This window comes from Larus michahellis, chromosome 25 (assembly GCF_964199755.1).
Source record: "Larus michahellis chromosome 25, bLarMic1.1, whole genome shotgun sequence".
Classification (NCBI taxonomy): domain Eukaryota; kingdom Metazoa; phylum Chordata; class Aves; order Charadriiformes; family Laridae; genus Larus; species Larus michahellis.
In genome coordinates, this window is record NC_133920.1 from 150,422 (window position 1) to 219,198 (window position 68,777).

The window sequence follows — 68,777 nt, forward strand, 5'->3', positions numbered from 1 at the left end:
AAAGCCGTGCCTCATTGGAAAGGTCTTTGGCAGCCGCTCGCGTGGCCCCACAGCCCGTGGGGCTGCGGGCTTTCCGGCGGCCGTCAGCCTCGGCGCCACCGGCGCCCACGTGGCGCCGCCGCGCCAGCCTGCGAAGCATTTTCCGGTAGGGCCGCGGCTCTGGCCACAGCTCCCACGCCCGAAGAGCCAGGAGGGAAAGCCATGCCTCGTTGGAAAGCTCTTTGGCAGCCGCTCGCGTGGCCCCACACCCCGTGGGCCTGCGGGCTTTCCAGCAGCCGTCAGCCTCGGCGCCACCGGCGCCCACGTGGCGCCGCCGCGCCAGCCCCCGAAGCATTTTCCGGTAGGGCCGCATCTCTGGCCACAGCTCCCACGCCCGAAGAGCCAGGAGGGAAAGCCGTGCCTCGTTGGAAAGCTCTTTGGCAGCCGCTCGCGTGGCCCCACAGCCCGTGGGGCTGCGGGCTTTGCGGCGGCCGTCAGCCTCGGCGCCACCGGCGCCCACCCGGCGCCGCCGTGCCAGCCTGCGAAGCATTTTCCGGTAGGGCCGCGGCTCTGGCCACAGCTCCCACGCCCGAAGAGCCAGGAGGGAAAGCCGTGCCTCGTTGGAAAGCTCTTTGGCAGCCGCTCACGTGGCCCCACAGCCCGTGGGGCTGCGGGCTTTCCGGCGGCCGTCAGCCTCGGCATCACCCACACCCACCTGGCGCCGCCGCGCCAGCCTTCGAAGCATTTTGTGGTAGGGCCGCGGCTCTGGCCACAGCTCCCACGCCCGAAGAGCCAGGAGGGAAAGCCGTGCCTCCTTGGAAAGCTCTTTGGCAGCCGCTCGCGTGGCCCCACAGCCCGTGGGGCTGCGGGCTTTGCAGCGGCCGTCAGCCTCGGCGCCACCGGCGCCCACGTGGCGCCGCCGCGCCAGCCTGCGAAGCATTTTCTGGTAGGGCCGCGGCTCTGGCCACAGCTCCCACGCCCGAAGAGCCAGGAGGGAAAGCCGTGCCTCGTTGGAAAGCTCTTTGGCAGCCGCTCGCGTGGCCCCACAGCCCGTGGGGCTGCGGGCTTTCCGGCGGCCGTCAGCCTCGGCGCTACCGCCGCACAAGTGGCGCCGCCGCGCCGGCGCCCGAAGCATTTTCCGGTAGGGCCGCGGCTCTGGCCACAGCTCCCACGCCCGAAGAGCCAGGAGGGAAAGCCGTGCCTCGTTGGAAAGCTCTTTGGCAGCCGCTCGCGTGGCCCCACAGCCCGTGGGGCTGCGGGCTTTGCGGCGGCCGTCAGCCTCGGCGCCACCGGCGCCCACCCGGCGCCGCCGTGCCAGCCTGGGAAGCATTTTCCAGTAGGGCCGCGTCTCTGGCCACAGCTCCCACGCCCGAAGAGCCAGGAGGGAAAGCCGTGCCTCATTGGAAAGCTCTTTGGCAGCCGCTCACGTGGCCCCACAGCCCGTGGGGCTGCGGGCTTTCCGGCGGCCGTCAGCCTCGGCGCCACCGGCGCCCACCTGGCGCCGCCGCGCCAGCCTGTGAATCATTTTCCAGTAGGGCTGCGTCTCTGGCCACAGCTCCCACGCCCGAAGAGCCAGGAGGGAAAGCCGTGCCTCATTGGAAAGCTCTTTGGCAGCCGCTCGCGTGGCCCCACAGCCCGTGGGGCTGCGGGCTTTGCGGCGGCCGTCAGCCTCGGCGCCACCGGCGCCCACCTGGCGCCGCCGCGCCAGCCTGCGAAGCATTTTCCGGTAGGGCCGCGGCTCTGGCCACAGCTCCCACGCCCGAAGAGCCAGGAGGGAAAGCCGTGCCTCGTTGGAAAGCTCTTTGGCAGCCGCTCGCGTGGCCCCACAGCCCGTGGGGCTGCGGGCTTTGCGGCAGCCGTCAGCCTCGGCGCCACCTGCGCCCACGTGGCGCCGCCGCGCCAGCCTGCGAAGCATTTTCCGGTAGGGCCGCGGCTCTGGCCACAGCTCCCACGCCCGAAGAGCCAGGAGGGAAAGCCGTGCCTCGTTGGAAAGCTCTTTGGCAGCCGCTCGCGTGGCCCCACAGCCTGTGGGGCTGCGGGCTTTGCGGCGGCCGTCAGCCTCGGCGCCACCGGCGCCCACCTGGCGCCGCCGCGCCAGCCCCCGCAGCATTTTCCGGTAGGGCCGCGGCTCTGGCCACAGCTCCCACGCCCGAAGAGCCAGCAGGGAAAGCCGTGCCTCGTTGGAAAGCTCTTTGGCAGCCGCTCGCGTGGCCCCACAGCCCGTGGGGCTGCGGGCTTTCCGGCGGTCGTCAGCCTCGGCGCCACCGGCGCCCACCTGGCGCCGCTGCGCCAGCCTGTGAATCATTTTCCGGTAGGGCCCAGGCTCTGGCCACAGCTCCCACGCCCGAAGAGCCAAGAAGGAAAGCCGTGCCTCATTGGAAAGGTCTTTGGCAGCCGCTCGCGTGGCCCCACAGCCCGTGGGGCTGCGGGCTTTCCGGCGGCCGTCAGCCTCGGCGCCACCGGCGCCCACGTGGCGCCGCCGCGCCAGCCTGCGAAGCATTTTCCGGTAGGGCCACAGCTCTGGCCACAGCTCCCACGCCCGAAGAGCCAGGAGGGAAAGCCGTGCCTCGTTGGAAAGCTCTTTGGCAGCCGCTCGCGTGGCCCCACACCCCGTGGGCCTGCGGGCTTTCCAGCAGCCGTCAGCCTCGGCGTCACCGGCGCCTATGTGGCGCCGCCGCGCCAGCCTGCGAAGCATTTTCCGGTAGGGCCTTGGCTCTGGCCACAGCTCCCACGCCCGAAGAGCCAGGAGGAAAAGCCGTGCCTCGTTGGAAAGCTCTTTGGCAGCCACTCGCATGGCCCCACAGCCCGTGGTGCTGCGGGCTTTCCGGTGGCCGTCAGCCTCGGCACCACCGGCGCCCACCTGGCGCCGCCGCGCCAGCCCCCGAAGCATTTTCCGGTAGGGCCGCGGCTCTGGCCACAGCTCCCACGCCCGAAGAGCCAGGAGGGAAAGCCGTGCCTCGTTGGAAAGCTCTTTGGCAGCCGCTCGCGTGGCCCCACAGCCCGTGGGGCTGCGGGCTTTCCGGCGGCCGTCAGCCTCGGCGCCACCGGCGCCCACGTGGCGCCGCCGCGCCAGCCCCCGAAGCATTTTCCGGTAGGGCCGCGGCTCTGGCCACAGCTCCCACGCCCGAAGAGCCAGGAGGGAAAGCCGTGCCTCATTGGAAAGCTCTTTGGCAGCCGCTCACGTGGCCCCACAGCCCGTGGGGCTGCGGGCTTTCCGGCGGCCGTCAGCCTCGGCGCCACCGGCGCCCACGTAGCGCCGCCGCGCCAGCCCCCGAAGCATTTTCTGGTAGGGCTGCGGCTCTGGCCACAGCTCCCACACCCGAAGAGCCAGGAGGGAAAGCCGTGCCTCGTTGGAAAGCTCTTTGGCAGCCGCTCGCGTGGCCCCACAGCCCGTGGGGCTGCGGGCTTTGCGGCGGCCGTCAGCCTCGGCGCCACCGGCGCCCACCTGGCGCCGCCGCGCCAGCCCCCGAAGCATTTTCCGGTAGGGCCGCGGCTCTGGCCACAGCTCCCACGCCCGAAGAGCCAGGAGGGAAAGCCGTGCCTCGTTGGAAAGCTCTTTGGCAGCCGCTCGCATGGCCCCACACACCGTGGGGCTGCGGGATTTGCGGCGGCCGTCAGCCTCGGCGCCACCGGCGCCTATGTGGCGCCTCTGCGCCAGCCTGCGAAGCATTTTCCGGTAGGGCCGCGGCTCTGGCCACAGCTCCCACGCCCGAAGAGCCAGGAGGGAAAGCCATGCCTCGTTGGAAAGCTCTTTGGCAGCCGCTCGCGTGGCCCCACAGCCCGTGGGGCTGAGGGATTTGCGGCGGCCGTCAGCCTCGGCGCCACCGGCGCCCACCTGGCGCCGCCGCGCCAGCCTGCGAAGCATTTTCCGGTAGGGCCGCGGCTCTGGCCACAGCTCCCACGCCCGAAGAGCCAGGAGGGAAAGCCGTGCCTCGTTGGAAAGCTCTTTGGCAGCCGCTCGCGTGGCCCCACAGCCCGTGGGGCTGCGGGCTTTGCGGCGGCCGTCAGCCTCGGCGCCACCGGCGCCCACGTGGCGCCGCCGCGCCAGCCCCCGAAGCATTTTCCGGTAGGGCCGCGGCTCTGGCCACAGCTCCCACGCCCAAAGAGCCAGGAGGGAAAGCCGTGCCTCATTGGAAAGCTCTTTGGCAGCCGCTCGCGTGGCCCCACAGCCCGTGGGGCTGCGGGATTTGCGGCGGCCGTCAGCCTCGGCGCCACCGGCGCCCACGTGGCGCCGCCGCGCCAGCCCCCGCAGCATTTTCCGGTAGGGCCGCGGCTCTGGCCACAGCTCCCACGCCCGAAGAGCCAGGAGGGAAAGCCGTGCCTCGTTGGAAAGCTCTTTGGCAGCCGCTCGCGTGGCCCCACAGCCCGTGGGGCTGCGGGCTTTCCGGCGGTCGTCAGCCTCGGCGCCACCGGCGCCCACCTGGCGCCGCTGCGCCAGCCTGTGAATCATTTTCCAGTAGGGCTGCGTCTCTGGCCACAGCTCCCACGCCCGAAGAGCCAGGAGGGAAAGCCGTGCCTCATTGGAAAGCTCTTTGGCAGCCGCTCGCGTGGCCCCACAGCCCGTGGGGCTGCGGGCTTTGCGGCGGCCGTCAGCCTCGGCGCCACCGGCGCCCACCTGGCGCCGCCGCGCCAGCCTGCGAAGCATTTTCCGGTAGGGCCGCGGCTCTGGCCACAGCTCCCACGCCCGAAGAGCCAGGAGGGAAAGCCGTGCCTCGTTGGAAAGCTCTTTGGCAGCCGCTCGCGTGGCCCCACAGCCCGTGGGGCTGCGGGCTTTGCGGCAGCCGTCAGCCTCGGCGCCACCGGCGCCCACCTGGCGCCGCCGCGCCAGCCTGCGAAGCATTTTCCGGTAGGGCCGCGGCTCTGGCCACAGCTCCCACGCCCGAAGAGCCAGGAGGGAAAGCCGTGCCTCGTTGGAAAGCTCTTTGGCAGCCGCTCGCGTGGCCCCACAGCCCGTGGGGCTGCGGGCTTTGCGGTGGCCGTCAGCCTCGGCGCCACCGGCGCCTATATGGCGCCGCCGCGCCAGCCTGCGAAGCATTTTCCGGTAGGGCCTTGGCTCTGGCCACAGCTCCCACGCCCGAAGAGCCAGGAGGAAAAGCCGTGCCTCGTTGGAAAGCTCTTTGGCAGCCACTCGCATGGCCCCACAGCCCGTGGTGCTGCGGGCTTTCCGGTGGCCGTCAGCCTCGGCACCACCGGCGCCCACCTGGCGCCGCCGCGCCAGCCCCCGAAGCATTTTCCGGTAGGGCCGCGGCTCTGGCCACAGCTCCCACGCCCGAAGAGCCAGGAGGGAAAGCCGTGCCTTGTTGGAAAGCTCTTTGGCAGCCGCTCGCGTGGCCCCACAGCCCGTGGGGCTGCGGGCTTTCCGGCGGCCGTCAGCCTCGGCGCCACCGGCGCCCACGTGGCGCCGCCGCGCCAGCCCCCGAAGCATTTTCCGGTAGGGCCGCGGCTCTGGCCACAGCTCCCACGCCCGAAGAGCCAGGAGGGAAAGCCGTGCCTCGTTGGAAAGCTCTTTGGCAGCCGCTCACGTGGCCCCACAGCCCGTGGGGCTGCGGGCTTTGCGGCGGCCGTCAGCCTCGGCGCCACCGGCGCCCACGTAGCGCCGCCGCGCCAGCCCCCGAAGCATTTTCTGGTAGGGCTGCGGCTCTGGCCACAGCTCCCACACCCGAAGAGCCAGGAGGGAAAGCCGTGCCTCGTTGGAAAGCTCTTTGGCAGCCGCTCGCGTGGCCCCACAGCCCGTGGGGCTGCGGGCTTTGCGGCGGCCGTCAGCCTTGGCGCCACCGACGCCTACGTAGCGCCGCCGCGCCAGCCCCCGAAGCATTTTCCGGTAGGGCCGCGGCTCTGGCCACAGCTCCCACGCCTGAAGAGCCAGGAGGGAAAGCCGTGCCTCGTTGGAAAGCTCTTTGGCAGCCGCTCACGTGGCCCCACAGCCCGTGGGGCTGCGGGCTTTGCGGCGGCCGTCAGCCTCGGCGCCACCGGCGCCCACCTGGCGCCGCCGCGCCAGCCCCCGAAGCATTTTCCGGTAGGGCCGCGGCTCTGGCCACAGCTCCCACGCCCGAAGAGCCAGCAGGGAAAGCCGTGCCTCGTTGGAAAGCTCTTTGGCAGCCGCTCGCATGGCCCCACACACCGTGGGGCTGCGGGATTTGCGGCGGCCGTCAGCCTCGGCGCCACCGGCGCCTATGTGGCGCCTCTGCGCCAGCCTGCGAAGCATTTTCCGGTAGGGCCGCGGCTCTGGCCACAGCTCCCACGCCCGAAGAGCCAGGAGGGAAAGCCGTGCCTCGTTGGAAAGCTCTTTGGCAGCCGCTCGCGTGGCCCCACAGCCCGTGGGGCTGCGGGCTTTGCGGTGGCCGTCAGCCTCGGCGCCACCGGCGCCCACCTGGCGCCGCCGCGCCAGCCTGCGAAGCATTTTCCGGTAGGGCCGCGGCTCTGGCCACAGCTCCCACGCCCGAAGAGCCAGGAGGGAAAGCCGTGCCTCGTTGGAAAGCTCTTTGGCAGCCGCTCGCGTGGCCCCACAGCCCGTGGGGCTGCGGGCTTTGCGGCGGCCATCAGCCTCGGCGCCACCGGCGCCTATGTGGCGCCGCCGCGCCAGCCTGCGAAGCATTTTCCGGTAGGGCCTTGGCTCTGGCCACAGCTCCCACGCCCGAAGAGCCAGGAGGAAAAGCCGTGCCTCGTTGGAAAGCTCTTTGGCAGCCACTCGCATGGCCCCACAGCCCGTGGTGCTGCGGGCTTTCCGGTGGCCGTCAGCCTCGGCACCACCGGCGCCCACCTGGCGCCGCCGCGCCAGCCCCCGAAGCATTTTCCGGTAGGGCCGCGGCTCTGGCCACAGCTCCCACGCCCGAAGAGCCAGGAGGGAAAGCCGTGCCTCGTTGGAAAGCTCTTTGGCAGCCGCTCGCGTGGCCCCACAGCCTGTGGGGCTGCGGGCTTTCCGGCGGCCGTCAGCCTCGGCGCCACCGGCGCCCACGTGGCGCCGCCGCGCCAGCCCCCGAAGCATTTTCCGGTAGGGCCGCGGCTCTGGCCACAGCTCCCACGCCCGAAGAGCCAGGAGGGAAAGCCGTGCCTCGTTGGAAAGCTCTTTGGCAGCTGCTCACGTGGCCCCACAGCCCGTGGGGCTGTGGGCTTTCCGGCGGCCGTCAGCCTCGGCGCCACCGGCGCCCACGTAGCGCCACCGCGCCAGCCCCCGAAGCATTTTCTGGTAGGGCTGCGGCTCTGGCCACAGCTCCCACACCCGAAGAGCCAGGAGGGAAAGCCGTGCCTCGTTGGAAAGCTCTTTGCCAGCCGCTCGCGTGGCCCCACAGCCCGTGGGGCTGCGGGCTTTGCGGCGGCCGTCAGCCTTGGCGCCACCGACGCCTACGTAGCGCCGCCGCGCCAGCCCCCGAAGCATTTTCCGGTAGGGCCGCGGCTCTGGCCACAGCTCCCACGCCCGAAGAGCCAGGAGGGAAAGCCGTGCCTCGTTGGAAAGCTCTTTGGCAGCCGCTCGCGTGGCCCCACAGCCCGTGGGGCTGCGGGCTTTGCGGCGGCCGTCAGCCTCGGCGCCACCGGCGCCCACCTGGCGCCGCCGCGCCAGCCCCCGAAGCATTTTCCGGTAGGGCCGCGGCTCTGGCCACAGCTCCCACGCCCGAAGAGCCAGGAGGGAAAGCCGTGCCTCGTTGGAAAGCTCTTTGGCAGCCGCTCACGTGGCCCCACAGCCCGTGGGGCTGCGGGCTTTCCGGCGGCCGTCAGCCTCGGCGCCACCGGCGCCCACGTAGCGCCGCCGCGCCAGCCCCCGAAGCATTTTCTGGTAGGGCTGCGGCTCTGGCCACAGCTCCCACACCCGAAGAGCCAGGAGGGAAAGCCGTGCCTCGTTGGAAAGCTCTTTGGCAGCCGCTCACGTGGCCCCACAGCCCGTGGGGCTGCGGGCTTTGTGGCGGCCGTCAGCCTCGGCGCCACCGGCGCCCACCTGGCGCCGCCGCGCCAGCCCCCGAAGCATTTTCCGGTAGGGCCGCGGCTCTGGCCACAGCTCCCACGCCCGAAGAGCCAGGAGGGAAAGCCGTGCCTCGTTGGAAAGCTCTTTGGCAGCCGCTCGCATGGCCCCACACACCGTGGGGCTGCGGGATTTGCGGCGGCCGTCAGCCTCGGCGCCACCGGCGCCTATGTGGCGCCTCTGCGCCAGCCTGCGAAGCATTTTCCGGTAGGGCCGCGGCTCTGGCCACAGCTCCCACGCCCGAAGAGCCAGGAGGGAAAGCCGTGCCTCGTTGGAAAGCTCTTTGGCAGCCGCTCGCGTGGCCCCACAGCCCGTGGGGCTGCGGGCTTTGCGGCAGCCGTCAGCATCGGCGCCACCTGCGCCCACGTGGCGCCGCCGCGCCAGCCTGCGAAGCATTTTCCGGTAGGGCCGCGGCTCTGGCCACAGCTCCCACGCCCGAAGAGCCAGGAGGGAAAGCCGTGCCTCGTTGGAAAGCTCTTTGGCAGCCGCTCGCGTGGCCCCACACCCCGTGGGGCTGCGGGCTTTGCGGTGGCCGTCAGCCTCAGCGCCACCGGCGCCTATGTGGCGCCGCCGCGCCAGCCTGCGAAGCATTTTCCGGTAGGGCCGCGGCTCTGGCCACAGCTCCCACGCCCGAAGAGCCAGGAGGAAAAGCCGTGCCTCGTTGGAAAGCTCTTTGGCAGCCACTCGCATGGCCCCACAGCCCGTGGTGCTGCGGGCTTTCCGGTGGCCGTCAGCCTCGGCACCACCGGCGCCCACCTGGCGCCGCCGCGCCAGCCCCCGAAGCATTTTCCGGTAGGGCCGCGGCTCTGGCCACAGCTCCCACGCCCGAAGAGCCAGGAGGGAAAGCCATGCCTCGTTGGAAAGCTCTTTGGCAGCCGCTCGCGTGGCCCCACAGCCTGTGGTGCTGCGGGCTTTCCGGCGGCCGTCAGCCTCGGCGCCACCGGCGCCCACGTGGCGCCGCCGCGCCAGCCCCCGAAGCATTTTCCGGTAGGGCCGCGGCTCTGGCCACAGCTCCCACGCCCGAAGAGCCAGGAGGGAAAGCCGTGCCTCGTTGGAAAGCTCTTTGGCAGCTGCTCACGTGGCCCCACAGCCCGTGGGGCTGCGGGCTTTCCGGCGGCCGTCAGCCTCGGCGCCACCGGCGCCCACGTAGCGCCGCCGCGCCAGCCCCCGAAGCATTTTCTGGTAGGGCTGCGGCTCTGGCCACAGCTCCCACACCCGAAGAGCCAGGAGGGAAAGCCGTGCCTCGTTGGAAAGCTCTTTGGCAGCCGCTCGTGTGGCCCCACACACCGTGGGGCTGCGGGCTTTGCGGCGGCCGTCAGCCTTGGCGCCACCGACGCCTACGTAGCGCCGCCGCACCAGCCCCCGAAGCATTTTCCGGTAGGGCCGCGTCTCTGGCCACAGCTCCCACGCCTGAAGAGCCAGGAGGGAAAGCCGTGCCTCGTTGGAAAGCTCTTTGGCAGCCGCTCACGTGGCCCCACAGCCCGTGGGGCTGCGGGCTTTGCGGCGGCCGTCAGCCTCGGCGCCACCGGCGCCCACCTGGCGCCGCCGCGCCAGCCCCCGAAGCATTTTCCGGTAGGGCCGCGGCTCTGGCCACAGCTCCCACGCCCGAAGAGCCAGCAGGGAAAGCCGTGCCTCGTTGCAAAGCTCTTTGGCAGCCGCTCGCGTGGCCCCACAGCCCGTGGGGCTGTGGGCTGTCTGTCAGCCGTCAGCCTCGGCGCCACCGGCGCCTACGTACCGCCGCCGCGCCAGCCTGCGAAGCATTTTCCGGTAGGGCCGCATCTCTGGCCACAGCTCCCACGCCCGAAGAGGCAGGAGGGAAAGCCGTGCCTCGTTGCAAAGCTCTTTGGCAGCCGCTCGCGTGGCCCCACAGCCCGTGGGGCAGCGGGCTTTGCGGCGGCCGTCAGCCTCGGCGCCACCGGCGCCCACCCGGCGCCGCCGTGCCAGCCTGCGAAGCATTTTCCGGTAGGGCCGCGGCTCTGGCCACAGCTCCCACGCCCGAAGAGCCAGCAGGGAAAGCCGTGCCTCGTTGGAAAGCTCTTTGGCAGCTGCTCACGTGGCCCCACAGCCCGTGGGGCTGCGGGCTTTCCGGCGGCCGTCAGCCTCGGCGCCACCGGTGCCCACCTGGCGCCGCCGCGCCAGCCCCCGAAGCATTTTCCGGTAGGGCCGCCGCTCTGGCCACAGCTCCCACGCCCGAAGAGCCAGGAGGGAAAGCCGTGCCTCGTTGGAAAGCTCTTTGGCAGCCGCTCGCGTGGCCCGACAGCCCGTGGGGCTGCGGGATTTGCGGCGGCCGTCAGCCTCGGCGCCACCGGCGCCCACCTGGCGCCGCCGCGCCAGCCCCCGCAGCATTTTCCGGTAGGGCCGCGGCTCTGGCCACAGCTCCCACGCCCGAAGAGCCAGGAGGGAAAGCCGTGCCTCGTTGGAAAGCTCTTTGGCAGCCGCTCACGTGGCCCCACAGCCCGTGGGGCTGCGGGCTTTCCGGCGGCCGTCAGCCTCGGCGCCACCGGCGCCCACGTGGCGCCGCCGCGCCAGCCTGCGAAGCATTTTCCGGTAGGGCCACGGCTCTGGCCACAGCTCCCACGCCCGAAGAGCCAGGAGGGAAAGCCATGCCTCGTTGGAAAGCTCTTTGGCAGCCGCTCGCGTGGCCCCACAGCCCGTGGGGCTGCGGGCTTTCCGGCAGCCGTCAGCCTCGGCGCCACCGGCGCCCACGTGGCGCCGCCGCGCCAGCCTGCGAAGCATTTTCCGGTAGGGCCGCATCTCTGGCCACAGCTCCCACGCCCGAAGAGCCAGGAGGGAAAGCCGTGCCTCGTTGGAAAGCTCTTTGGCAGCCGCTCGCGTGGCCCCACACACCATGGGGCTGCGGGCTTTGCGGCGGCCGTCAGCCTCGGCGCCACCGACGCCTATGTGGCGCCTCTGCGCCAGCCCCCGAAGCATTTTCCGGTAGGGCCGCAGCTCTGGCCACAGCTCCCACGCCCGAAGAGCCAGGAGGGAAAGCCGTGCCTCGTTGCAAAGCTCTTTGGCAGCCGCTCGCGTGGCCCCACAGCCCGTGGGGCTGTGGGCTGTCTGTCAGCCGTCAGCCTCGACGCCACCGGCGCCTACGTAGCGCCGCCGCGCCAGCCTGCGAAGCATTTTCCGGTAGGGCCGCATCTCTGGCCACAGCTCCCACGCCCGAAGAGGCAGGAGGGAAAGCCGTGCCTCTTTGCAAAGCTCTTTGGCAGCCGCTCGCGTGGCCCCACAGCCCGTGGGGCTGCGGGCTTTGCGGCGGCCGTCAGCCTCGGCGCCACCGGCGCCCACCTGGCGCCGCCGCGCCAGCCCCCGAAGCATTTTCCGGTAGGGCCGCGGCTCTGGCAACAGCTCCCACGCCCGAAGAGCCAGGAGGGAAAGCCGTGCCTCGTTGGAAAGCTCTTTGGCAGCCGCTCACGTGGCCCCACAGCCCGTGGGGCTGCGGGCTTTCCGGCGGCCGTCAGCCTCGGCGCTACCGGCGCACAAGTGGCGCCGCCGCGCCGGCGCCCGAAGCATTTTCCGGTAGGGCCGCGGCTCTGGCCACAGCTCCCACGCCCGAAGAGCCAGGAGGGAAAGCCGTGCCTCGTTGGAAAGCTCTTTGGCAGCCGCTCGCGTGGCCCCACAGCCCGTGGGGCTGCGGGCTTTGCGGCAGCCGTCAGCCTCGGCGCCACCGGCGCCCACCTGGCGCCGCCGTGCCAGCCTGCGAAGCATTTTCCGGTAGGGCCGCGGCTCTGGCCACAGCTCCCACGCCCGAAGAGCCAGGAGGGAAAGCCGTGCCTCGTTGGAAAGCTCTTTGGCAGCCGCTCGCGTGGCCCCACAGCCCGTGGGGCTGCGGGCTTTCCGGCGGCCGTCAGCCTCGGCGCCACCGGCGCCCACCTGGAGCCGCCGCGCCAGCCCCTGAAGCATTTTCCAGTACGGACGCATCTCTGGCCACAGCTCCCACGCCCGAAGAGCCAGGAGGGAAAGCCGTGCCTCATTGGAAAGCTCTTTGGCAGCCGCTCGCGTGGCCCCACAGCCAGTGGGGCTGCGGGCTTTGCGGCGGCCGTCAGCCTCGGCGCCACCGGCGCCCACCTGGCGCCGCCGCGCCAGCCTGTGAATCATTTTCCGGTAGGGCCGCGTCTCTGGCCACAGCTCCCACGCCCGAAGAGCCAGGAGGGAAAGCCGTGCCTCATTGGAAAGCTCTTTGGCAGCCGCTCGCGTGGCCCCACAGCCCGTGGGGCTGCGGGCTTTGCGGCGGCCGTCAACCTCGGCGCCACCGGAGCCCACGTGGCGCCGCCGCGCCAGCCTGCGAAGCATTTTCCGGTAGGGCCGCGGCTCTGGCCACAGCTCCCACGCCCAAAGAGCCAGGAGGGAAAGCCGTGCCTCGTTGGAAAGCTCTTTGGCAGCCGCTCGCGTGGCCCCACAGCCCGTGGGGCTGCGGGCTTTCCGGCGGCCATCAGCCTCGGCGCCACCGGCGCCTATGTGGCGCCGCCGCGCCAGCCTGCGAAGCATTTTCCGGTAGGGCCGCGGCTCTGGCCACAGCTCCCACGCCCGAAGAGCCAGGAGGAAAAGCCGTGCCTCGTTGGAAAGCTCTTTGCAGCCGCTCGCGTGGCCCCACAGCCCGTGGTGCTGCGGGCTTTCCGGTGGCCGTCAGCCTCGGCACCACCGGCGCCCACCTGGCGCCTCTGCGCCAGCCTGCGAAGCATTTTCCGGTAGGGCCGCGGCTCTGGCCACAGCTCCCACGCCCGAAGAGCCAGGAGGGAAAGCCGTGCCTCGTTGGAAAGCTCTTTGGCAGCCGCTCGCGTGGCCCCACAGCCCGTGGGGCTGCGGGCTTTCCGGTGGCCGTCAGCCTCGGCGCCACCGGCGCCCACCTGGCGCCGCCGCGCCAGCCCCCGAAGCATTTTCCGGTAGGGCCGCGGCTCTGGCCACAGCTCCCACGCCCGAAGAGCCAGGAGGGAAAGCCGTGCCTCGTTGGAAAGCTCTTTGGCAGCCGCTCACGTGGCCCCACAGCCCGTGAGGCTGCGGGCTTTCCGGCGGCCGTCAGCCTTGGCGCCACCGGCGCCCACGTAGCGCCGCCGCGCCAGCCCCCGAAGCATTTTCCGGTAGGGCTGCGGCTCTGGCCACAGCTCCCACGCCCGAAGAGCCAGGAGGGAAAGCCATGCCTCGTTGCAAAGCTCTTTGGCAGCCGCTCGCGTGGCCCCACAGCCCGTGGGGCTGCGGGCTTTGCGGCGGCCGTCAGCCTTGGCGCCACCGACGCCTACGTAGCGCTGCCGCGCCAGCCCCCGAAGCATTTTCCGGTAGGGCTGCGGCTCTGGCCACAGCTCCCACGCCCGAAGAGCCAGGAGGGAAAGCCGTGCCTCGTTGCAAAGCTCTTTGGCAGCCGCTCGCGTGGCCCCACAGCCCGTGGGGCTGCGGGCTTTCCGGCGGCCGTCAGCCTCGGCACCACCCGCGCCCACCTGGCGGCGCCGCGCCAGCCTTCGAAGCATTTTCTGGTAGGGCCGCGGCTCTGGCCACAGCTCCCACGCCCGAAGAGCCAGGAGGGAAAGCCGTGCCTCCTTGGAAAGCTCTTCGGCAGCCGCTCGCGTGGCCCCACACCCCGTGGGGCTGCGGGCTTTGCGGCGGCCGTCAGCCTCGGCGCCACCGGCGCCCACCTGGCGCCGCCGCGCCAGCCTGCGAAGCATTTTCTGGTAGGGCCGCGGCTCTGGCCACAGCTCCCACGCCCGAAGAGCCAGGAGGGAAAGCCGTGCCTCGTTGAAAAGCTCTTTGGCAGCCGCTCGCGTGGCCCCACAGCCCGTGGGGCTGCGGGCTTTCCGGCGGCCGTCAGCCTCGGCGCCACCGGCGCCCACCTGGAGCCGCCGCGCCAGCCCCTGAAGCATTTTCCAGTACGGCCGCATCTCTGGCCACAGCTCCCACGCCCGAAGAGCCAGGAGGGAAAGCCGTGCCTCGTTGGAAAGCTCTTTGGCAGCCGCTCGCGTGGCCCCACAGCCCGTGGGGCTGCGGGCTTTGCGGCGGCCGTCAGCCTCGGCACCACCGGCGCCCACGTGGCGCCGCCGCGCCAGATTACGAAGCATTTTCGGGTAGGGCCGCGGCTCTGGCCACAGCTCCCACGCCCGAAGAGCCAGGAGGGAAAGCCGTGCCTCGTTGGAAAGCTCTTTGGCAGCCGCTCGCGTGGCCCCACAGCCCGTGGGGCTGCGGGCTTTCCGGCAGCCGTCAGCCTCGGCGCCACCTGCGCCCACGTGGCGCCGCCGCGCCAGCCTGCGAAGCATTTTCCGGTAGGGCCGCGGCTCTGGCCACAGCTCCCACGCCCGAAGAGCCAGGAGGGAAAGCCGTGCCTCGTTGGAAAGCTCTTTGGCAGCCGCTCGCGTGGCCCCACAGCCCGTGGGGCTGCGGGCTTTCCGGCGGCCGTCAGCCTCGGCGCCACCGGGGCCTATGTGGCGCCGCCGCGCCAGACTGTGAAGCATTTTCCGGTAGGGCCGCGGCTCTGGCCACAGCTCCCACGCCCGAAGAGCCAGGAGGAAAAGCCGTGCCTCGTTGGAAAGCTCTTTGCAGCCGCTCGCATGGCCCCACAGCCCGTGGTGCTGCGGGCTTTCCGGTGGCCGTCAGCCTCGGCGCCACCGGCGCCCACGTAGCGCCGCCGCGCCAGACCCCGAAGCATTTTCCTGTAGGGCTGCGGCTCTGGCCACAGCTCCCACGCCCGAAGAGCCAGGAGGGAAAGCCGTGCCTCGTTGCAAAGCTCTTTGGCAGCCGCTCGCGTGGCCCCACAGCCCGTGGGGCTGCGGGCTTTGCGGCGGCCGTCAGCCTTGGCGCCACCGACGCCTACGTAGCGCTGCCGCGCCAGCCTGTGAATCATTTTCCGGTAGGGCCGCGTCTCTGGCCACAGCTCCCACGCCCGAAGAGCCAGGAGGGAAAGCCGTGCCTCGTTGGAAAGCTCTTTGGCAGCCGCTCGCGTGGCCCCACAGCCCGTGGGGCTGCGGGCTTTGCGGCGGCCGTCAGCCTCGGCACCACCGGCGCCCACCTGGCGCCGCCGCGCCAGCCCCCGAAGCATTTTCCAGTAGGGCCGCGTCTCTGGCCACAGCTCCCACTCCCGAAGAGCCAGGAGTGAAAGCCGTGCCTCGTTGGAAAGCTCTTTGGCAGCCGCTCACGTGGCCCCACAGCCCGTGGGGCTGCGGGCTTTGCGGCGGCCGTCAGCCTCGGCGCCACCGGCGCCCACCTGGCGCCGCCGCGCCAGCCCCCGAAGCATTTTCTGGTAGGTCCGCGGCTCTGGCCACAGCTCCCACGCCCGAAGAGCCAGGAGGGAAAGCCGTGCCTCGTTGGAAAGCTCTTTGGCAGCCGCTCGCATGGCCCCACAGCCCGTGGGGCTGCGGGCTTTGCGGCGGCCGTCAGCCTCGGCGCCACCGGCACACACCTGGCGCCGCTGCGCCAGCCTGCGAAGCATTTTCCGGTAGGGCCGCGGCTCTGGCCACAGCTCCCACGCCCGAAGAGCCAGGAGGGAAAGCCGTGCCTCGTTGGAAAGCTCTTTGGCAGCCGCTCGCGTGGCCCCACAGCCCGTGGGGCTGCGGGCTTTCCGCCGGCCGTCAGCCTCGGCGCCACCGGCGCCCACCTGGCGCCGCCGCGCCAGCCCCCGAAGCATTTTCCGGTAGGGCCGCGGCTCTGGCCACAGCTCCCACGCCCGAAGAGCCAGGAGGGAAAGCCGTGCCTCGTTGGAAAGCTCTTTGGCAGCCGCTCACGTGGCCCCACAGCCCGTGAGGCTGCGGGCTTTCCGGCGGCCGTCAGCCTCGGCGCCACCGGCGCCCACGTAGCGCCGCCGCGCCAGCCCCCGAAGCATTTTCCGGTAGGGCTGCGGCTCTGGCCACAGCTCCCACACCCGAAGAGCCAGGAGGGAAAGCTGTGCCTCGTTGCAAAGCTCTTTGGCAGCCGCTCGCGTGGCCCCACAGCCCGTGGGGCTGCGGGCTTTGCGGCGGCCGTCAGCCTTGGCGCCACCGACGGCTACGTAGCGCTGCCGCGCCAGCCTGTGAATCATTTTCCGGTAGGGCCGCGTCTCTGGCCACAGCTCCCACGCCCGAAGAGCCAGGAGGGAAAGCCGTGCCTCGTTTTAAAGCTCTTTGGCAGCCGCTCGCGTGGCCCCACAGCCCGTGGGGCTGCGGGCTTTGCGGCGGCCGTCAGCCTCGGCGCCACCGGCGCCCACCTGGCGCCGCCGCGCCAGCCCCCGAAGCATTTTCCAGTAGGGCCGCGTCTCTGGCCACAGCTCCCACGCCCGAAGAGCCAGGAGGGAAAGCCGTGCCTCGTTGGAAAGCTCTTTGGCAGCCGCTCGCGTGGCCCCACAGCCCGTGGGGCTGCGGGCTTTGCGGCGGCCGTCAGCCTCGGCGCCACCGGCGCCCACCTGGCGCCGCCGCGCCAGCCCCCGAAGCATTTTCCGGTAGGGCCGCGGCTCTGGCCACATCTCCCACGCCCGAAGAGCCAGGAGGGAAAGCCGTGCCTCGTTGGAAAGCTCTTTGGCAGCCGCTCGCGTGGCCCCACAGCCCGTGGGGCTGCGGGCTTTGCGGTGGCCGTCAGCCTCGGCGCCACCGGCGCCCACCTGGCGCCGCTGCGCCAGCCTGCGAAGCATTTTCCGGTAGGGCCGCGGCTGTGGCCACAGCTCCCACGCCCGAAGAGCCAGGAGGGAAAGCCGTGCCTCGTTGGAAAGCTCTTTGGCAGCCGCTCGCGTGGCCCCACAGCCCGTGGGGCTGCGGGCTTTGCGGCGGCCGTCAGCCTCGGCGCCACCGGCGCCCACCTGGCGCCGCCGCGCCAGCCTGCGAAGTATTTTCTGGTAGGGCCGCGGCTCTGGCCACAGCTCCCACGCCCGAAGAGCCAGGAGGGAAAGCCGTGCCTCGTTGGAAAGCTCTTTGGCAGCCGCTCGCGTGGCCCCACAGCCCGTGGGGCTGCGGGCTTTGCGGCGGCCGTCAGCCTCGGCGCCACCGGCGCCCACGTGGCGCCGCCGCGCCAGCCTGCGAAGCATTTTCCGGTAGGGCCGCGGCTCTGGCCACAGCTCCCACGCCCGAAGAGCCAGGAGGGAAAGCCGTGCCTCGTTGGAAAGCTCTTTGGCAGCCGCTCGCGTGGCCCCACAGCCCGTGGGGCTGCGGGCTTTGCGGCGGCCGTCAGCCTTGGCGCCACGGACGCCTACGTAGCGCTGCCGCGCCAGCCTGTGAATCATTTTCCGGTAGGGCCGCGTCTCTGGCCACAGCTCCCACGCCCGAAGAGCGAGGAGGGAAAGCCGTGCCTCGTTGGAAAGCTCTTTGGCAGCCGCTCGCGTGGCCCCACAGCCCGTGGGGCTGCGGGCTTTGCGGCGGCCGTCAGCCTCGGCGCCACCGGCGCCCACCTGGCGCCGCCGCGCCAGCCCCCGAAGCATTTTCCGGTAGGGCCGCGGCTCTGGCCACAGCTCCCACGCCAGAAGAGCCAGGAGGGAAAGCCGTGCCTCGTTGGAAAGCTCTTTGGCAGCCGCTCGCGTGGCCCCACAGCCCGTGGGGCTGCGGGCTTTGCGGCGGCCGTCAGCCTCGGCGCCACCGGCGCCCACCTGGCGCGGCCGCGCCAGCCTGCGAAGCATTTTCCGGTAGGGCCGCGGCTCTGGCCACAGCTCCCACGCCCGAAGAGCCAGGAGGGAAAGCCGTGCCTCGTTGGAAAGCTCTTTGGCAGCCGCTCGCGTGGCCCCACAGCCCGTGGGGCTGTGGGCTGTCTGTCAGCCGTCAGCCTCGGCGCCACCGTCGCTTACGTAGCGCCGCCGTGCCAGCCTGCGAAGCATTTTCCGGTAGGGCCGCATCTCTGGCCACAGCTCCCACGCCCGAAGAGCCAGGAGGGAAAGCCGTGCCTCGTTGGAAAGCTCTTTGGCAGCCGCTTGCGTGGCCCCACAGCCCGTGGGGCTGCGGGCTTTGCGGCGGCCGTCAGCCTCGGTGCCACCGGCGCCCACCTGGCGCCGCCGTGCCAGCCCCCGAAGCATTTTCCGGTAGGGCCGCGGCTCTGGCCACAGCTCCCACGCCCGAAGAGCCAGGAGGGAAAGCCGTGCCTCGTTGGAAAGCTCTTTGGCAGCCGCTCGCGTGGCCCCACAGCCCGTGGGGCTGCGGGCTTTCCGGCGGCCGTCAGCCTCGGCGCCACCGGCGCCCACCTGGCGCCGCCGCGCCATCGCCCGAAGCATTTTCCTGTAGGGCCGCGGCTCTGGCCACAGCTCCCACGCCCGAAGAGCCAGGAGGGAAAGCCGTGCCTCGTTGGAAAGCTCTTTGGCAGCCGCTCACGTGGCCCCACAGCCCGTGGGGCTGCGGGCTTTGCGGCGGCCGTCAGCCTCGGTACCACCGGCGCCCACCTGGCGCCACCGCGCCAGCCTGTGAATCATTTTCCGGTAGGGCCGCGTCTCTGGCCACAGCTCCCACGCCCGAAGAGCCAGGAGGGAAAGCCGTGCCTCATTGGAAAGCTCTTTGGCAGCCGCTCGCGTGGCCCCACAGCCCGTGGGGCTGCGGGCTTTCCGGCGGCCGTCAGCCTCGGCGCCACTGGCGCCCACGTGGCGCCACCGCGCCAGCCTGCGAAGCATTTTCCGGTAGGGCCGCGGCTCTGGCCACAGCTCCCACGCCCGAAGAGCCAGGAGGGAAAGCCGTGCCTCGTTGGAAAGCTCTTTGGCAGCCGCTCGCGTGGCCCCACAGCCCGTGGGGCTGCGGGCTTTCCGGCGGACGTTAGCCTCGGCGCCACCTGCGCCCACGTGGCGCCGCCGCGCCAGCCTGCGAAGCATTTTCCGGTAGGGCCGCGTCTCTGGCCACAGCTCCCACGCCCGAAGAGCCAGGAGGGAAAGCCGTGCCTCGTTGGAAAGCTCTTTGGCAGCCACTCGCGTGGCCCCACAGCCCGTGGTGCTGCGGGCTTTGCGGCGGCCGTCAGCCTCGCCGCCACCGGCGCCTATGTGGCGCCTCTGCGCCAGCCTGCGAAGCATTTTCCGGTAGGGCCGCGGCTCTGGCCACAGCTCCCACGCCCGAAGAGCCAGGAGGGAAAGCCGTGCCTCATTGGAAAGCTCTTTGGCAGCCGCTCGCGTGGCCCCACAGCCCGTGGGGCTGCGGGCTTTGCGGCGGCCGTCAGCCTCGGCGCCACTGGCGCCTACGTAGTGCTGCCGCAACAGCCTGGGAAGCATTTTCCGGTAGGGCCGCGGCTCTGGCCACAGCTCCCACGCCCGAAGAGCCAGGAGGGAAAGCCGTGCCTCGTTGGAAAGCTCTTTGGCAGCCGCTCGCGTGGCCCCACACACCATGGGGCTGCGGGCTTTGCGGCGGCCGTCAGCCTCGGCGCCACCGGCGCCCACCTGGCGCCGCCGCGCCAGCCCCCGAAGCATTTTCCGGTAGGGCCGCGGCTCTGGCCACAGCTCCCACGCCCGAAGAGCCAGGAGGGAAAGCCGTGCCTCATTGGAAAGCTCTTTGGCAGCCGCTCGCGTGGCCCCACAGCCCGTGGGGCTGCGGGCTTTCCGGCGGCCGTCAGCCTCGGCGCCACCGGCGCCCACGTGGCGCCGCCGCGCCAGCCCCTGAAGCATTTTCCGGTACGGCCGCGGCTCTGGCCACAGCTCCCACACCCGAAGAGCCAGGAGGGAAAGCCGTGCCTTGTTGGAAAGCTCTTTGGCAGCCGCTCGCGTGGCCCCACAGCCCGTGGGGCTGCAGGCTTTCCGGCGGCCGTGAGCCTCGGTGCCACCGGCGCCCACCTGGCGCCGCCGCGCCAGCCCCCGAAGCATTTTCCGGTAGGGCCGCGGATCTGGCCACAGCTCCCACGCCCGAAGAGCCAGCAGGGAAAGCCGTGCCTCGTTGGAAAGCTCTTTGGCAACTGCTCGCGTGGCCCCACAGCCCGTGGGGCTGCGGGCTTTCCGGCGGCCGTCAGCCTCGGCGCCACCGGCGCCCACCTGGCGCCGCCGCGCCAGCCTGCGAAGCATTTTCCGGTAGGGCCGCGTCTCTGGCCACAGCTCCCACGCCCGAAGAGCCAGGAGGGAAAGCCATGCCTCGTTGGAAAGCTCTTTGGCAGCCGCTCGCGTGGCCCCACAGCCCGTGGGGCTGCGGGCTTTCCGGCGGCCGTCAGCCTCGGCGCCACCGGCGCCCACCTGGCGCCGCCGCGCCAGCCCCCGAAGCATTTTCCGGTAGGGCCGCATCTCTGGCCACAGCTCCCACGCCCGAAGAGCCAGGAGGGAAAGCCGTGCCTCGTTGGAAAGCTCTTTGGCAGCCGCTCGCGTGGCCCCACAGCCCGTGGGGCTGCGGGCTTTGCGGCGGCCGTCAGCCTCGGCGCCACTGGCGCCTATGTGGCGCCGCCGCGCCAGCCTGCGAAGCATTTTCCGGTAGGGCCGCGGCTCTGGCCACAGCTCCCACGCCCGAAGAGCCAGGAGGGAAAGCCGTGCCTCGTTGGAAAGCTCTTTGGCAGCCGCTCGCGTGGCCCCACAGCCCGTGGGGCTGCGGGCTTTGCGGCGGCCGTCAGCCTTGGCGCCACCGACGCCTACGTAGCGCTGCCGCGCCAGCCTGTGAATCATTTTCCGGTAGGGCCGCATCTCTGGCCACAGCTCCCATGCCCGAAGAGCCAGGAGGGAAAGCCGTGCCTCGTTGGTAAGCTCTTTGGCAGCCGCTCGCGTGGCCCCACAGCCCGTGGGGCTGCGGGCTTTGCGGCGGCCGTCAGCCTCGGCGCCACTGGCGCCTACGTAGCGCTGCCGCAACAGCCTGGGAAGCATTTTCTGGTAGGGCCGCATCTCTGGCCACAGCTCCCACGCCCGAAGAGCCAGGAGGGAAAGCCGTGCCTCGTTGGAAAGCTCTTTGGCAGCCGCTCGCGTGGCCCCACAGCCCGTGGGGCTGCGGGCTTTGCGGCGGCCGTCAGCCTCGGCGCCACCGGCGCCCACCTGGCGCCGCCACGCCAGCCCCCGCAGCATTTTCCGGTAGGGCCGCGGCTCTGGCCACAGCTCCCACGCCCGAAGAGCCAGGAGGGAAAGCCGTGCCTCATTGGAAAGCTCTTTGGCAGCCGCTCGCGTGGCCCCACAGCCCGTGGGGCTGCGGGCTTTCCGGCGGCCGTCAGCCTCGGCGCCACCGGCGCCCACCTGGCGCCGCCGCGCCAGCCCCTGAAGCATTTTCCGGTAGTGCCGCGTCTCTGGCCACAGCTCCCACGCCCGAAGAGCCAGGAGGGAAAGCTGTGCCTTGTTGGAAAGCTCTTTGGCAGCCGCTCGCGTGGCCCCACAGCCCGTGGGGCTGCGGGCTTTGCGGCGGCCGTCAGCCTCGGCGCCACCGGCGCCCACCTGGCGCCGCCGCGCCAGCCTCCGAAGCATTTTCCGGTAGGGCCGCGGCTCTGGCCACAGCTCCCACGCCCGAAGAGCCAGGAGGGAAAGCCGTGCCTCGTTGGAAAGCTCTTTGGCAGCCGCTCGCGTGGCCCCACAGCCCGTGGGGCTGCGGGCTTTGCGGCGGCCGTCAGCCTCGGCGCCACCGGTGCCCACTTGGTGCCGCCGCGCCAGCCTGCGAAGCATTTTCCGGTAGGGCCGTGGCTCTATTTCTCTAATTCTCTCTAATTCTCGGGATGCGTTAAAAAAATGGGAAAACCTGTAACTGCAGGCGTGAGGCGTCGGGACAGACTGAAATCTCTCATTTATACGTAAGGAATGTGTGTATTGAGAAATAATATTCGTTGGTGGGTGTGAAATAAGTTCAAAATAAAAACCTCCGTCTCTGAGGACTCGCTGACTCTGTGCTTCTGCGTTACACAAAAGGTCCCAGAATATAAAAGTACTTAAAAAATGCATTTACAGAAAGGTTTTAGTGTCAGAACAGACGGGTGAGCCGGCGGCCTGCGCGGACGTACGTGTTTAGGCAGATTCTCTGCGTAAGAGTGAACAGAAAACACAAATTACAGATATAACGTTTGTGTAAAATACAGATACAGCGTTTGTGTAAAATATAGATGTAACGTTTGTGTAAAATACAGATATAATATATGTATAAAACACAGATTAACGTTTGTGTAAAATACAAATATAATATATGTATAAAACACAGATTAACGTTTGTGTAAAGGGCGGCGCGACTGCGGGGGCCGGGGCTGCAGCTGGGCTCGTGCAGCCGGAAAGGAAAACAAAAAAAAAATGGGGAAAAAACCCCCATAATTCATGCGGGAAAAGGCCCAAATCCCCGATTCTCCCGTTCCGGCGGACGAGGCCCCCCCCCGCCCCCCCCCCCCTCCGGCCCCGCCGCCCCGCGCGGGGCGATGCCGCGTCCCCGGGGCTGGTTGCGGGGGGCAAGGCCGCGCTGGGCGGGTCCGGGGCGCGGCGGCGGCGGCTGCAGAGAGGCCGTGGGGCCCGGCGGCGCTGAGGGGCCGCGGGCGGCGGCGGCGCGTGGGAGCGGCGGGACCGAGGGCGGGTCCTGCGGGGGGGGGGGGGGGGCGGGGGGAGCGGCGCGTGCACTGTGGCCCCGCCTCCCGCCCTCCCCGGCCCCGCCCCCGGCAGCCCCGGCCACGCCCCCCACACCCCTCGGCCCCGCCCCTCGGCTCCGCAGCTCGTGCGCATGCGCGGCTTCGCGGCTGCCCGGTCCGGCGCCTGTCCCGAGAGAGCGGCGGCTGGAGGCCGAACCGGGACCGCCGGGGCACCGGCGAGCTCCGCGCCGCCTGGAGCGGCATCCGTGCCGCCCGCCCGGCCCCGAGAGCGGCCGTCGGCCCTCCAGTAATCGGCTCTTAACGCGTTAACGTGCCCCCGGCGGTGCCCGGCAGTTTTCCGGGCGTCCATCTCCATGGCCCCGCGGTCCTCAAGGACCCCGGAAGTGCCCCCTCAGTCAGCCGACGCGCGTCTCTATCGCACTTTAGTCCTCCAGGGGTCCCTTCAGTCAGCCGACGCGCGTCTCTATGGCAGTTTAGTCCTCTGGGAACCCGGAAGTGCCCCCTCAGTCAGCTGACGCGCGTCTCTATCGCACTTTAGTCCTCCAGGGGTCCCTTCAGTCAGCCGACGCGCATCTCTATGGCAGTTTAGTCCTCCAGGGGTCCCTTCAGTCAGCCGACGCGCATCTCTATGGCACTTTAGTCCTCCAGGACCCCGGAAGTGCCCCCTCAGTCAGCCGACACGCGTCTCTATGGCACTTTAGTCCTCCAGAAACCCGGAAGTGCCCCCTCAGTCAGCCGACGCGCGTCTCTATGGCACTTTAGTCCTCCGTGAACCCGGAAGTGCCCCCTCAGTCAGCCGACACGCGTCTCTATGGCAGTTTAGTCCTCCAGAAACCCGGAAGTGCCCCCTCAGTCAGCCGACGCGCGTCTCTATGGCAGTTTAGTCCTCCAGAAACTCGGAAGTGCCCCCTCAGTCAGCCGGCACGCGTCTCTATGGCAGTTTAGTCCTCCAGGGGCCCCCTCAGGCAGCCGACGCGCGTCTCTATGGCAGTTTAGTCCTCCAGGGGCCCCCTCAGGCAGCCGACGCGCGTCTCCGTGGTACTTTAGTCCTCCGGGAGCCCGGAAATGCCCATCAGTCTTCTGGGAATCCCATGATTCCAGCACTCTTCCCAGACCGCAAAGCGCGATGAACAGTTAACCACAAAAATATCCGAAGATCGCAAAAACAAAGCGACCCCTGTGGAACTCTCTTCTCCACAGCAACGACTGGACAGAAATCAACCCAAGGCGGTGAGAGAATCACCAGAGGCGAGTCCCAAAGGGACAGAAAAAGGGGTGGTGCTTCGCCTGCAGGGAACTTAAGGCAGGGGAAAAGCAGCTGCTGCTCCTGCGGCCGCCTTCGCGTCTCCTGGGGGTCGGCCCTGCCCCTTTCCCAGGGGATTGTGGGAAGGGCGGTGGGCGGGGCCCGGGGTATGTGAGCCCCCGCCCGGGCTCAGGAGCTTGTTCTGCTGCTGGGCCCCGGGGGGTCGGTGCTCTGCTGGGCCTTCGGTTGGCGGCAGCTCTGGGGCGGGCTCAGCTGTCTGGGGAGGCGCGTTTTGGCGTTTCGGGGGGCGGGGGTGAGAAGGGCTGAGCTGAGGCCTTCGGGAGCAGTAAACCTCCAGCCGCCTGTACGGCAGAAAGTTGGCTGGTCTGCTGCTTTTTTGTTTCCTTTTTCTCAGGTCAGTGACTTCATGATGCGTGTTTGGGGGGTGCCCGGATGGTTTAACAGCGTGCTTTGCTTTGCTTTGTTCTAGGAGCACCGCGTTTTCCTAGAATTCCTGACTTCTTTGAAGATGGAACTGTGGGTTTTTCACCGGTTTTGCAGTAGGCTGTGTGAATTGCTGATATTGTTTCTCTTAATTGGGCTGACGACGAGATTATCTTGTAGGGGTTACGGCGAGCGTTTTGTATGCGGCTGCATATGGCACTAGCGTTTCTCAAGAAAGCAGCAGGGACGTAAGGCGTAGCGTCGCTCAGGGTGTGGCGTGGCTCGTCACCTTCCCCCATTGCCCGCGGAGTGCCACGGTGTCCCTCGCGTGTTTGCAGCTGGCAGCAAACTGGGTTCGTCAGTCTCTGTCGTGTCGGTTTTGCCTTTGGATCTGGGTGTCGACGGGGTCCAGTCTGTTCTAGTCTCTTGCAGTTGAGGCGAGCTGGACGGTGTGGAGGAGGAGCGCGGGACTGGTGATGTCGCGGAAACGCAATGGTAATTTTGTGTTTGTTGGTATCGTCGGTGCCATAAATAATTGTTGCGGCAGCCTCCGACTCTGGAATCGACGCGACGCAGGTGAGCGGATTGCCGTGGCACCTCTGAGGACGAGGGTGTTGTGGAAGAGGTTGACATCTACTGTCATGGCGGTCGCTGCTGGAGCTGTGCTTTCTCTTTGTTTTGCCGATGAAGAGGAACGTGGTGACTGCAGGAACGCCTCAGTTAGCTGTTTGTTGTGGGTTTTTTTCGTCAAGGATGAATTCAGGCCACTGGCCCTCCGAAAGCGAAGTAGAGGGACAGGCGCTGGAGGGGGCCAAGGTTGGCAGTTTCAGGGAGGAGTTTTCAAGTCAGGGTAGAGCAGAGGCGTATCCAGGAGCAGTGTCCTCTGCGCAGGTAAAGGGGGCGGGTTACTCTTCAGCACAAAGGTAGCGTGTGCTGGGCAGGGCAGTTCTGGCCCGCGTCTGTTGTGTTGTTTGTGTGGTGTGTTTTCTGTGTCTTAAACCTTCCTTGGGACTCAGTGTCCTCTTTCCACTTGAGGAGCGCGGTCTGTATTTCAGGCACCATCCCTAGAGCCTCGAATGCCTGTCCCCATTGGCATTGCCCCAGTCGGGGGCTGCTTTTCTTGCATCATAAGCTTAAAGCGTGGCTGGGTCTTTAGAAACTCGGAAGTTTCTGGACGGTCCTCATCTGCGGCGTTGTTCCTGGCTGCGGGAGCAGCCCTGTTCTCTAGCCACCCCTTTTCAGTGACTGCGACTTCTTCCCTGCATCCTTAAGTTCTTCGGTCTTGAAGACCGGCTTCCCGCGCATACACCTCCTCAGTCTGAGAGTCACTCGTTGTCCCGGGCCGTTGCGTTGTCGTCATTTCCTGGGCTTTCCCTCGAGCCTTCTCACGTCACCGCCATGGGCCCGCAGGTCTTCTTGCCTGACAATCCCTTACGTCGTCGGGGTGTCATCCTTCTTGCTGGGAGTTTTCTCTGATCCGCGAGGTGCGTTGTTTGTGGCGTTGTGTGTAGCGTTGGTCTGTGCTTGTGCGTGTTGGGCTCGAAGCTGCTCTGCCCGGTCGCGTAGAGTCAGGGGCAGGGGGAAGAGCAGCAGGACTCTATGGGTAATACGTTGACGTAACGAGACTGTTGAGGCCAAGGTGGCACAGTCAACTCCCATCAAGGAGCCATCAGCAGGTGGTGTGGGCAGCTCTTTAATTAAGGGGTTTTTTGGGATGAGCAGAGCTGTGTGGGAGGGGCTGTTCCGCAGTAGTGACGCAGACTGCGTCTCCGAGATGTTAAAGCCGCTTTGTGTGGGGTGTCATGTTTGTGTAGTTTGGTTTCTTTTTGATGTCAGGCGGCAATTGTACTCCAGATGGTATTTCTAAGTCAAAAGACGACCTTTTCCGGAGGGGGTGTGTGGGGTGTCACACTGGGTCCCCCCCAAAAATGCCTGAAAATTCATGGGGGGAATGTGTGTTTAAAAATAGAATAAAACCTGTCTATATGGGCGTGAGGCATTGAAATAAAGAAGATTTTCTCATTTTTACAGATATTGTAAAATATGAGTTTATGTGTATAAACTCGTTTTTGTTCTAGCTACTGAGATGTTAATTAGGGTGCTTTATGCAGGTTCAGGAAACACGTGACTTGTAATTCCATGCTTTTTTGTTGCTTTCTGTATTTTGGGACGCAAGTAGCGCTGTGGTGTAAAAAGTCAAAGCGAGATTATCAATATGACTTTAAATTGCCAGCAGTTTACAATAAATAACTTATTTCACAGGGGAAGATGTTTTTGAGGAAGTTTTCTCCTAGAATCTGGTTCTGTTTTGTTATTCGCTCCCATCCAGAAAGGGGTTCTGGCAGAAGGTCGTTAGTGCACACGCTCTCGCTAGAAATGAGGAACGACCCCGTAGTAACAGATTGTGTCTGGGTTTGTATTTTTTTTGTTTTGAAGGACACTCAAGTACATAAATTTTAATAATAATGTTACCATTGCATTGAATAAGCCACTTTCCCGTAGAGATAAGTCTGATGTTTATTTTTTTTCTGTCTCACCTCTCTCTAACTGCTCCCCTGGACACACCGTTGATGCAATGGGAGGAGCAGATGATGCTTTTTCTAGCAAGGGTCGCTCTCACTCTTCACTACTTGTTAGATGGTAAAATTAAAGCAAATAACAACACCTGCTGCCCCTTCAGCTGCTTTTATGCTTCTGGGGGGCGGCCCCACCCTTTACCCAGGGGATTGTGGGAAAGGTGGTGGGCGGGGCCCGGGGTACATGAGCCACAGCTTCGGGTCAGGAGCTCGTTCTGCTGCTGGTCTTCTCCGGGGTCAGAGCTCTGGAGCTCCTTCGGTGTTGTCTTGGAGCTCGTGCGGCCGTTCGGGAAGGCTTGTTTTGGCGTTTGAACTAGCGTAGGTGAGACATCAGAGGTGAGACTCCTCAATGGAAGGGTGGTTGCCACAGAAAGTGGAGTTGTATGTTATCTTTTTTCTTTTTTTTTCCCCCCCCATATCTTTAGTTTCGTAGGGAGCATTTAGTTTGTTTAAATGGTTTAATAGTATGCATCTCTTCTTTTTTTTCTTGCTTATGGCAGGTGGTGTGTGTTTTACTATAATTTCTGACTTCACTGAAGATAAAATGTTGTATTTTTTTCCAATTTTGATGTATGCTACGTTAGTTGGTGTTTTTGTTAGTCTTAATTGGGTGCGTTATGAGATACTGGAGCAGGATTTAGGGCAAGCGTTTTGTAGGTATCTATATATTGAGTTTGTTTTGAGAAAGCAGCAGGGATGTAACAGCAGGGATGGCTCATCATTTCCCCCCAGAGCACACAGGGCATCACGGTGGCCCTGAAGCTCTTGTAGGAGGCTACCGGTAGGTTCTGTAACTGTTTTCCTGGCTTTCCGGGTCTGTAGCAGAGCCCGGAGTCTCTGTGAAGGCAGAAGACGGGAGGTGTCTGCCACACACAGGGCTCAGAAGAGCAGGTCCCGAGGAGCGGTTGGAAAATCAGGGGCAGGAGTTGTGGGGGGGCAGTGGGTCTCCTTCCCTGACGGCTCAGGAGAAGGGAGGGAGTCTCTAAAGTTTTGGCATTAGGGGATGGCTGGGCAAGGGAGGCGGGTTCATGTGTCTTTCTCAAGCCAGTCTTGTAGTTGGGTTTGGTTGTCGATGGTGTCTGGTCTGCTCTAGGCTCTCGCATTTGAGGCAAGACAGATGGTATCGAGGAGGAGCACGGGACTGGTGGGTTGGCAGAAGCGCGGTGGTCATGTTGTGTTTCTTGGTATCTTAGGTGCCGTGAATAACCGTCGCTGCAGCATCCGACTCTAGAATCGGCGCGGGGCAGGCAATCAGACTGCGTCAGCGTTCAGGAGGCTTGAGGGGTTTTGTGGAGGAGGTCGGCATCTCCCCTCGGGGCACTTATTGCTGGTGTTGGGGCTGCTCTTGCGATGACTTTTCCTTTTCCTTTTGCAGAGGAAGAGGAGTAAGCCGGTGACCGCAGGAACGTATCGGATGGTTGTGTCTTGTGGACTATGTCGAGGATGGAATCAGATGCTAGCCCTCCAAAAGCTAAGTTGAGAGACCAGCACCGGAGAGGGGCGGAGGCTGACAACTGTGTAATGGGGTCTTTGATGTTAGTGTAGGGGGGAGGGCTGTTCTGGGGCACAGTCTCCTTTGGGCAGGTAAATGACGTAGCTTACTGTCCGGTGTGATGTGAACGCAACCTGGGCAGGGCAGTTCCAGCCTGTGTGTGTTGTCGTGTCGTTCGACACGGTTGGGTAGTCATCTGGAATTAATTGGCTCTCAGTAGGTTGGGTGCGGGGGTGTTTCATTAGTGGGTGTTGGCATAAGCAGAGCCAAGTCGGAGAGGCTGTTCACAGCCAGTGAAGGATGCAGTATCTCAAAGACGTTCGGGCTGCTTTGTGTGGGGTGTAATGTTTGTGGGCTTTTTCTGTGGTTTTTTTTTTTTTTTTTGATGGCAGGCTGTAGTTGGATCTAATTGAACAGTGTTCCGAAGTAGAAACAAGACCTTTGGAATTAAGCTATTGCTCTGCATCAGGGTAGTGTTGGATTTTTTTTTTCTCTTTTTAGATGCCGAGAGACGAGATGTGCAGGGTGACGCAGGGGAGCAGAGAGGAGCGCTGTACGGAGGTGGCTCGGCATGTGGCGTTAGAGGGAAGATGTGACTGGCGCCTCTATGAATACAATTGGGTGCTTTTTTTTCTCATGTGAATGAAGACAGAAGATAGGAGTCGATGGTGTGGCGGTTTGGCAGAAGCGCAGTGGTAAAGTTGTGTTTCTTGGTCTCTTAGGTGCTGTGAATAACTATCACCGCAGCCTCGGACTCCGGAATCGGCGCGGAGCGGGCGAGCAGAACGCCATGGCCTTCGGGAGGCTGAAGGTGTCGTGGAAGAGGTTGGCGTCTCCTCTCAGGATGCTTATTGCTGGTGCTGTGGCGGCCTCTGGGGTTATTTTTTATTTTCCTTTTGCAGAGGAAGAGGAGGAACCTGGTGACTGCGGAAATGTATCGGATGGCCGGTTTTTGCGGACCGCATCGAAGAAGGATTCAGACGCCTGGCCCTCCAAAAGCTAAGTTGACAGTCAGGCGCCGGAGAGGGGCCGAGGTGGACAATTGCAAAATGGGGTCTTTGACGTTAGCGTAGTGGCGAGGGCTGTCCCGGGGCACAGTCATATTTAGGAAGGTAAAGGATGTTGCTTACTGTTCAGTGTGACGCTAGCGTGTCCCGGGCAGGGCAGTTCCAGCCTGTGCGTGTTGTCATGTCGTTCATGTGGTCTGTGTTGTGTATCTTCGCCCCTTCTTGGGTCTCGAGGTCATCTTTGAGCTCCAGGAGCACGACGTGGGGCCCTGGGCGTCATCCTTAGGGTCTCGACTGCTTGGGCCTGTGGGCGTAGCACCATTCATCTGATGCTTTTCTTGCGTTAGCATCTTAAAGCGTGCATCAGTCTTGCCTCTCGGAAGTTTCTGGACGGCCCACTTCCACATCTGGGAGTTCTTCCCTGCGTCGTTACGTTCTTAGGTCTTGAAGCCAGGCTTCCTGCACGTCCATCTTATTGGGCTCAACAGTCCATTCTTATTCCGTACCATCACGTTCCACAGTTTGCTTCAGGGGGTTCCGTAGAGCGTCTTCACGTTGACATCATCACGATCCCACAGATTTTCTTGCACGATGGTGACTTTGGTCCCCGTGTCATCTTTCTTGCTGAGAGTTTTCTCTCATCTTTGAGGCGTGTCGTTCGTAGCGTTCCGTGTAGTGTCTGTCTGTAACCGTGAGTGTGTGGCTCGGGTCCGCCCTGCCCGGACGCGTAGTGTCCAGGGTGGGTGGAATCCTGTGGAGAGTCTATATGTAGTACGTGAATCCCTGTAGATCGGGGCAAAGGTGTTAGAGTCATCTCAGGGTAGCCATCGGGAGGCTGTGTAGACACCTCTTCTGTTTTGTTTGGGAAGAGCAGAGGCATGTTGGGAAGGCAACACAGCAGCAGTGAAGAAGAGTTCATGTGGAAGAGGGTACGGCTGGTTTTGGTGCGGATTTTTTTTTTGTAACTTTCTTTGTGTACGGTTGTATTTGGACCTTAGATGGTATTTGTGAAAAGGTGCAAGACTTTTTGTTGTTATGACTCTATTGCTCTGCCTCAGGGTGATTTCTCTGATGTCGTTCTTGCAGATGCAGCGGGACAAGCTTGGCGGGGCAGCGTAGAGGAGGAGAGCGACGTAAGAAGGTGGGTCAGCACGTGGTGTTAGAGAGAAGATGTGGCTCTGAGTACTGTATGTATTGGTTCTTTCCAATTTGAAGTTTTGAAGCAATGAATGACGTGGGATGTGGGGATGGGGATGAGTCAGTCAAGGTCAGCAGGGGCGGGTGGGCTGAAGTATCACATCTGCCTCAGAGGGAGCAACTTTCAAGTTGTAAAGCAACCCGTGTCGGTTGGGTTTTATGGGTGGTTTGCGAGCCTTCAGGTTGCACGCCTCGGGGGAGGACGGGCGGGCAAGGTGAGGGAGCGGGAGATGGGAATTTGGTAGGTTTTGGGCGGTATCTCGGCGTGCGTTTCTTCGGTTGGTGTGACACGCAGGGTCAGAGGGGCGATGCTGCACGCCCACTGAGTAGTCCCAGCGAGTGAGGCGGTTGTGGACACGTTGGGGAGCTCAGGGGAGTGTTTGTCTTTGGTTTTGCAGGCGCCGCAGGCATCCGGAGCCGGACGAGCGTTGGAGGTGAGCTGGGTAGCAGAGAGGTAGCGCATGGGGGTGGTGGTTTCCCGTAAGCTCAACAGGAATATTGTGTGTCTTAGGTGTTTTAGGTGCCAGAACCAGAGAGTGCCACGAAGTCCGAATCCGGAATCCATGCGGAGCAGGTGAGCAGGAGGGTACGGCGCGTGTGATGCGGGGGATATTGCGGTACAACTTAGTGTTGACCGACGCGATGGTGCCTGATGGCACCATTTTGTGCAAATCGGGATTACGTTGCTCAGGAACTTCCTTGACTGCCATTTGAGATGGTCTTGCGTCGTACGCTTAAGAACTTGGTTCCGTACTGTGTTCTTGTATATTTGAAATAGTATTGCTCCGCCTCACTCAGTATCGGTTTCGCATCGTGTTGCCCCGTCACGCTCTTGACTGCTCTGTGATCTATTCTGGCATCGTACCACACCGTGTTGCGTGTTTTTTTTTTTTAATCGGTTGTTCTTTGACTGTGTAATGCCTTGTACCGCCCTCTATTGCGTTACGTCTCACGTTATATTGCCCCGTCGTAGCCTTGACTGCCTTCTGATCTGTTCGGGCCTCGTACCACACTGTATTGCGGGTTTTTTTAATCGGTTGTTCTTCATTTGGGGTTGTTCTTCATTTGGCTTTCTAATGCCTTGTACTGCCCTGTATCGTGTAACATCTCGCATTATATTGCCCCGTCGTAGTCTCGACTGCCTTCTGATCTACTCTGGCCTCGCACCGCACTGTATTGTGTGGTTTTTAATGGGTTCTTCTTTATTTGCCTGTGTAATGCCTTGTACTGCCCTGTATTGTGTTACTTCTCGCGTTATAGTGCGCTGTCACTGTCTTGACTGCCTTCTGATCTTTTCTGGTGTTACAGTTGAACGTATGCTGGGTTTCTTAATGGGTTGTTCATTTGGCTGCATGTTGCCTTGGTATGGTGTTGCATCTTGCATTGTATTGCCCTGTCACTGTCTCGACGGTCATTTTACACCTTCCGTCCTAGGACCGCGCTGTGTTGTGAGTTCTTTCATGGGGTGGTTGTTTCCTTGACTGTGTCGCCTGGTAGGGCCCCGTATCGCGTTACGTCTTGCCTTGTATTGCTCTGTCATTGTGGTGACCGACATCTGATATAGTCTACTATTGCGTGGCACTGTACCGTCAATTCTTTCATTGTCTGCTCTGCATTTGATTGTACGTTGCCTTGTACTGCCCTGTGTAAGGTTAGATCTTGCATGGTGTTGCCCTGTCGTTGTCTTGCCAGTTATTTTAGAGTCTCTGGCACTGTATTGTGCAATTTTTAACCGGTTGTTCTGTATTTGACCGCTGTTGGGATGTCACCCCCCTTTTTCCCCCGGGCTGCTGCTCGAGCTATAACGACCAGGAGGAGTCGCTACGAGTGGCACTTGAACTTTGTGGGATGGCTGGCACCAGAGTCAAGACACTGTGAGTCAGTTAGCTCGCTATAGACCTAGCGGACAGACCAAGAGCCCTTGGAGCTTTCTTGCAAGGCAGCGGCCTGTTCACCAGCATTTCCCGGGGACACTCACTTAAGGTTCTGCTCCTCGAGGCTGAGAGAAGCCTTGCCACAACAGATTCTGGGTCAGTGACTAACAGCATGCCAGACTTTGCCATCTTGGCTGAGCGATACCAAGGGTTTGATCACGCAGATATGATCCTTTAGAGGTGAACCGTTGCCCAAGTCCGGGGCGAGGATGGGATCCAGCCGCACCTAGACTCCTCTCGGAGAAGGAGTTTAGAAAGCAAGGGGGTCCTTTCCGAGCTAGGAATTGGATCCAGCCGCACCTAGACTCCTCTCGGAGAAGGAGTTTAGAAAGCAAGGGGGTCCTTTCCAAGCCTCGTGACTCAAGGGGAGGGTCTCCCAGACAGCTCGTCTGACCCTGGCCCCTAGGCAGGAAATAATCCAGGGTACGTGGCCACAGAACCTGATAAAGCGCTGTGACGTGCGCTGCTGCCTTTGGAGAATCACTGTGTTGATGTTTCTGAATGTTTCTCTACTTCTCTCAGGACTGAAGTGAATCGCTCCACCCGCCACAACTGCATCTTGCCTTGTCCAGCCCCGTATTGGGTTACCTCTCGCCTTGTATTGCCCTGTCCTTCTTTTGGTTGCCATCTGACCCATGGTGTCAGAGTAGTGCACTGCACTGTGAAATTTTTGACTGTCTGTTATTTATTTGACTGAGTGTTGCCTTGTACTGCCTTGTGTACTGCGACGTAGTGCTTTGTATTGCCCTGTAATTGCCTTGACTGCCATCCGAGACGTTTTGAGATCGTACAGCAGCGTAGTGCGGGTTTTCTGGTCAGCTGTTCTTTATTTGACTGCGTACTGCCTTGCGCTGCCCTGCACGGTGTTCCGTCTCGCGTTGTCATTGTCTCGACCGACATGTGGGATTGTTTGCCATTGTACTGCAGTGTGGTTTGGGTATCGTAGTTTACTGTTCTTCATTTGACTGCGTATTGCCTTGTACTGACCTGTATAACGTTATGTCTTGCACTGCGTTGCCCTGGCATTGTCTTGACCGACATCTGAGACTGTCTGGCATTGTACTGGACTGTATTGGGAGTCTTGTAATTTGCTCTAATGTATTTGTCTGCGAATCGGGTTGTACTGCCCTGTATACTGTAACGTGTGGCATTGTACCGCCCGTGACTGGCTTAACGGCGGCTTTAGAGATTCTGTCGTAAGACTGCACTCCGTTGTGAATTTCTCTATTGGTGATTCTGTGACAGCGTATTGCCTGGCACTGCCCCGTACTGTGTTACGCTTTACGTTGTATCGCTCTGTCATTGTCTTCAATGAGATGTGACACTTACAAACATACGATGGCACTGTCCATTGGCTATTCTTTATTTGAGCATGTATTGATGGGTAGCGCTCTGCATAATGTCAAGTGGTGCACTGTCTTGACTTTAAAATAGAAATGCTATAGGCTGGTGTAGCGCCAAGTGGGAAAGGGTGGTTGTGAGATTCTAAAGGCAGCAGGAAAGCCCCCAGTCCCACGTGGCGCCGCCGCGCCAGCCCCCGAAGCATTTTCCGGTAGGGCTGCGGCTCTGGCCACAGCTCCCACGCCCGAAGAGCCAGGAGGGAAAGCCGTGCCTCGTTGGAAAGCTCTTTGGCAGCCGCTCGCGTGGCCCCACAGCCCGTGGGGCTGCGGGCTTTGCGGCGGCCGTCAGCCTCGGCGCCACCGGCGCCTACATGGCGCCGCCGCGCCAGCCCCCGAAGCATTTTCCGGTAGGGCCGCGGCTCTGGCCACAGCTCCCACGCCCGAAGAGCCAGGAGGAAAAGCCGTGCCTTGTTGGAAAGCTCTTTGGCAGCCGCTCGCGTGGCCCCACAGCCCGTGGGGCTGCGGGCTTTGCGGCGGCCGTCAGCCTTGGCACCACCGGCGCCTACGTGGCGCCGCTGCGCCAGCCCCCGAAGCATTTTCCGGTAGGGCCGCGGCTCTGGCCACAGCTCCCACGCCCGAAGAGCCAGGAGGGAAAGCCGTGCCTCGTTGGAAAGCTCTTTGGCAGCCGCTCGCGTGGCCCCACAGCCCATAGGGCTGCGGGCTTTGCGGCGGCCGTCAGCCTCGGCGCCACCGACGCCCACCTGGCGCCGCCGAGCCAGCCTGCGAAGCATTTTCTGGTAGGGCCGCGTCTCTGGCCACAGCTCCCACGCCCGAAGAGCCAGGAGGGAAAGCCGTGCCTCGTTGGAAAGCTCTTTGGCAGCTGCTCGCGTGGCCCCACAGCCGTTGTGCTGCGGTCTTTGCGGCGGCCGTCAGCCTCGGCGCCACCGGCGCCTACATGGCGCCGCTGCGCCAGCCCCCGAAGCATTTTCCGGTAGGGCCGCAGCTCTGTCCACAGCTCCCACGCCCGAAGAGCCAGGAGGAAAAGCCGTGCCTTGTTGGAAAGCTCTTTGGCAGCCGCTCGCGTGGCCCCACAGCCCGTGGGGCTGCGGGCTTTGCGGCGGACGTCAGCCTCGGCGCCACCGGCGCCCACCTGGCGCCGCCGCGGTAGCCTGCGAAGCATTTTCCGGTAGGGCCGCGGCTCTGGCCACAGCTCCCACGCCCGAAGAGCCAGGAGGGAAAGCCGTGCCTCGTTGGAAAGCTCTTTGGCAGCCGCTCGCGTGGCCCCACAGCCCGTGGGGCTGCGGGCTTTGCGGCGGCCGTCAGCCTCGGCGCCACCGGCGCCCACGTGGCGCCGCCGCGCCAGCCCCCGAAGCATTTTCCGGTAGGGCCGCGGCTCTGGCCACAGCTCCCACGCCCGAAGAGCCAGGAGGAAAAGCCATGCCTTGTTGGAAAGCTCTTTGGCAGCCGCTCGCGTGGCCCCACAGCCCGTGGGGCTGTGGGCTTTGCGGCGGCCGTCAGAGTCGGCGCCACCGGCGCCCACCTCTTGCTGCAGCACCAGCGTGCGAAGCATTTTCCGGTAGGGCCGCGTCTCTGGCCACAGCTCCCACGCCCGAAGAGCCAGGAGGGAAAGCCGTGCCTCGTTGAAAAGCTCTTTGGCAGACGCTCGCGTGGCCCCACAGCCCGTGCGGCTGCAGGCTTTGCGGCGGCCGTCAGCCTCGGCGCCACCGGCGCCTACGTGGCGCCGCCGCAGCAGCCCCCGAAGCATTTTCCGGTAGGGCCGCGGCTCTGGCCACAGCTCCCACGCCCGAAGAGCCAGGAGGGAAAGCCGTGCCTCGTTGGAAAGCTCTTTGGCAGCTGCTCGCGTGGCCCCACACCCCGTGGGGCTGCGGGCTTTCCGGCGGCCGTCAGCCTCGGCGCCACCGGCACCCACCTGGCGCCGCCGCGCCAGTCCCCGAAGCATTTTCCGGTAGGGCCGCGGCTCTGGCCACAGCTCCCACGCCCAAAGAGCCAGGAGGGAAAGCCGTGCCTCGTTGGAAAGCTCTTTGGCAGCCGCTCGCGTGGCCCCACAGCCCGTGGGGCTGTGGCCTTTGCGGCGGCAGTCAGCCTCGGCGCCACTGGCGCCTACGTGGCGCTGCCGCGCCAGCCCCCGAAGCATTTTCCGGTAGGGCCGCGGCTCTGGCCACAGCTCCCACGCCCGAAGAGCCAGGAGGGAAAGCCGTGCCTCGTTGGAAAGCTCTTTGGCAGCCGCTCGCGTGGCCCCACAGCCCGTGGGGCTGCGGGCTTTCAGGCGGCCGTCAGCCTCGCCGCCACCGGTGCCCACCTGGCGCCGCCGCGCCAGCCTGCGAAGCATTTTCCGGTAGGGCCGTGGCTCTATTTCTCTAATTCTCTCTAATTCTCGGGATGCGTTAAAAAAATGGGAAAACCTGTAACTGCGGGCGTGAGGCATCGGGACAGACCGAAATCTCTCATTTATACGTAAGGAATGTGTGTATCGAGAAATAATATTCGTTTGTGGGTGTGAAATAAGTTCAAAATAAAAACCTCCGTCTCTGAGGACTCGCTGATTCTGTGCTTCTGCGTTACACAAAAGGTCCCAGAATATAAAAGTACTTAAAAAATGCATTTACAGAAAGGTTTTAGTGTCAGAACAGACGGGTGAGCCGGCGGCCTGCGCGGACGTACGTGTTTAGGCAGATTCTCTGCGTAAGAGTGAACAGAAAACACAAATTACAGATATAACGTTTGTGTAAAATACAGATACAGCGTTTGTGTAAAATATAGATGTAATGTTTGTGTAAAATACAGATATAATATATGTATAAAACACAGATTAACGTTTGTGTAAAATACAGATATAATATATGTATAAAACACAGATTAACGTTTGTGTAAAGGGCGGCGCGACTGCGGGGGCCGGGGCTGCAGCTGGGCTCGTGCAGCCGGAAAGGAAAACAAAAAAAAAAATGGGGAAAAAACCCCCATAATTCATGCGGGAAAAGGCCCAAATCCCCGATTCTCCCGTTCCGGCGGACGAGGCCCCCCCCCGCCCCCCCCCCCCCCCGGCCCCGCCGCCCCGCGCGGGGCGATGCCGCGTCCCCGGGGCTGGTTGCGGGGGGCAAGGCCGCGCTGGGCGGGTCCGGGGCGCGGCGGCGGCGGCTGCAGAGAGGCCGCGGGGCCCGGCGGCGCTGAGGGGCCGCGGGCGGCGGCGGCGCGTGGGAGCGGCGGGACCGAGGGCGGGTCCTGCGGGGGGGGGGGGGGGCGGGGGGAGCGGCGCGTGCGCTGTGGCCCCGCCTCCCGCCCTCCCCGGCCCCGCCCCCGGCAGCCCCGGCCACGCCCCCTGCGCCCCTCGGCCCCGCCCCTCGGCTCCGCAGCTCGTGCGCATGCGCGGCTTCGCGGCTGCCCGGTCCGGTGCCTGTCCCGAGAGAGCGGCGGCTGGAGGCCGAACCGGGACCGCCGGGGCACCGGCGAGCTCCGCGCCGCCTGGAGCGGCATCGGTGCCGCCCGCCCGGCCCCGAGAGCGGCCGTCGGCCCTCCAGTAATCGGCTCTTAACGCGTTAACGCGCCCCCGGCGGTGCCCGGCAGTTTTCCGGGCGTCCATCTCCATGGCCCCGCGGTCCTCAAGGACCCCGGAAGTGCCCCCTCAGTCAGCCGACGCGCGTCTCTATCGCACTTTAGTCCTCCAGGGGTCCCTTCAGTCAGCCGACGCGCGTCTCTATGGCAGTTTAGTCCTCCGGGAACCCGGAAGTGTCCCCTCAGTCAGCTGACGCGCGTCTCTATGGCAGTTTAGTCCTCCAGGGGTCCCTTCAGTCAGCCGACGCGCGTCTCTATGGCAGTTTAGTCCTCCAGGGGTCTCTTCAGTCAGCCGACGCGCATCTCTATGGCACTTTAGTCCTCCAGGACCCCGGAAGTGCCCCCTCAGTCAGCCGACGCGCGTCTCTATGGCACTTTAGTCCTCCAGAAACCCTGAAGTGCCCTCTCAGTCAGCCGACGCGCGTCTCTATGGCACTTTAGTCCTCCAGAAACCCTGAAGTGCCCTCTCAGTCAGCCGACGCGCATCTCTATGGCACTTTAGTCCTCCAGGACCCCGGAAGTGCCCCCTCAGTCAGCCGACGCGCGTCTCTATGGCACTTTAGTCCTCCGTGAACCCGGAAGTGCCCCCTCAGTCAGCCGACGCGCGTCTCTATGGCAGTTTAGTCCTCCAGAAACCCGGAAGCGCCCCCTCAGTCAGCCGACGCGCGTCTCTATGGCAGTTTAGTCCTCCAGAAACTCGGAAGTGCCCCCTCAGTCAGCCGGCACGCGTCTCTATGGCAGTTTAGTCCTCCAGGGGCCCCCTCAGGCAGCCGACGCGCGTCTCTATGGCAGTTTAGTCCTCCAGGGGCCCCCTCAGGCAGCCGACGCGCGTCTCCGTGGTATTTTAGTCCTCCGGGAGCCCGGAAATGCCCATCAGTCTTCTGGGAATCCCATGATTCCAGCACTCTTCCCAGACCGCAAAGCGCGATGAACAGTTAACCACAAAAATATCCGAAGATCGCAAAAACAAAGCGACCCCTGCGGAACTCTCTTCTCCACAGCAACGACTGGACAGAAATCAACCCAAGGCGGTGAGAGAATCACCAGAGGCGAGTCCCAAAGGGACAGAAAAAGGGGTGGTGCTTCGCCTGCGGGGAACTTAAGGCAGGGGAAAAGCAGCTGCTGCTCCTGCGGCCGCCTTCGCGTCTCCTGGGGGTCGGCCCTGCCCCTTTCCCAGGGGATTGTGGGAAGGGCGGTGGGCGGGGCCCGAGGGCGGTGGGCGGGGCCCGGGGTACGTGAGCCCCCGCCCGGGCTCAGGAGCTCGTTCTGCTGCTGGGCCCCGGGGGGTCGGTGCTCTGCTGGGCCTTCGGTTGGTGGCAGCTCTGGGGCGGGCTCAGCTGTCTGGGGAGGCGCGTTTTGGCGTTTCGGGGGGCGGGGGTGAGAAGGGCTGAGCTGAGGCCTTCGGGAGCAGTAAACCTCCAGCCGCCTGTACGGCAGAAAGTTGGCTGGTCTGCTGCTTTTTTGTTTCCTTTTTCTCAGGTCAGTGACTTCGTGATGCGTGTTTGGGGGGTGCCCGGATGGTTTAACAGCGTGCTTTGCTTTGCTTTGTTCTAGGAGCACCGCGTTTTCCTAGAATTCCTGACTTCTTTGAAGATGGAACTGTGGGTTTTTCACCGGTTTTGCAGTAGGCTGTGTGAATTGCTGATATTGTTTCTCTTAATTGGGCTGACGACGAGATTATCTTGTAGGGGTTACGGCGAGCGTTTTGTATGCGGCTGCATATGGCACTAGCGTTTCTCAAGAAAGCAGCAGGGACGTAAGGCGTAGCGTCGCTCAGGGTGTGGCGTGGCTCGTCACCTTCCCCCATTGCCCGCGGAGTGCCACGGTGTCCCTCGCGTGTTTGCAGCTGGCAGCAAACTGGGTTCGTCAGTCTCTGTCGTGTCGGTTTTGCCTTTGGATCTGGGTGTCGACGGGGTCTGGTCTGTTCTAGTCTCTTGCAGTTGAGGCGAGCTGGACGGTGTGGAGGAGGAGCGCGGGACTGGTGATGTCGCGGAAACGCAATGGTAATTTTGTGTTTGTTGGTATCGTCGGTGCCATAAATAATTGTTGCGGCAGCCTCCGACTCTGGAATCGACGCGACGCAGGTGAGCGGATTGCCGTGGCACCTCTGAGGACGAGGGTGTTGTGGAAGAGGTTGACATCTACTGTCATGGCGGTCGCTGCTGGAGCTGTGCTTTCTCTTTGTTTTGCCGATGAAGAGGAACGTGGTGACTGCAGGAACGCCTCAGTTAGCTGTTTGTTGTGGGTTTTTTTCGTCAAGGATGAATTCAGGCCACTGGCCCTCCGAAAGCGAAGTAGAGGGACAGGCGCTGGAGGGGGCCAAGGTTGGCAGTTTCAGGGAGGAGTTTTCAAGTCAGGGTAGAGCAGAGGCGTATCCAGGAGCAGTGTCCTCTGCGCAGGTAAAGGGGGCGGGTTACTCTTCAGCACAAAGGTAGCGTGTGCTGGGCAGGGCAGTTGTGGCCCGCGTCTGTTGTGTTGTTTGTGTGGTGTGTTTTCTGTGTCTTAAACCTTCCTTGGGACTCAGTGTCCTCTTTCCACTTGAGGAGCGCGGTCTGTATTTCAGGCACCATCCCTAGAGCCTCGAATGCCTGTCCCCATTGGCATTGCCCCAGTCGGGGGCTGCTTTTCTTGCATCATAAGCTTAAAGCGTGGCTGGGTCTTTAGAAACTCGGAAGTTTCTGGACGGTCCTCATCTGCGGCGTTGTTCCTGGCTGCGGGAGCAGCCCTGTTCTCTAGCCACCCCTTTTCAGTGACTGCGACTTCTTCCCTGCATCCTTAAGTTCTTCGGTCTTGAAGACCGGCTTCCCGCGCATACACCTCCTCAGTCTGAGAGTCACTCGTTGTCCCGGGCCGTTGCGTTGTCGTCATTTCCTGGGCTTTCCCTCGAGCCTTCTCACGTCACCGCCATGGGCCCGCAGGTCTTCTTGCCTGACAATCCCTTACGTCGTCGGGGTGTCATCCTTCTTGCTGGGAGTTTTCTCTGATCCGCGAGGTGCGTTGTTTGTGGCGTTGTGTGTAGCGTTGGTCTGTGCTTGTGCGTGTTGGGCTCGAAGCTGCTCTGCCCGGTCGCGTAGAGTCAGGGGCAGGGGGAAGAGCAGCAGGACTCTATGGGTAATACGTTGACGTAACGAGACTGTTGAGGCCAAGGTGGCACAGTCAACTCCCATCAAGGAGCCATCAGCAGGTGGTGTGGGCAGCTCTTTAATTAAGGGGTTTTTTGGGATGAGCAGAGCTGTGTGGGAGGGGCTGTTCCGCAGTAGTGACGCAGACTGCGTCTCCGAGATGTTAAAGCCGCTTTGTGTGGGGTGTCATGTTTGTGTAGTTTGGTTTCTTTTTGATGTCAGGCGGCAATTGTACTCCAGATGGTATTTCTAAGTCAAAAGACGACCTTTTCCGGAGGGGGTGTGTGGGGTGTCACACTGGGTCCCCCCCAAAAATGCCTGAAAATTCATGGGGGGAATGTGTGTTTAAAAATAGAATAAAACCTGTCTATATGGGCGTGAGGCATTGAAATAAAGAAGATTTTCTCATTTTTACAGATATTGTAAAATATGAGTTTATGTGTATAAACTCGTTTTTGTTCTAGCTACTGAGATGTTAATTAGGGTGCTTTATGCAGGTTCAGGAAACACGTGACTTGTAATTCCATGCTTTTTTGTTGCTTTCTGTATTTTGGGACGCAAGTAGCGCTGTGGTGTAAAAAGTCAAAGCGAGATTATCAATATGACTTTAAATTACCAGCAGTTTACAATAAATAACTTATTTCACAGGGGAAGATGTTTTTGAGGAAGTTTTCTCCTAGAATCTGGTTCTGTTTTGTTATTCGCTCCCATCCAGAAAGGGGTTCTGGCAGAAGGTCGTTAGTGCACACGCTCTCGCTAGAAATGAGGAACGACCCCGTAGTAACAGATTGTGTCTGGGTTTGTATTTTTTTTGTTTTGAAGGACACTCAAGTACATAAATTTTAATAATAATGTTACCATTGCATTGAATAAGCCACTTTCCCGTAGAGATAAGTCTGATGTTTATTTTTTTTCTGTCTCACCTCTCTCTAACTGCTCCCCTGGACACACCGTTGATGCAATGGGAGGAGCAGATGATGCTTTTTCTAGCAAGGGTCGCTCTCACTCTTCACTACTTGTTAGATGGTAAAATTAAAGCAAATAACAACACCTGCTGCCCCTTCAGCTGCTTTTATGCTTCTGGGGGGCGGCCCCACCCTTTACCCAGGGGATTGTGGGAAAGGTGGTGGGCGGGGCCCGGGGTACATGAGCCACAGCTTCGGGTCAGGAGCTCGTTCTGCTGCTGGTCTTCTCCGGGGTCAGAGCTCTGGAGCTCCTTCGGTGTTGTCTTGGAGCTCGTGCGGCCGTTTGGGAAGGCTTGTTTTGGCGTTTGAACTAGCGTAGGTGAGACATCAGAGGTGAGACTCCTCAATGGAAGGGTGGTTGCCACAGAAAGTGGAGTTGTATGTTATCTTTTTTCTTTTTTTTTTCCCCCCCATATCTTTAGTTTCGTAGGGAGCATTTAGTTTGTTTAAATGGTTTAATAGTATGTGTCTCTTCTTTTTTTTCTTGCTTATGGCAGGTGGTGTGTGTTTTACTATAATTTCTGACTTCACTGAAGATAAAATGTTGTATTTTTTTCCAATTTTGATGTATGCTACGTTAGTTGGTGTTTTTGTTAGTCTTAATTGGGTGCATTATGAGATACTGGAGCAGGATTTAGGGCAAGCGTTTTGTAGGTATCTATATATTGAGTTTGTTTTGAGAAAGCAGCAGGGATGGCTCATCATTTCCCCCCAGAGTACACAGGGCATCACGGCAGGAGGCTACCGGTAGGTTCTGTAACTGTTTTCCTGGCTTTCCGGGTCTGTAGCAGAGCCCGGAGTCTCTGTGAAGGCAGAAGACGGGAGGTGTCTGCCACACACAGGGCTCAGAAGAGCAGGTCCCAAGGAGCGGTTGGAAAATCAGGGGCAGGAGTTGTGGGGGGGCAGTGGGTCTCCTTCCCTGACGGCTCAGGAGAAGGGAGGGAGTCTCTAAAGTTTTGGCATTAGGGGATGGCTGGGAAAGGGAGGCGGGTTCATGTGTCTTTCTCAAACCAGTCTTGTAGTTGGGTTTGGTTGTCGATGGTGTCTAGTCTGCTCTAGGCTCTCGCATTTGAGGCAAGACAGATGGTATCGAGGAGGAGCACGGGACTGGTGGGTTGGCAGAAGCGCGGTGGTCATGTTGTGTTTCTTGGTATCTTAGGTGCCGTGAATAACCGTCGCTGCAGCATCCCACTCTAGAATCGGCGCGGGGCAGGCAATCAGACTGCGTCAGCGTTCAGGAGGCTTGAGGGGTTTTGTGGAGGAGGTCGGCATCTCCCCTCGGGGCACTTATTGCTGGTGTTGGGGCTGCTCTTGCGATGACTTTTCCTTTTCCTTTTGCAGAGGAAGAGGAGTAAGCCGGTGACCGCAGGAACGTATCGGATGGTTGTGTCTTGTGGACTATGTCGAGGATGGAATCAGATGCTAGCCCTCCAAAAGCTAAGTTGAGAGACCAGCACCGGAGAGGGGCGGAGGCTGACAACTGTGTAATGGGGTCTTTGATGTTAGTGTAGGGGGGAGGGCTGTTCTGGGGCACAGTCTCCTTTGGGCAGGTAAATGACGTAGCTTACTGTCCGGTGTGATGTGAACGCAACCTGGGCAGGGCAGTTCCAGCCTGTGTGTGTTGTCGTGTCGTTCGTGTGGTCTGTGTTTTGCATCCTAGACCCTTTTTCTGGGTCTCGAGATCATCTTGAAGCTCCAGGAGCACGGAACGTGCATCGGGCGCCATCCTTATGGTGTCGAACGCCTGCACCCGTGGGCGTAGCACCAACCGTCTGCCTCTCTTCTTGCATTAGCATCTTAAAGCGTGCATCGGTCTTGCATCTTGGAACTTTCCGGATGGCCCACTTCAGCGACTGGGGCTTCTTCCCTGTGTCGTTACGCTCTTAGGTCTTGAAGCTGGGCTTCCTACGCGTCCATCTTGTCAGGCTCGACAGTCCCTCCTCAGGAACTGTGAAGTTCTACACTTGGTTTCAGGGGGTTCTGTGGAGCCTCTTCACATCGTCGCCATCACAGTGCCGCAGGTCGTCTTGCCCGACGGTGACTTTGGTCCCGGTGTCATCCCTCTTGCTGAGAGTTTTCTCTCATCCTTGAGGCGCGTCGTTTGTCGTGTTCTGTGTGGCGTCAGTCTGTGTGTGTCTGGCTCGGGGCTGCCCTGCCCGGGTGCGTAGCGTCCAGGGTAGGCAGAATCACGACGGCAGTCTGTAGTGAATATGAGGATCTGTCTAGACCCGGGCACAGGTTGCTCAGTCGTCTCGACTTGATTAGCTCTCGAGAGGCTGCGTGGACGGGTGTTTCATTAGCGGGCGCTGGCACAAGCGCAGCCAAGTTGGAGAGGGTGTTCGTGGCCAGTGAAGGGGACAGTATCTCAAAGATGGTAAGCCTGCGTTGTGTGGGGTGTAACGTTTGCAAGCGTCTCTTCTCTGGATGACAGGCTGTAGTTGGACTTATGTGAACAGGGTTCTTCAGTAGAAACAAGACCTTTGGAGTTAAGCTACTGCTCCGCGTTGGGTAATGTTTGATGTTGTGTTGCTTTTTTTTCAGGTGCAGAGAGATGAGGTGGCCGGGGATACGCAGGGGAGCTGACGGGAGCGCAGGACGAAGGTGGCTGAGCCCGAGGTATTAAAGGGAAGATGTGACCGGCGGCTCCATGAATACATTTGGCCATTTCTTCTTTTTTTCGTGTGAATGTGAGGTTACGTAGCCATGTGTGGAAGTGCTGGTCTGAGGTACAACAGAACCGGTGTTGTTTGCAGTCACGTCACTTTGCAGGTAAGTCTCTTCCAATGAACTGAACTCTCTGAAGGTAATGACGTATTTTTCAGGTAGTATCTGCCTTCAGAGCGCCAAGAACTTATATTTACACTTAATGCGAAGGGATGCCGTGCAGAGAGGCTCTTGCTTATACTTATTCCTATAACAGCACAGCGCAGCTGACTTTTATATATGCCCCGTCGGAGGGTCGGAAGCAGAAAAGCGTAGAGGGGTTGCACCCATGGTGAAGAGTAGACGGGACCGGTGACCCGAATCTGACTGATGGGGTATCGCATCCCATCCTCATCACCCTCAGTATAAAAGCGGGGGGATCGAAGGGGTCGGTACCTGTCGTCTGGCCTTTGAGGACTCCTCTGTCTGGTCATTGTCCTTTGACGCCGATCCGTGCATTTATGCAACCAGGTCCGGAATCTGGTTCCAGTCTGTCGCCGAGTCTGGTCCCGGACTTTCCCCGTGCCAGCGGGTGAGGCGATGGTCATCTTGGGAGCTCCATGCCGGGTTGTGTGTATATATTTTCTCTCTGCTACTGTTTTCCTGTTATTCTTGTCTTTCCTCGGTACTACTTTTCTGTTTATATTTCGTTAGAGTTCAGTTTCTCTTTCAGTTCCTAAGTCTCCCTCACATTGTTTTCTCCCTCAGGAGAGAAGTTAAAAGAGAGCATCTGTCGTTTCATTTAATGCCCAGCCTAAGCCATGACAGCAATGACAGAAAGGGCACCGGAGCGGACTCGGCTGAGGAGAGCGGCGGTCGGAAGGGTTGGTTCTTTCTCAGCCGCTGTATTACAGGCGGCGCACAAGCCTCTGCTTGCGCTCTGTCCGTCCTTCCTATCCAGAATGTGGTTCTGGCAGAAGTCGGGTAATACGTGTCGTCTTGCTAGAAGTGACATATGACCCCCCCCAGCATTGTGGGTTTTCTTTCACAAGGAAACTAAAGGACATCGAGTCTTGATTAAAAACGTGGTTATCGGGCCTAATGGTCTACTTGCCTATGGAGGTTAGGATGATGTCTTTCTCTTTATGTCTACGCCCTGCAGAAGTTTAAGTTTACGTACCTACCGGGCCCCGTTGCTGACACAATTGACGTAGTTGTAATAAAAGAGCACGTATTGTCCGTTCCTCTAAGGGTCGCTTTCTCCGTTTTGGTGTTTTGCATGCTGGACTTCTCAGGCCTGTGAGGAAAGGAGCAGCTGCTCCTCTGGCAGGCTCTGTGCCTCCTGGAGGTCAGCCGGGCCCCTTTCCCAGGGGATGGTGGGAAGGGGGGTGGGCAGGGCCCGGGGTATATAACCCACAGCCTCTGCTGGGGCAGCTCATTCTGCTGCCAGGCGTCTCCAGGGTCAGAGCTCTGCCTGTCCTTCAGTCGATTGCAGCTTCGGAGGCGGCTCAGCTCCTGGGGTGGAGACGTTATCCCATTTAGAGAACCGCAGGTAGGAAGCTGGAGGTGGCAAGACCTTGGGGACCAGGTGAGGTTTGGCAGCACGTACAGTAGAGAGCGGCCTCATGCGCCGGTTCTCTTCCGTGCGGTTTTTCAGGTGAGTCGCGTGGTAATGAGCATTCGGGGGGGGTGAGATGGTTTAAGGGTATGGTTTTCTCTCTTCCAGGCATGGCGCGTTATCCTGGAATCCCTGGCTGTATTGAAGACAGAACTTTCTTGTTTGTGGTTTTTTTTTTCCCACTAGCTTTGCTGTATCCCAGGTAAGATGCCAATAGAATCTGTCTCAATCGGGCAGGTGATGAGATCACTTTGCAGGGACTGGGTGTGCGTCTTGTCTGCAGCCGTAGATGGAGTTTCCACATTTCTCAGGAAAGCAGCAGGGCCATAAGGTGTAACGCGTTTCAGGATGTGGGGCGCCTCATCGCCTTCCCCCACGGTGCTCAGGGTTTTGCCGTGTCCCTGGAGCCTTTGCGGCTTGCGGCAGGCCCCTGGTGTAGGTCGGGTCAGGGCTTCGCTGACTCTGTGGGTCTGCAGCAGAGCCCGGAGTCCGTGGGAAGACAGAAGATGGGAGGTGGTGGCGGACGCAGGGAGAGGCTGGGAAGAGTGGCTCTTGAGAAGCGTCCAACGCCCGGTGTTTGGGCTGGCAAATAAAGGGTGGGAGCTGTGGGGAAGAAGTGGGGCTCCTTCCCTGGCAGCTCAGGGAGAAGAGAAGGGGTTTCTAAAGCTTTGCCACTGGGGGAGGGCTAGGAAAGGGAGCCGGGTTCATGAGTCGTCCTTGGACAGGTTTTGCAGATGGGTTCGGGTGTCGTCGGAGCCTGGTGTGTTCTAGGCTCTCGCATTTGAGGCAAGCCAGATAGTATCGAGGAGGAGCACGGGACTGGTGCGTTGGCAGTAGCGCGGTGGTAATGCTGTGTTTCTTGGTATCTTAGGTGCCGTGAATAACTGTTGCCGCAGCGTCAGACGCTGGAATTGGCGCTGAGCGGGCGAGCAGAATGCCTCGGCGTTCATGAGGCTGAGGGTGTTGTGGAAGAGGTTGGCATCTCCTCTCAGGATGCTTATTGCTGGTGCTGTGGCTGCTTTTGGGATAACTCTTTTTTTCTTTTCCTTTTGCAGAGGAAGAGGAGGAAGCTGGTGACCACAGGAACGTACTGGATGGCTGTTTTCTGTGGACTGTCTCAAGGATGGATTTGGACCCCTGGCCCTCCAAAAGCTAAGTTGAGAGACTGGCGCCCGAGAGGGGACGAGGTTGAGAATTGCAAAAAGGTGTCTTTGAAGTTGGCGTAGGGGAGAGGTTTGTCCTGGAGCGCAGTCTCCTTTAGGCACGTAAGGGACGCGGCTTACTGTTCGGCATTCCCGGGCAGGGCGGTTCCAGCCTGTGTGTGTTGTCGTGTCTTTCGTGTGGTCCGTGTTCTGTGTCTTAGACCTTTCTCGGGTCTCGAGGTCGTCTTTAAGCTCCAGGAGCACGGCATGGCGCCTCAGGCACCATCCCTAGGGTCTCGAACACCTGCACCCGTGGGCATAGCACCGTTCGGCTGCTGGTCTTCTTGCGTTAGAAGCTTAAAGCTTGCATCGGTCTTGCGTCTTGGAAGTTTCCGGATGGCCCGCGTCTACAACTGGGACTTCTTCCCTATGTCATTACGTTCTTAGGTCTTGAAGCCAGGCTTCCCCCGCATACATCTTATCAGTCTTGACAGTCCCTTCTTATCGCAGACGATGATGTCCTACACTCTGTTTCAGGGGCTTCCATAGAGCCTCTTCGCATCACCACCACGGTCTCCAGGTCGTCTTGCCCGACGGTGACTTCCGTCCGGGTGTCATCCTTCTTGCTGAGAGTTTTCTCTCATCCTTGAGGCGCGTGGTTTTTAGCGTTCTGTGTAGTGTTGGTCTGTGCTTGTGTGTGTGTCTGGCTCGGAGCCCCCCTGCCCGGGTGTGTAGAGTCCAGGGCAGGCAGAATAGTGACGGGAGTCTATGGTTAATATGTGGATCTGTGGAGACCGAGGCAAAGGTTGGGTAGTCATCTGGAATTAATTGGCTCTCAGTAGGTTGGGTGCGGGGGTGTTTTATTAGTGGGTGTTGGCATAAGCAGAGCCAAGTCGGAGAGGCTGTTCACAGCCAGTGAAGGATGCAGTATCTCAAAGACGTTCGGGCTGCTTTGTGTGGGGTGTAATGTTTGTGGGCTTTTTCTGTGTTTTTTTTTTTTTTTTTTGATGGCAGGCTCTAGTTGGATCTAATTGAACAGTGTTCCGAAGTAGAAACAAGACCTTTGGAATTAAGCTATTGCTCTGCATCAGGGTAATGTTGGATTTTTTTTTTCTCTTTTTAGATGCCGAGAGACGAGACGTGCAGGGTGACGTAGGGGAGCCGAGAGGAGCGCTGTACGGAGGTGGCTCGGCATGTGGCGTTAGAGGGAAGATGTGACTGGCGCCTCTATGAATACAATTGGGTGCTTTTTTTTTCATGTGAATGAAGACAGAAGATAGGAGTCGATGGTGTGGCGGTTTGGCAGAAGCGCAGTGGTAAAGTTGTGTTTCTTGGTCTCTTAGGTGCTGTGAATAACTATCACCGCAGCCTCGGACTCCGGAATCGGCGCGGAGCGGGCGAGCAGAACGCCACGGCCTTCGGGAGGCTGAGGGTGTCGTGGAAGAGGTTGGCGTCTCCTCTCAGGATGCTTATTGCTGGTGCTGTGGCGGCCTCTGGGGTTATTTTTTATTTTCCTTTTGCAGAGGAAGAGGAGGAACCTGGTGACTGCGGAAATGTATCGGATGGCTGGTTTTTGCGGACCGCGTCGAAGAAGGATTCAGACGCCTGGCCCTCCAAAAGCTAAGTTGACAGTCAGGCGCCGGAGAGGGGCCGAGGTGGACAATTGCAAAATGGGGTCTTTGACGTTAGCGTAGTGGCGAGGGCTGTCCCGGGGCACAGTCATATTTAGGAAGGTAAAGGATGTTGCTTACTGCTCAGTGTGACGCTAGCGTGTCCCGGGCAGGGCAGTTCCAGCCTGTGCGTGTTGTCATGTCGTTCATGTGGTCTGTGTTGTGTATCTTCGCCCCTTCTTGGGTCTCGAGGTCATCTTTGAGCTCCAGGAGCACGACGTGGGGCCCTGGGCGTCATCCTTAGGGTCTCGACTGCTTGGGCCTGTGGGCGTAGCATCATTCATCTGATGCTCTTCTTGCGTTAGCATCTTAAAGCGTGCATCAGTCTTGCCTCTCGGAAGTTTCTGGACGGCCCACTTCCACATCTGGGAGTTCTTCCCTGCGTCGTTACGTTCTTAGGTCTTGAAGCCAGGCTTCCTGCACGTCCATCTTATTGGGCTCAACAGTCCATTCTTATTCCGTACCATCACGTTCTACAGTTTGCTTCAGGGGGTTCCGTAGAGCGTCTTCACGTTGACATCATCACGATCCCACAGATTTTCTTGCACGATGGTGACTTTGGTCCCCGTGTCATCTTTCTTGCTGAGAGTTTTCTCTCATCTTTGAGGCGTGTCGTTCGTAGCGTTCCGTGTAGTGTATGTCTGTAACCGTGAGTGTGTGGCTCGGGTCCGCCCTGCCCGGGCGCGTAGTGTCCAGGGTGGGTGGAATCCTGTGGAGAGTCTATATGTAGTACGTGAATCCCTGTAGATCGGGGCAAAGGTGTTAGTCATCTCAGGGTAGCCATCGGGAGGCTGTGTAGACACCTCTTCTGTTTTGTTTGGGAAGAGCAGAGGCATGTTGGGAAGGCAACACAGCAGCAGTGAAGAAGAGTTCATGTGGAAGAGGGTACGGCTGGTTTTGATGCGGATTTTTTTTTTTGTAACTTTCTTTGTGTACGGTTGTATTTGGACCTTAGATGGTATTTGTGAAAAGGTGCAAGACTTTTTGTTGTTATGACTCTATTGCTCTGCCTCAGGGTGATTTCTCTGATGTCGTTCTTGCAGATGCAGCGGGACAAGCTTGGCGGGGCAGCGTAGAGGAGGAGAGCGACGTAAGAAGGTGGGTCAGCACGTGGTGTTAGAGAGATGTGGCTCTGAGTACTGTATGTATTGGTTCTTTCCAATTTGAAGTTTTGAAGCAATGAATGACGTGGGATGTGGGGAATGGGGATGAGTCAGTCAAGGTCAGCAGGGGCGGGTGGGCTGAAGTATCACATCTGCCTCAGAGGGAGCAACTTTCAAGTTGTAAAGCAACCCGTGTCGGTTGGGTTTTATGGGTGGTTTGCGAGCCTTCAGGTTGCACGCCTCGGGGGAGGACGGGCGGGCAAGGTGAGGGAGCGGGAGATGGGAATTTGGTAGGTTTTGGGCAGTATCTCGGCGTGCGTTTCTTCGGTTGGTGTGACACGCAGGGTCAGAGGGGCGATGCTGCACGCCCACTGAGTAGTCCCAGCGAGTGAGGCGGTTGTGGACACGTTGGGGAGCTCAGGGGAGTGTTTGTCTTTGGTTTTGCAGGCGCCGCAGGCATCCGGAGCCGGACGAGCGTTGGAGGTGAGCTGGGTAGCAGAGAGGTAGCGCATGGGGGTGGTGGTTTCCCGTAAGCTCAACAGGAATATTGTGTGTCTTAGGTGTTTTAGGTGCCAGAACCAGAGAGTGCCACGAAGTCCGAATCCGGAATCCATGCGGAGCAGGTGAGCAGGAGGGTATGGCGCGTGTGATGCGGGGGATATTGCGGTACAACTTAGTGTTGACCGACGCGATGGTGCCTGATGGCACCATTTTGTGCAAATCGGGATTACGTTGCTCAGGAACTTCCTTGACTGCCATTTGAGATGGTCTTGCGTCGTACGCTTAAGAACTTGGTTCCGTACTGTGTTCTTGTATATTTGAAATAGTATTGCTCCGCCTCACTCAGTATCGGTTTCGTATCGTGTTGCCCCGTCACGCTCTTGACTGCTCTGTGATCTATTCTGGCATCGTACCACACCGTGTTGCGTGTTTTTTTTTTTTAATCGGTTGTTCTTTGACTGTGTAATGCCTTGTACCGCCCTCTATTGCGTTACGTCTCACGTTATATTGCCCCGTCGTAGCCTTGACTGCCTTCTGATCTGTTCGGGCCTCGTACCACACTGTATTGCGGGTTTTTTTAATCGGTTGTTCTTCATTTGGGGTTGTTCTTCATTTGGCTTTCTAATGCCTTGTACTGCCCTGTATCGTGTAACATCTCGCATTATATTGCCCCGTCGTAGTCTCGACTGCCTTCTGATCTACTCTGGCCTCGCACCGCACTGTATTGTGTGGTTTTTAATGGGTTCTTCTTTATTTGCCTGTGTAATGCCTTGTACTGCCCTGTATTGTGTTACTTCTCGCGTTATAGTGCGCTGTCACTGTCTTGACTGCCTTCTGATCTTTTCTGGTATTACAGTTGAACGTATGCTGGGTTTCTTAATGGGTTGTTCATTTGGCTGCATGTTGCCTTGGTATGGTGTTGCATCTTGCATTGTATTGCCCTGTCATTGTCTCGACGGTCATTTTACACCTTCCGTCCTAGGACCGCGCTGTGTTGTGAGTTCTTTCATGGGGTGGTTGTTTCCTTGACTGTGTTGCCTGGTAGGGCCCCGTATCGCGTTACGTCTTGCCTTGTATTGCTCTGTCATTGTGGTGACCGACATCTGATATAGTCTACTATTGCGTGGCACTGTACCGTCAATTCTTTCATTGTCTGCTCTGCATTTGATTGTACGTTGCCTTGTACTGCCCTGTGTAAGGTTAGATCTTGCATGGTGTTGCCCTGTCGTTGTCTTGCCAGTTATTTTAGAGTCTCTGGCACTGTATTGTGCAATTTTTAACCGGTTGTTCTGTATTTGACCGCTGTTGGGATGTCACCCCCCTTTTTCCCCCGGGCTGCTGCTCGAGCTATAACGACCAGGAGGAGTCGCTACGAGTGGCACTTGAACTTTGTGGGATGGCTGGCACCAGAGTCAAGACACTGTGAGTCAGTTAGCTTGCTATAGACCTAGCGGACAGACCAAGAGCCCTTGGAGCTTTCTTGCAAGGCAGCGGCCTGTTCACCAGCATTTCCCGGGGACACTCACTTAAGGTTCTGCTCCTCGAGGCTGAGAGAAGCCTTGCCGCAACAGATTCTGGGTCAGTGACTAACAGCATGCCAGACTTTGCCATCTTGGCTGAGCGATACAAAGGGTTTGATCACGCAGACATGATCCTTTAGAGGTGAACCGTTGCCCAAGTCCGGGGCGAGGATGGGATCCAGCTGCACCTAGACTCCTCTGGGAGAAGGAGTTTAGAAAGCAAGGGGGTCCTTTCTGAGCCTCGTGACTCAAGGGGAGGGTCTCCCTGACAGCTCGTCTGACCCTGGCCCCTAGGCAGTAAATGACCCGGGGTGCGTGGCCGTGCAGTCTGGTAAAGTGCCATCACGTGCGCTGCTACCTTTGGTGAATCACTGCTGTTATGTTTGTAAATGTTTCTCTGCCTCTCTCTTAGGAGTGAATTTTATCACTGCGCCCGCCACAACTGCATATGGCCTGTGTTACGTCTTGCGTTGTATTGCCCCGTCGTCTTGACGGTCACATTAGAGAATCTGTCCTAGGTCTGGACTGTAGTGTGATGTCTCTCATGGGTTCTGATGTGGCTGCGTATTGCCTTGTCCGGCCCCGTGTGGTGTTACGTCTTCCATTGTATCGCTCTGTTGTTGTCTTGATTGTCATCTGATCTATTCTGCCGTTGTAGGCCACCATACTGCCACTTCCTTCATCAGCTGTTTTTTATGAGCCACGTAAAGGGTTGACGGCACAGACATAATCCTTTAGAGGTGAACCGTTGCCTAAGTCCGGGGCTAGGAATTGGATCCAGCCGCACCTAGACTCCTCTCGGAGAAGGAGTTTAGAAAGCAAGGGGGTCCTTTCCGAGCCTCGTGACTCAACGGGAGGGTCTCCCAGACAGCTTGTCTGACCCTGGCCCCTAGGCAGGAAATAATCCGGGGTGCGTGGCCATATGGAATCTGGTAAAGCGCCGTCACGTGCGCTGCTGCCTTTGGAGAATCACTGTGTTGATGTTTCTGAATGTTTCACCGCTTCTCTCTTAGAAGCGAAGTTAGCCGCTCGGCCTGCCACAACTGCGTATTGCCTTGTCCAGCCCTGTGTGGTGTCACGTTTGGCATTGTATTGCCCTCTATTTGCCCGTACTGCCATCTGATCTGTTCCGGCATTGTACTGGTGTGTATTGTGGGTTTTTTAATCGGTTTTGCGTTATTTGAATGCGTGTTGCCCTGTCTAGTGTTGTATCTTGCATTGTACTGCCCCGTCATTCCCTTCACTGTCACTTTAGACGTTCTGGGATTGCAGCGATCCGTATTGTGCAGGTTTTATTCGTTGTTCTGTGTTTGACCCGTGTATTGCCTTGTTACCACCTTGTATTGTGTTGCGGCTTGCGTTGTATCGCCATGTTGTTGTTCTGAGTGCCATCTGATACGTTTTGGTGTTGTACAGCCCTGCGTTATGTCTTCCATTGTATAGCTCTGTCACTGCCTCGACTGCTGTCTCACACGTTTTGGCATTGCATCACACGGTATTGCGGGATACTTAATCAGTTATTTATTTGACCGTGTATTTCACTGTACTGCCCTGTATTGCGTTATTTCTTGCCTCGTATTGCTCTGTCATTGTCTTGACTGGCATCTCCACTTATTTTTGTTTTCTCCCGCACTGTATTGCGGTTCTCCTAATCGGTTGGTATTTAGTTGACTGCGTCTTCCGTTCTGCTCTGTCGTGTAATGTTGCATCTTGGATCGTGTCGCCCTATAGTTGTCTTGACTGCCACCCGAGACCGTGTGGGATCGTACTGCACCGTATTGTGGCGTTTTGATCGGTTGTTTATTATTCTGTATTGCGTTGTAGCAACCTGTATTGTGTTACATTGTGCGTTGTGTTGCCATGAAATAGTCTTAACTGTCCTTTTACACTCTCTGGGGTTGTACCGCACCGAACTGAGGGTGTTTTTGATCGGCTGTTCTATATTTGACTACGTATTGCTTTGTACTGCCCTGTATTTTCCTAAGTCTTGTGTCGTATTGCCCTCTCACCGTGCCGCGAGCCATCTGATGTATTCTGGCGTTGACAGGCGCTGTATTGAGAGCTTCTTAGGCTGTTGTACTCTATTTGACCGTGCATCAATTTTGTGATCGGTCGTTCCCTATTTGACTGTGTATTGGCCTTGTACTGCCCTGTGTAAAGTTACGTCTTGCGTTGTATTGCCCTGTCATAGTATTGCCTGTCATAGTCTGTCATAGCACCAGGATGTGCCCTTGAGCGGGGACGCTTGCTTCAGGTTCTGCTCCTCAAGGCTGAGAGATCCCTTGCCGCAACAGAGTCTCGGTAAGTGACTGATACCACGCTAAACCTCGTAGCCTTAGCTCAGTGATATAAAGGGTTGATGGCGCGGATACAATCCTTTAGAGGTGAACCGTTGCCCAAGTCCAGGGCTAGGAATTGGATCCAGCCGCACTCAGACTGCTCTTCAAGAAGGAGTTTAGAAAGCAAGGGGGTTGCGGCTCAACGGGAGGGTCTCCCTAACAGCTCGTCTGACCCTGGCCCCTGTGCAATAAATTATCCGGGGGACGTGGCCATGGAACCTGGTAAAGGGATGTTACGTGCACTGCTGCCTTTGTCGAATCACTGTGTTGATGTTTCTAAATGTTTCTCTACTTCTCTCAGGACTGAAGTGAATCGCTCCACCCGCCACAACTGCATCTTGCCTTGTCCAGCCCCGTATTGGGTTACCTCTCGCCTTGTATTGCCCTGTCCTTCTTTTGGTTGCCATCTGACCCATGGTGTCAGAGTAGTGCACTGCACTGTGAATTTTTTGACTGTCTGTTATTTATTTGACTGAGTGTTGCCTTGTACTGCCTTGTGTACTGCGACGTGGTGCTTTGTATTGCCCTGTAATTGCCTAGACTGCCATCCGAGACGTTTTGAGATCGTACGGCAGCGTAGTGTGGGTTTTCTGGTCAGCTGTTCTTTATTTGACTGCGTACTGCCTTGCGCTGCCCTGCACGGTGTTCCGTCTCGCGTTGTCATTGTCTCGACCGACATGTGGGATTGTTTGCCATTGTACTGCAGTGTGGTTTGGGTATCGTAGTTTACTGTTCTTCATTTGACTGCGTATTGCCTTGTACTGACCTGTATAACGTTATGTCTTGCACTGCGTTGCCCTGGCATTGTCTTGACCGACATCTGAGACTGTCTGGCATTGTACTGGACTGTATTGGGAGTCTTGTAATTTGCTCTAATGTATTTGTCTGCGAATTGGGTTGTACTGCCCTGTATACTGTAACGTGTGGCATTGTACCGCCTGTCACTGGCTTAACAGCGGCTTTAGAGATTCTGTCGTAAGACTGCACTGTGTTGTGAATTTCTCTATGGGTGATTCTGTGACGGCGTATTGCCTGGCACTGCCCCGTACTGTGTTACGCTTTACGTTGTATCGCTCTGTCATTGTCTTCAATGAGATGTGACACTTGGTAACATACGATGGCACTGTATTGCCAATTTACAATTTTGCCTCTGCTGGGGCAGCTCATTCTGCTGCCAGGCGTCTCCAGGGTCAGAGCTCTGCCTGTCCTTCAGTCGATTGCAGCTTCGGAGGCGGCTCAGCTCCTGGGGTGGAGACGTTATCCCATTTAGAGAATAGCAGGTAAGAAGCTGGAGGTGGCAAGACCTTCAGGACCAGGTGAGGTTTGGCAGCACGTACAGTAGAGAGCGGCCTCATGTGCCGCTTCTCTTCCTTGTGGTTTTTCAGGTCAGTCGCGTGGTAATGAGTCTTAGGGGGTGGTGAGATGGTTTAAGGGTATGGTTTTCTCTCTTCCAGGCATGGTGCATTTTCCTGGAATCCCTGACTGTATTGAAGACGGAACTTTCTTGTTTGTGGTTTTTTTTTTTCCCACTAGCTTTGCTGTATCCCAGATAAGATGCCAATAGAATCTGTCTCAATCGGGCAGGTGATGAGATCACTTTGCAGGGACTGGGTGAGCACCTTGTCTGCAGCCGTAGATGGAGTTTCCACATTTCTCAGGAAAGCAGCAGGGCCATAAAGCATAACGCGTTTCAGGATGTGGGGTACCTTGTCACCTTCCCCCACGGTGCTCAGGGTTTCGCCGTGTCCCTGGAGCCTTTGCGGCGTGCGGCAGGCCCCTGGTGTAGGTCGGGTCAGGGCTTCGCTGACTCTGTGGGTCTGCAGCAGAGCCCGGAGTCTGTGGGAAGACAGAAGATGGGAGGTGGTGGCGGACGCAGGGAGAGGCTGGGAAGAGTGGCTCCTGAGAAGCGTCCAACGCCGGGTGTTCGGGCTGGCAAATAAAGGGTGGGAGCTGTGGGGAAGAAGTGGGGCTCCTTCCCTGGCAGCTCAGGGAGAAGAGAAGGGGTTTCTAAAGCTTTGCCACTGGGGAGGGCTAGAAAAGGGAGCCGGGTTCATGAGTCGTCCTTGGACAGGTTTTGCAGATGGGTTCGGGTGTCGTCGCAGCCTGGTGTGCTCTAGGCTCTCGCACTTGAGGCAAGACAGATAGTATCGAGGAGGAGCACGGGACTGGTGGTTTGGCAGAAGCGCGGTGGTAATGCTGTGTTTCTTGGTATCTTAGGTGCCGTGAATAACTGTTGCCGCAGCGTCAGATGCTGGAATTGGCGCTGAGCGGGCGAGCAGAATGCCTCGGCATTCATGAGGCTGAGGGTGTTGTGGAAGAGGTTGGCATCTCCTCTCAGGATGCTTATTGCTGGTGCTGTGGCTGCTTTTGGGATAACTTTTTTTTTTCTTTTCCTTTTGCAGAGGAAGAGGAGGAAGCTGGTGACCACAGGAACGTACTGGATGGCTGTTTTCTGTGGACTGCCTCAAGGATGGATTCGGACCCCTGGCCCTCCAAAAGCTAAGTTGAGAGACTGGCGCCCGAGAGGGGACGAGGTTGAGAATTGCAAAAAGGTGTCTTTGAAGTTGGCGTAGGGGAGAGGTTTGTCCTGGAGCGCAGTCTCCTTTAGGCACGTAAGGGACGCGGCTTACTGTTCGGCATTCCCGGGCAGGGCGGTTCCAGCCTGTGTGTGTTGTCGTGTCTTTCGTGTGGTCCGTGTTCTGTGTCTTAGACCTTTCTCGGGTCTCGAGGTCGTCTTTAAGCTCCAGGAGCACGGCATGGCGCCTCAGGCGCCATCCCTAGGGTCTCGAACACCTGCACCCGTGGGCATAGCACCGTTCGGCTGCTGGTCTTCTTGCGTTAGAAGCTTAAAGCTCGCATCGGTCTTGCGTCTTGGAAGTTTCCGTATGGCCCGCGTCTACAACTGGGACTTCTTCCCTATGTCATTACGTTCTTAGGTCTTGAAGCCAGGCTTCCCCCGCATACATTTATCAGTCTTGACAGTCCCTTCTTATCGCAGACAATGATGTCCTACACTCTGTTTCAGGGGCTTCCATAGAGCCTCTTCGCATCACCACCACGGTCTCCAGGTCGTCTTGCCCGACGGTGACTTCCGTCCGGGTGTCATCCTTCTTGCTGAGAGTTTTCTCTCATCCTTGAGGCGCGTGGTTTTTAGCGTTCTGTGTAGTGTTGGTCTGTGCTTGTGTGTGTGTCTGGCTCGGAGCCCCCCTGCCCGGGTGTGTAGAGTCCAGGGCAGGCAGAGTAGTGACGAGAGTCTACGGTTAATACGTGGATCTGTGGAGACCGAGGCAAAGGTTGGGTAGTCGTCTGGAATTAATTGGCTCTCAGTAGGTTGGGTGCGGGGGTGTTTCATTAGTGGGTGTTGGCATAAGCAGAGCCAAGTCGGAGAGGCTGTTCACAGCCAGTGAAGGACGCAGTATCTCAAAGACGTTCGGGCTGCTTTGTGTGGGGTGTAATGTTTGTGGGCTTTTTCTGTGGTGTTTTTTTTTTTTTGACGGCAGGCTGTAGTTGGATCTAATTGAACAGTGTTCCGAAGTAGAAACAAGACCTTTGGAATTAAGCTATCACTCTGCCATCAGGGTAATGCTTGATTTTTTTTTTTCTCTTTTTAGATGCCGAGAGACGAGACGTGCAGGGTGACGCAGGGGAGCCGAGAGGAGCGCTGTACGGAGGTGGCTCGGCATGTGGCGTTAGAGGGAAGATGTGACTGGCGCCTCTATGAATACAATTGGGTGCTTTTTTTTCTCATGTGAATGAAGACAGAAGATAGGAGTCAATGGTGTGGTGGTTTGGCAGAAGCGCAGTGGTAAAGTTGTGTTTCTTGGTCTCTTAGGTGCTGTGAATAACTATCACCGCAGCCTCGGACTCCGGAATCGGCGCGGAGCGGGCGAGCAGAACGCCACGGCCTTCGGGAGGCTGAGGGTGTCGTGGAAGAGGTTGGCGTCTCCTCTCAGGATGCTTATTGCTGGTGCTGTGGCGGCCTCTGGGGTTATGTTTTATTTTCCTTTTGCAGAGGAAGAGGAGGAACCTGGTGACTGCGGAAATGTATCGGATGGCTGGTTTTTGCGGACCGCATCGAAGAAGGATTCAGATGCCTGGCCCTCCAAAAGCTAAGTTGACAGTCAGGCGCCGGAGAGGGGCCGAGGTGGACAATTGCAAAATGGGGTCTTTGACGTTAGCGTAGTGGCGAGGGCTGTCCCGGGGCACAGTCATATTTAGGAAGGTAAAGGATGTTGCTTACTGCTCAGTGTGACGCTAGCGTGTCCCGGGCAGGGCAGTTCCAGCCTGTGCGTGTTGTCATGTCGTTCATGTGGTCTGTGTTGTGTATCTTCGCCCCTTCTTGGGTCTCGAGGTCATCTTTGAGCTCCAGGAGCACGACGTGGGGCCCTGGGCGTCATCCTTAGGGTCTCGACTGCTTGGGCCTGTGGGCGTAGCACCATTCATCTGATGCTCTTCTTGCGTTAGCATCTTAAAGCGTGCATCAGTCTTGCCTCTCGGAAGTTTCTGGACGGCCCACTTCCACGTCTGGGAGTTCTTCCCTGCGTCGTTACGTTCTTAGGTCTTGAAGCCAGGCTTCCTGCACGTCCATCTTATTGGGCTCAACAGTCCATTCTTATTCCGTACCATCACGTTCTACAGTTTGCTTTAGGGGGTTCCGTAGAGCGTCTTCACGTTGACATCATCACGATCCCACAGATTTTCTTGCACGATGGTGACTTTGGTCCCCGTGTCATCTTTCTTGCTGAGAGTTTTCTCTCATCTTTGAGGCGTGTCGTTCGTAGCGTTCCGTGTAGTGTATGTCTGTAACCGTGAGTGTGTGGCTCGGGTCCGCCCTGCCCGGGCGCGTAGTGTCCAGGGTGGGTGGAATCCTGTGGAGAGTCTATATGTAGTACGTGAATCCCTGTAGATCGGGGCAAAGGTGTTAGAGTCATCTCAGGGTAGCCATCGGGAGGCTGTGTAGACACCTCTTCTGTTTTGTTTGGGAAGAGCAGAGGCATGTTGGGAAGGCAACACAGCAGCAGTGAAGAAGAGCTCATGTCCAAGAGGGTACGGCTGGTTTTGGTGCGGATTTTTTTTTTTGTAACTTTCTTTGTGTACGGTTGTATTTGGACCTTAGATGGTATTTGTGAAAAGGTGCAAGACTTTTTGTTGTTATGACTCTATTGCTCTGCCTCAGGGTGATTTCTCTGATGTCGTTCTTGCAGATGCAGCGGGACAAGCTTGGCGGGGCAGCGTAGAGGAGGAGAGCGACGTAAGAAGGTGGGTCAGCACGTGGTGTTAGAGAGAAGATGTGGCTCTGAGTACTGTATGTATTGGTTCTTTCCAATTTGAAGTTTTGAAGCAATGAATGACGTGGGATGTGGGGATGGGGATGAGCCAGTCAAGGTCAGCAGGGGCGGGTGGGCTGAAGTATCACATCTGCCTCAGAGGGAGCAACTTTCAAGTTGTAAAGCAACCCGTGTCGGTTGGGTTTTATGGGTGGTTTGCGAGCCTTCAGGTTGCACGCCTCGGGGGAGGACGGGCGGGCAAGGTGAGGGAGCGGGAGATGGGAATTTGGTAGGGTTTTGGGCGGTATCTCGGCGTGCGTTTCTTCGGTTGGTGTGACACGCAGGGTCAGAGGGGCGATGCTGCACGCCCACTGAGTAGTCCCAGCGAGTGAGGCGGTTGTGGACACGTTGGGGAGCTCAGGGGAGTGTTTGTCTTTGGTTTTGCAGGTGCCGCAGGCATCCGGAGCCGGACGAGCGTTGGAGGTGAGCTGGGTAGCAGAGAGGTAGCGCATGGGGGTGGTGGTTTCCCGTAAGCTCAACAGGAATATTGTGTGTCTTAGGTGTTTTAGGTGCCAGAACCAGAGAGTGCCACGAAGTCCGAATCCGGAATCCATGCGGAGCAGGTGAGCAGGAGGGTATGGCGCGTGTGATGCGGGGGATATTGCGGTACAACTTAGTGTTGACCGACGCGATGGTGCCTGATGGCACCATTTTGTGCAAATCGGGATTACGTTGCTCAGGAACTTCCTTGACTGCCATTTGAGATGGTCTTGCGTCGTACGCTTAAGAACTTGGTTCCATACTGTGTTCTTGTATATTTGAAATAGTATTGCTCCGTCTCACTCAGTATCGGTTTCGCATCGTGTTGCCCCGTCACGCTCTTGACTGCTCTGTGATCTATTCTGGCATCGTACCATACTGTGTTGCATTTTTTTTTTTTTAATCCGTTGTTCTTTGACTGTGTAATGCCTTGTACCGCCCTCTATTGCGTTACGTCTAGCGTTATATTGCCCTGTCGTAGCCTTGACTGCCTTCTGATCTGTTCGGGCCTCGTACCACACTGTATTGCGGGTTTTTTTAATCGGTTGTTCTTCATTTGGGGTTGTTCTTCGTTTGGCTTTCTAATGCCTTGTACTGCCCTGTACCATGTAACATCTCGCATTATATTGCCCCGTCGTAGTCTCGACTGCCTTCTGATCTACTCTGGCCTCGCACCGCACTGTATTGTGTGGTTTTTAATGGGTTCTTCTTTATTTGCCTGTGTAATGCCTTGTACTGCCCTGTATTGTGTTACTTCTCGCGTTATAGTGCGCTGTCACTGTCTTGACTGCCTTCTGATCTTTTCTGGTATTACAGTTGAACGTATGCTGGGTTTCTTAATGGGTTGTTCATTTGGCTGCATGTTGCCTTGGTATGGTGTTGCATCTTGCATTGTATTGCCCTGTCACTGTCATTTTACACCTTCCGTCCTAGGACCGCACTGTGTTGTGAGTTCTTTCATGGGGTGGTTGTTTCCTTGACTGTGTCGCCTGGTAGGGCCCCGTATCGCGTTACGTCTTGCCTTGTATTGCTCTGTCATTGTGGTGACCGACATCTGATATAGTCTACCATTGCGTGGCACTGTACCGTCAATTCTTTCATTGTCTGCTCTGCATTTGATTGTACGTTGCCTTGTACTGCCCTGTGTAAGGTTAGATCTTGCATGGTGTTGCCCTGTCGTTGTCTTGCCAGTTATTTTAGAGTCTCTGGCACTGTATTGTGCAGTTTTTAACCGGTTGTTCTGTATTTGACCGCTGTTGGGATGTCACCCCCCTTTTTCCCCCGGGCTGCTGCTCGAGCTATAACGACCAGGAGGAGTCGCTACGAGTGGCACTTGAACTTTGTGGGATGGCTGGCACCAGAGTCAAGACACTGTGAGTCAGTTAGCTCGCTATAGACCTAGCGGACAGACCAAGAGCCCTTGGAGCTTTCTTGCAAGGCAGCGGCCTGTTCACCAGCATTTCCCGGGGACACTCACTTAAGGTTCTGCTCCTCGAGGCTGAGAGAAGCCTTGCCACAACAGATTCTGGGTCAGTGACTAACAGCATGCCAGACTTTGCCATCTTGGCTGAGCGATACCAAGGGTTTGATCACGCAGATATGATCCTTTAGAGGTGAACCGTTGCCCAAGTCCGGGGCGAGGATGGGATCCAGCCGCACCTAGACTCCTCTCGGAGAAGGAGTTTAGAAAGCAAGGGGGTCCTTTCTGAGCCTCGTGACTCAAGGGGAGGGTCTCCCTGACAGCTCGTCTGACCCTGGCCCCTAGGCAGTAAATGACCCGGGGTGCGTGGCCGTGCAGTCTGGTAAAGTGCCATCACGTGCGCTGCTACCTTTGGTGAATCACTGCTGTTATGTTTGTAAATGTTTCTCTGCCTCTCTCTTAGGAGTGAATTTTATCACTGCGCCCGCCACAACTGCATATGGCCTGTGTTACGTCTTGCGTTGTATTGCCCCGTCGTCTTGACGGTCACGTTAGAGAATCTGTCCTAGGTCTGGACTGTAGTGTGATGTCTCTCATGGGTTCTGATGTGGCTGCGTATTGCCTTGTCCGGCCCCGTGTGGTGTTACGTCTTCCATTGTATTGCTCTGTTGTTGTCTTGATTGTCATCTGATCTATTCTGCCGTTGTAGGCCACCATATTGCCACTTCCTTCATCAGCTGTTTTTTATGAGCCACGTAAAGGGTTGATGGCACAGACATAATCCTTTAGAGGAGAACCGTTGCCCAAGTCCGGGGCTAGGAATTGGATCCAGCCGCACCTAGACTCCTCTCGGAGAAGGAGTTTAGAAAGCAAGGGGGTCCTTTCCGAGCCTCGTGACTCAAGGGGAGGGTCTCCCAGACAGCTCGTCTGATCCTGGCCCCTAGGCAGGAAATAATCCAGGGTACGTGGCCACGGAACCTGATAAAGCGCCGTCATGTGCGCTGCTGCCTTTGGAGAATCACTGTGTTGATGTTTCTGAATGTTTCTCTACTTTTCTCTTAGGACTGAAGTGAATGGCTCCACCCGCCACAACTGCATATTGCCTTGTCCGGCCCCGTATTGGGTTACGTCTTGCCTTGTGTTGCCCTGTCGTTGTCATGATTGCCGCCTGACCCATGGTGTCATAGTAGTGCACTGCACTGTGAATTTTTTGACTGTCTGTTATTTATTTGACTGATATTGGCTGGCAGTGGCCTGTATTGTGTTGTCTTGCACCGTATTGCCCTGTATTTGCTGTGACGGCCCTCTGAGACTTCCTGAGATTGTAGGGTGTTCTGTTGTGGGTTTTTTAATTGGCTGTTCTTTGTGTGACTGTGTATTGCCTTGTGCTGCCCTGTGTTGTGTTACGGCTCGTGTTGCATTACTCTGTTGTTGTTTTGACTGTGTTTTGGGACAGTGTCGTAGTGCTGCACTGGATTTTGGGTATTTTAACTGTTCTTGACTTGGCTGCGCGTTGCCTCTTACTGCTCTGTATGATGTTAGGTCTTGCACTGTATTGGTCTGTCATTGTCTTGGCTGTTACTTTGGACTGTCTGGGATTGTACTTATTTATTGTGAAAGTTCCATTGGTTGTTCCTTATTTGACTGCTGGGGTGGTGTGGGCGCCCCTTCGTTTTGGCGCCCCAATCATCCATGGAGTTGTTCTGAGTGGTACTTGAAGTTGGGGGATGGTTGGCAACACAGTGGGGACCTAGATATTTTGTTCCCGTGCTGATGTGACTATAAGTCAATTGGCTTACCCCATAAGTAGTGGACAGCCCAAGAGCCTTTTGACTTCTGCATGGCAGGGGCCTCCGTGCCAGGATCTCCCCTTGAGCAGGGACGCTCGATTAAGGTTCTGCTCCTCGAGATTGAGATATGCCTTGCCGCAACAGATTCTCAGTAAGTCACTAATAGCATGCAAAACCTTGTAGCCTTAGCTCAGTGATATAAAGGGTCGATGGCGCAGATACAATCCTTTAGAGGTGAACCATTGCCTAAGTCCGGGGCTAGGAATTGGATCCAGCCGCACCTAGACTCCTCTCGGAGAAGGAGTTTAGAAAGCAAGGGGGTCCTTTCCGAGCTAGGAATTGGATCCAGCCGCACCTAGACTCCTCTCGGAGAAGGAGTTTAGAAAGCAAGGGGGTCCTTTCCGAGCCTCGTGACTCAACGGGAGGGTCTCCCAGACAGCTTGTCTGACCCTGGCCCCTAGGCAGGAAATAATCCGGCGTGCGTGGCCATATGGAATCTGGTAAAGCGCCGTCACGTGCGCTGCTGCCTTTGGAGAATCACTGTGGTGATGTTTCTGAATGTTTCACTGCTTCTCTCTTAGAGGCGAAGTTAGCCGCTCGGCCTGCCACAACTGCGTATTGCCTTGTCCAGCCCTGTATGGTGTCACGTTTGGCATTGTGTTGCCCTCTATTCGCCCGGACTGCCATCTGATCTGTTCCGGCATTGTACTGGTGTGTATTGTGGGTTTTTTAATCGGTTTTGCGTTATTTGAATGCGTGTTGCCCTGTCTAGTGTTGTATCTTGCATTGTACTGCCCCGTCATTCCCTTCACTGTCACTTTAGACGTTCTGGGATTGCAGCGATCCGTATTGTGCAGGTTTTATTCGTTGTTCTGTGTTTGACCCGTGTATTGCCTTGTTACCACCTTGTATTGTGTTGCGGCTTGCGTTGTATCGCCATGTTGTTGTTCTGAGTGCCATCTGATACGTTTCGGTGTTGTACAGCCCTGCGTTATGTCTTCCATTGTATAGCTCTGTCACTGCCTCGACTGCTGTCTCACACGTTTTGGCATTGCATCGCACGGTATTGCGGGATACTTAATCAGTTATTTATTTGACCGTGTATTTCACTGTACTGCCCTGTATTGCGTTATTTCTTGCCTCGTATTGCTCTGTCATTGTCTTGACTGGCATCTCCACTTATTTTTGTTTTCTCCCGCACTGTATTGCGGTTCTCCTAATCGGTTGGTATTTAGTTGACTGCGTCTTCCGTTCTGCTCTGTCGTGTAATGTTGCATCTTGGATCGTGTCGCCCTATAGTTGTCTTGACTGCCACCCGAGACCGTGTGGGATCGTACTGCACCGTATTGTGGCGTTTTGATCGGTTGTTTATTATTCTGTATTGCGTTGTAGCAACCTGTATTGTGTTACATTGTGCGTTGTGTTGCCATGAAATAGTCTTAACTGTCCTTTTACACTCTCTGGGGTTGTACCGCACCGAACTGAGGGTGTTTTTGATCGGCTGTTCTATATTTGACTACGTATTGCTTTGTACTGCCCTGTATTTTCCTAAGTCTTGTGTCGTATTGCCCTCTCACCGTGCCGCGAGCCATCTGATGTATTCTGGCGTTGACAGGCGCTGTATTGAGAGCTTCTTAGGCTGTTGTACTCTATTTGACCGTGCATCAATTTTGTGATCGGTCGTTCCCTATTTGACTGTGTATTGGCCTTGTACTGCCCTGTGTAAAGTTACGTCTTGCGTTGTATTGCCCTGTCATAGTATTGCCTGTCATAGTCTGTCATAGCACCAGGATGTGCCCTTGAGCGGGGACGCTTGCTTCAGGTTCTGCTCCTCAAGGCTGAGAGATCCCTTGCCGCAACAGAGTCTCGGTAAGTGACTGATACCACGCTAAACCTCGTAGCCTTAGCTCAGTGATATAAAGGGTTGATGGCGCGGATACAATCCTTTAGAGGTGAACCGTTGCCCAAGTCCAGGGCTAGGAATTGGATCCAGCCGCACTCAGACTGCTCTTCAAGAAGGAGTTTAGAAAGCAAGGGGGTTGCGGCTCAACGGGAGGGTCTCCCTAACAGCTCGTCTGACCCTGGCCCCTGTGCAATAAATTATCCGGGGGACGTGGCCACGGAACCTGGTAAAGGGATGTTACGTGCACTGCTGCCTTTGTCGAATCACTGTGTTGATGTTTCTAAATGTTTCTCTACTTCTCTCAGGACTGAAGTGAATCGCTCCACCCGCCACAACTGCATCTTGCCTTGTCCAGCCCCGTATTGGGTTACCTCTCGCCTTGTATTGCCCTGTCCTTCTTTTGGTTGCCATCTGACCCATGGTGTCAGAGTAGTGCACTGCACTGTGAATTTTTTGACTGTCTGTTATTTATTTGACTGAGTGTTGCCTTGTACTGCCTTGTGTACTGCGACGTGGTGCTTTGTATTGCCCTGTAATTGCCTAGACTGCCATCCGAGACGTTTTGAGATCGTACGGCAGCGTAGTGTGGGTTTTCTGGTCAGCTGTTCTTTATTTGACTGCGTACTGCCTTGCGCTGCCCTGCGCGGTGTTCCGTCTCGCGTTGTCGTTGTCTCGACCGACATGTGGGATTGTTTGCCATTGTACTGCAGTGTGGTTTGGGTATCGTAGTTTACTGTTCTTCATTTGACTGCGTATTGCCTTGTACTGACCTGTATAACGTTATGTCTTGCACTGCGTTGCCCTGGCATTGTCTTGACCGACATCTGAGACTGTCTGGCATTGTACTGGACTGTATTGGGAGTCTTGTAATTTGCTCTAATGTATTTGTCTGCGAATCGGGTTGTACTGCCCTGTATCCTGTAACGTGTGGCATTGTACCGCCTGTCACTGGCTTAACGGCGGCTTTAGAGATTCTGTCGTAAGACTGCACTGTGTTGTGAATTTCTCTATGGGTGATTCTGTGACGGCGTATTGCCTGGCACTGCCCCGTACTGTGTTACGCTTTACGTTGTATCGCTCTGTCATTGTCTTCAATGAGATGTGACACTTGGTAACATACGATGGCACTGTCCATTGGCTATTCTTTATTTGAGCATGTATTGACGGGTAGCGCTCTGCATAATGTCAAGTGGTGCACTGTCTTGACTTTAAAATAGAAATTCTATAGGCTGGTGTAGCGCCAAGTGGGAAAGGGTGGTTGTGAGATTCTAAAGGCAGCAGGAAAGCCGCCAGCCCCACGTGGCGCCGCCGCGCCAGCCTGCGAAGCATTTTCCGGTAGGGCCGCGGCTCTGGCCACAGCTCCCACGCCCGAAGAGCCAGGAGGGAAAGCCGTGCCTCGTTGGAAAGCTCTTTGGCAGCCGCTCGCGTGGCCCCACAGCCCGTGGGGCTGCGGGCTTTGCGGCGGCCGTCAGCCTCGGTGTCACCGGCGCCCACCTGGCGCCGCCGAGCCAGCCTGCAAAGCATTTTTCCGGTAGGGCCGCGGCTGTGGCGACAGCTCCCACGCCCGAAGAGCCAGGAGGGAAAGCCGTGCCTCGTTGGAAAGCTCTTTGGCAGCCGCTCGCGTGGCCCCACAGCCCGTGGGGCTGCGGGCTTTGCGGCGGCCGTCAGCCTCGGCGCCACCGACGCCCACCTGGCGCCGCCGAGCCAGCCTGCGAAGCATTTTCCGGTAGGGCCGCGGCTCTGGCCACAGCTCCCACGCCCGAAGAGCCAGGAGGGAAAGCCGTGCCTCGTTGGAAAGCTCTTTGGCAGCCGCTCGCGTGGCCCCACAGCCCGTGGGGCTGCGGGCTTTGCGGCGGCCGTCAGCCTCGGCGCCACCGGCGCCCACCTGGCGCCGCCGAGCCAGCCTGCGAAGCATTTTCGGGTAGGGCCGCGTCTCTGGCCACAGCTCCCACGCCCGAAGAGCCAGGAGGGAAAGCCGTGCCTCGTTGGAAAGCTCTTTGGCAGCCGCTCGCGTGGCCCCACAGTTCGTGGGGCTGCGGGCTTTGCGGCGGCCGTCAGCCTCGGCGCCACCGGCGCCCACCTGGCGCCGCCGAGCCAGCCTGCGAAGCATTTTCCGGTAGGGCCGCGTCTCTGGCCACAGCTCCCACGCCCGAAGAGCCAGGAGGGAAAGCCGTGCCTCGTTGCAAAGCTCTTTGGCAGCCGCTCGCGTGGCCCCACAGCCCGTGGGGCTGCGGGCTTTGCGGCGGCCGTCAGCCTCGGCGCCACCGGCGCCCACCTGGCGCCACCACGCCAGCCTGCGAAGCATTTTCCGGTAGGGCCGCGGCTCTGGCCACAGCTCCCACGCCCGAAGAGCCAGGAGGGAAAGCCGTGCCTCGTTGCAAAGCACTTTGGCAGCCGCTCGCGTGGCCCCACAGCCCGTGGGGCTGCGGGCTTTGCGGCGGCCGTCAGCCTCGGCGCCACCGGCGCCCACCTGGCGCCACCACGCCAGCCTGCGAAGCATTTTCCGGTAGGGCCGCGGCTCTGGCCACAGCTCCCACGCCCGAAGAGCCAGGAGGGAAAGCCGTGCCTCGTTGGAAAGCTCTTTGGCAGCCGCTCGCGTGGCCCCACAGCCCGTGGGGCTGCGAGCTTTGCGGCGGCCGTCAGCCTTGGCGCCACCGGCGCCCACCTGGCGCCGCCGAGCCAGCCTGTGAAGCATTTTCGGGTAGGGCCGCGTCTCTGGCCACAGCTCCCACGCCCGAAGAGCCAGGAGGGAAAGCCGTGCCTCGTTGGAAAGCTCTTTGGCAGCCGCTCGCGTGGCCCCACAGCCCGTGGGGCTGCGGGCTTTGCGGCGGCCGTCAGCCTCGGCGCCACTGGCGCTCACCTGGCGCCGCCGAGCCAGCCTGCGAAGCATTTTCCGGTAGGGCCGCGGCTCTGGCCACAGCTCCCACGCCCGAAGAGCCAGGAGGGAAAGCCGTGCCTCGTTGGAAAGCTCTTTGGCAGCCGCTCGCGTGGCCCCACAGCCCGTGGGGCTGCGGGCTTTGCGGCGGCCGTCAGCCTCGGCGCCACCGCCGCCCACCTGGCGCCGCCGAGCCAGCTTGCGAAGCATTTTCCGGTAGGGCTGCGGCTCTGGCGACAGCTCCCACGCCCGAAGAGCCAGGAGGGAAAGCCATGCCTCGTTGGAAAGCTCTTTGGCAGCCGCTCGTGTGGCCCCACAGCCCGTGGGGCTGCGGGCTTTGCGGCGGCCGTCAGCCTTGGCGCCACCGGCGCCCACCTGGCGCCGCCGAGCCAGCCTGCGAAGCATTTTCCGGTAGGGCCGCGGCTCTGGCCACAGCTCCCACACCCGAAGAGCCAGGAGGGAAAGCCGTGCCTTGTTGGAAAGCTCTTTGGCAGGGGCTCGCGTGGCCCCACAGCCCGTGGGGCTGCGGGCTTTGCGGCGGCCGTCAGCCTCGGTGTCACCTGCGCCCACGTGGTGCCGCCGCGCCAGCCTGCGAAGCATTTTCCGGTAGGGCCGCGGCTCTGGCCACAGCTCCCACGCCCGAAGAGCCAGGAGGGAAAGCCGTGCCTCGTTGGAAAGCTCTTTGGCAGCCGCTCGCGTGGCCCCACAGCCCGTGGGGCTGCGGGCTTTGCGGCGGCCGTCAGCCTCGGCGCCACCGGCGCCCTCGTGGTGCCGCCGTGCCAGCCTGCGAAGCATTTTCCGGTAGGGCCGCGGCTCTGGCCACAGCTCCCACGCCCGAAGAGCCAGGAGGGAAAGCCGTGCCTCGTTGGAAAGCTCTTTGGCAGCCGCTCGCGTGGCCCCACAGCCCGTGGGGCTGCGGGCTTTGCGGCGGCCGTCAGCCTCGGCGCCACCGGCGCCCACCTGGCGCCGCCGCGCCAGCCCCCGAAGCATTTTCCGGTAGGGCCGCGGCTCTGGCCACAGCTCCCACGCCCGAAGAGCCAGGAGGGAAAGCCGTGCCTCGTTGGAAAGCTCTTTGGCAGCCGCTCGCGTGGCCCCACAGCCCGTGGGGCTGCGGGCTTTGCGGCGGCCGTCAGCCTCGGCGCCACCGGCGCCCACCTGGCGCCGCCGAGCCAGCCTGCGAAGCATTTTCCGGTAGGGCCGCGGCTCTGGCCACAGCTCCCACGCCCGAAGAGCCAGGAGGGAAAGCCGTGCCTCGTTGGAAAGCT